The sequence below is a fragment of the Orussus abietinus genome, unplaced genomic scaffold (assembly GCF_000612105.2).
Source record: "Orussus abietinus isolate OABI.00-Male unplaced genomic scaffold, Oabi_2.0 scaffold17, whole genome shotgun sequence".
NCBI lineage: Eukaryota > Metazoa > Arthropoda > Insecta > Hymenoptera > Orussidae > Orussus > Orussus abietinus.
Window position 1 is genome coordinate 1,404,856 of NW_019395988.1, and position 72,089 is coordinate 1,476,944.

General features: G+C 48.2%; 1 protein-coding gene across 1 annotated transcript; it reads left to right on the plus strand.

Annotated features, from left to right (window-relative positions):
• The first annotated feature begins 6,895 nt into the window (after window positions 1-6,895).
• LOC105702436 (transcription factor SOX-11) lies at window positions 6,896-43,483 on the plus strand. The gene is made up of 2 exons (XM_012430003.1): window positions 6,896-7,657; window positions 33,387-43,483. Exons 1-2 carry the CDS (start codon window positions 7,553-7,555, stop codon window positions 34,536-34,538), a joined length of 1,257 nt encoding a protein of 418 aa, XP_012285426.1. The 5' UTR covers window positions 6,896-7,552; the 3' UTR covers window positions 34,539-43,483.
• The last annotated feature ends 28,606 nt before the right edge of the window (window positions 43,484-72,089 follow it).

The window sequence follows — 72,089 nt, forward strand, 5'->3', positions numbered from 1 at the left end:
TAAGTGATGGCTTTGATCGATTGGAGTGGCGGTATGACTTCATGAGTGAAGAAATCGAGATAACGACCCTGCGTTTGTTTGGAAAATGGTCTCGACTATTTGTTTATGCCCGATGACGTGCTTTTCATTTTCTAGTTTCCTTTTGGTATCGGTGAAACAATAAACTAAGTTATCTAAACGCGGTGCTGATTGAAATTGAGTCGTCATTTCGATAACACGGACGAGTGACTCTCCACTAAGAAATTCGAACGAATTAGAATTTGAGAACCGATTGTCATTGATTTCACGTGACAAACATTCATGTAATTCGACAGTACGTGTACTTAGCATAGACATTCCTGCGGCATTTCGATAATTTCGTAAGATTTTTATTTTTCAATTATTTATTCGCAATTTCCTTCGTACACGGACTCTTGAATTTCAAATTATTCATGGGTTTTATCATCGTCACCAGCTGTGAATTATGCCAACGTGTTACATTCTGCAACAATAGCTCCGAAACGCGGGAGGGGATGAGAATTTTCAAATTTCTCTGAAAATTCGTGAAATTAGTGAAATTTGGTATTTCTTTAGGACGAATGTTCTGAGCGACGGGAACCAATAAACAGATTACGGAAATCGGTCCTTCGGGACTGTAATCTTTTACTAGAATGGATTATTTCCCTCAAGAAGATCTCTACCCGAAATTTCATCGAATTCCTAAATCCGAATAGAGAGTAAAAATCCCGGCGATATTTTGGAATTAATAAACTCATGTAGACGTGTCATGTAGACATGTAGACATTCACAGAGAGGCCTTCAAAGCACGGTCAGACTACTTTCGTTTATTTACAGATCTTTTTCTCGGCCGCGGGTTCGGCTCGTTTTTTCTTCCGAAAATAATAACACGCCAGCTCCTTTTCTTTAATCTCCGGGCTCAGGTGCAGCGGGTGCAACGGGTGCAACGTGCAATGGCACTCGCGCACTCCATAACTCGCCGTTAAGGCGGAGTAAAAATTCCGCCATAACGCTTATTAGTTTTTCCGAGGAAGTGCCGCGTTAGAAAAATCCGTTAAACGTTCTCTAACCAGGCACTAAACGTCGTTTACGGCGTACCGACAAACTGCAATCAATTTCCGTTTTAATAGACTCGACTTGAACTTATCTCTGCGTTCATAACCTCGAAAAGAAAAAAGGAAAAAAAAATTGTATTAAAGGAATTAACAAGTCTAGGCGAATAAACATCGTATTCATTACACTGACATATAAAAGTATCGTTACTCTGTAACAATTTTTCTACGGCCAACCGTTGCGTCTTTCTACCATTCAATAATGATTAATAAATTTTCGCCATCAAATGGTACCTATTATTCAATTTGACAACGTGAAAAAAATTCTCATACAAAGAATAATCACCGCCAGGAACTTAATTTGCCATTACTAGTATCAACATGACATAGTTTGCCGAAAAGTTCTGCAACACTTAATATACCTTCCTCTATAAAATTTCACATCACATTATCGTCAGGAATGGAAGGAATGAGGATCGACCTGTAATCGTAACGTGATGAAGGAATAAGAAAACGAGAAAAATTAAATTATCACCGCCGGTGATAATTTCAAAAAATTCTTCATCTCTCATGAAGAATTTTTTCCCGCGAATGCTTGCAAGAGATTAATGTCTATCTTCGCTCTTTCTTCCTTCTCCCGTGAAATCGGCGTTTCACCGCGACGGAGGAGTTTCTTTAAAGGGAGGGTCCGAGGTGGCAGAATGGTACGAGTCCTCGGTATCGTTAGAATATTTTCATGTAAACACTCGAGCACCATACGTTTAGTATTCTCGAGTTGCAGTCGGCATCCGGTTAACCGGCAACCGCTCCCACCGGCCTCACGTAGTCGGTATTTTTCTCCGGTTCGTAACTCGATTGCATTTTGTTCCTTTAAACGAGTCCTTGGCCAACCGTTGACCGGTATCACGGGGCTAGGAAATGCGAGCACCAAAAAAGCCGGCCAAGCCGAAGGTATTCGGTCCTGTCGGCCTGAGATCGCGGATGCGATTAACCCGGAGAAGTAGGAGCGAAGTCGTTCCGAGAATCTTATTTCTACCGGGCGATATTCTGCCGGATGATATTCCCGAAATCCCGAGATTATCGAGTGGGGTGGTCTCGTCGATTTCTCAAAAAAGAGGCGTCCCTCCACTGCGCCCGATTTCCCGTGGCCACTCGAAGGATGATTTCACTTTCCAATATCACCCATTAAAAAGGAGCAGGAAACTCAAAAAAGGGTGAATAATAAATTTCGAGTTTTGACGAGTATCGACAGTCGCGTAACGGCGTTAAAAATAAATACATTTTCAGTCATCCCAAGAACGTCCCCATTCGTCCTGCTAAAGGATATCACATATGCATAACTTTGGATCCCAGGCGTTGAAATGTTAATATTATCCTCGCTTTAGATATCCCATATACTTTTCTATATACATATTTCTTTTTTCCGCCGGAAATGCGCCTCCCTCATTAATACCTCGAGGTGTTTACGGGGGCTCGTAGATTGGAGGCAAATCATGGAAACGCCGCTCGTCGTTCCATAAATCGAGTCGCCTCGGGGTGATTATTTTTCCGCGCAAAAAGGACGTACGGCGGGGGCGGACGGCTCGTCTTTTTCGCGAAGGTGCTTTATCGAGCATATTATTGTACGTCTTAGGCGTCCCGGGTACCGGAAGTCGGTTAAACCAGCAAGGATCGCTCGATCCCCGATCTCGCAGGGGCTCGCAAATCCCGGCCGAAGCTCGTAAACCTGACGACCGTCCCCTCGGCGATCCGTTATCGAGGCAAGGACACAATCCGGTATTGCTCCGCATTGTGTCGCCGTTATTTCGCATAATGTCCCGGGTATCTCTCCGGTCGTGGATCCCGAGGAGCAAGGGGATCGCCCAGGAACTCGCGAGAATGCCGAGAGATGTCCCGATCGATCGATCGATCGAGACCCCTGCGGTGTCAGTGCTCGAATTGAACACGGTTACCTTAATCAGGTCCCCGAACTCCTGGACAAATCTCCAGGGGGGAACCCTTCCTCCTCGCCGAGAAAATAATTCCATTTAACCAGGGAAACGTTTCTTCGAGCGGTACCGATGAAACGTTTCATTAATTCGAGGGATAATCGACTTCACTCGAATAGACTCGAAAAAATAGGGCGGTACGTAGGAGAGATCCCCAGCGTATGTACGGGATAATTCATAAATGATACTTAGGGAATTACGTAGGCAAAGCGCGCCTCCACCCGTCCGCGACTATAGCGCGCTCTTTAAATAGAATTTTCTCAGGACCCTTGCCAAAATTAAATCCCACGTCGGATTAATATAACGAGTACCCGTGCTCGGTGTATATCAACCTCGTTGATATCGAGCCCCGGTCGAGCGGATTTTCCGCGGGCGCTCGCGCCGTTCCGCGCAATTGCCGCAATTGGCGCAATTGGCGTCCTCACCGCGAGCAATTCCGCGGTATCGCCGGCGCAAATCTACCGGCGATTATTGTCATCCGTTTAGCGACGAATCTCGAGGCACTCTTTAAATAGCCGGCTCTCAGGGATGCTCCCAAGGTTAGGTGTAAACGCGCGCGGATTTCCGTGCCTCCCCTTGGGTGCACCTCGCACAAATAGAACGTTTAGACGACATTGCCTCGTGTCGTTGCCTACGTGTCCAAAAATAGCTAAATGCGTCCTCTCGCACCTGAGGAACCCCTCTAAAAAAAATCACTTTCATTCCCGAGGGCACCTCGATTTAGAGGTTTTTTATTAATAATTTTTTTTTATTATTTCCGGCGCTCACGCCATATTTATCCGCGCGCGACTCATTCGCCAGATCGTTAGATCGGGTACATATAAAAATCGAAACGTCGTCAAATCTCATTTATAAATTATATCAGGTGTAAACGCGGGCAGATATTCGTGCACTTAGGAGAAATTAAACGTTTACGCGACATTGCCCCCTGTCGGTGTCTACGTGTCCAAGGATAGCTAAATGCGTCCTCTCGCACCTGAGGAACTCCTCCAACGCGAAAAACCACTTTCATTATCGAGGGCCCCTCGATTCAGAGCTTTTTATTTCCGGCCTGGCCTCGAGCCAGCTAGACGCGTACACCCTTTTTACTCGCCTGCGATTCATTCACCAGATCGCAATAAAACCCGATTTAGATCGGGCCTGCTCCGAAATCGAAGTCTGCCTCTCGCGGTGGATTATTAATCTCCTCCATAAATTATAAGACAACCCCTGGTACCTTGCCAGCCGGCCTCGGTTGTTTCTACGGACCCGTTAATTTAAACGAAGTATGATTTCTAACGTTTACATTGAATTTCTGGGACCAATCTCCGCGGTAATAAGACGTTCGCTTTGATTGCCCTGTCGGCGCTATTTCGAGATTCGAGATTCTAGGTGCACTCGACGGCGCACTTCGCCCCGATTGTCATACCCGTGGCACGTGTACCGTACAAATTTCATCGAGTACCGATCACTCAAAATATCGACAAAAATCTAATAACCCATTGATAATTCCCCCGAGCTGCACAACAAATCCTGGAATATACCTACTAAAACTATCATTATCTAAATCTTTTTATAGACCTCAAAAATTAAGTTCGGCCATTACATTTACACGTAGCATAAATAACAGGGTTGAAAATATCAAAGAAGCACAATTACCAAAATGCGTAAATTAGGGGAGAAGATTAAGAGCCGAAAATTGCAAACGATACGCCTTGATTAATTCCTCCAACCGCCTAACAAGTTATGGCATAATTTCGTTAAAAATCATTGTTATTTCGTTTTCGGTCGGGTGTTAGAAAGGATTCTCCCCGGATTTCGGCGAAGACGTCAATCTTCTCGGATGAGGATCTACGAGGGTATTACTTGTACACTTCCGCCGGGCAATTATTCTTCGCTCGATCGGTAACTTATGCGGCGCGCGCGCGGTACGTCGGTGGAATATTTATAAATCCGTTTACACGCGGTCTCGGTGCACTATAGCACAAAGCATAATTCTGGGATCGTGAAAGCGAGCCGTGATCGTCGCCAGAACTCGCAGTAAAGTCGGGCCCCGTGTAAACGCCTTGGCGCTCGCTGCGTTTTACGAGCCGCGTCGCGCTGTCTACTGACATCTCTATATGCCGTAAAAAGCCCGAGAGGAAACAAAAGGGCGACCGGGCCAATGTTTACGACTGTCGAAAAAGACGCGCGATTACTCGGGCAAAAAGCGGCCGGGCGATTCGTTAAATTTTTATCGCCGGACTCCGCGTCCGGAATTAATTAACAAAGTGTAGCGAACGGTTGCTAACCTCGCTTTATTGTCTTGTTCCGCAAGTTTCCCCGGAATTTCTTCTTTTTTCCCCCCACGCCGAATCTTTCCCAAAAAATGCTTTAATAAAACGGGGAATAATATTCAGCGAAGCAAATATACATATATATATATATGTCGTGAAATATCTCAGCCTTTACAAATTTGCCGGGTTTTGTAACGGTCCAAAGGAGCGATAAAGGCATTGTTTCGTTGACTATTGAAGATTTTCGAATAAATGTGCAATACGCTCGGACTGCGCATCCTCGGATCGCAGGTCGTCGTTTTTAAATTGATCTCTCGAGCTAGTGGTTGCGATTTTTTTCGGAGGAGATACAGGGTTTTGGAGTTTTCCTGAGGAGTTCTTCACTTTTTCAGCCGGTTCTCCGGCTGCCCAGAGTTGTAACAGGTGGCAAGTGCATTAGCCGTCTGCATCCTCCACCGGAGGTCGCACAGGACGCGGTCGCTCGATCCTTCCCGTGAATCTCTCAACTCATCTCTGATATGGCAGAGATGAGTTGGCCCCTACCAGAAATTCGTTGCGCCGCCCTTGGAGGCAAAAAACGGTGAAAGCTAACGTACGAAACCAGAGGGCAGCACACGATGCGATCGCGCGACCCTGTCCCTGAGCAATCTCCTAACTCATCTCTGGTCCGATCTGCTTCGACTGGAGACACGGCACAGTCCGTGAAGTCAGCCGGCGCTCGCGCGAGTGTGGCGCTCGCGTCGGCGCCGACTTCGCGCGGCCTCGCTGCACGGAGAGTCGTCTCGGGAAGGGGAGAAAAAGAGAGAGACGGACGCGACACGGTCGTCCGGTGGCGCCACGCCAGCGCGAAGGGCGCGGGAAAAAGAGGAAGCTCCCACATGGGCGACGAGCGGAGCGCGCGCGTGTAGGGGCTGCGGGCAACCCCACGGGAGCGAGAGAGACGGACTCATGCGGGCACCCGTGATACAGAGCGAGAGGCAAATACCAACCGGCGACAAGGCACACCTCGGGGGAAAAGTGCGAGCGAGTTTAGCGCCGGAAGAAACATCTCGAAACCTGGACGTAACGAGTCACGAATAAATGCACATCAATAAGGGTGCACTGAAAATTAAATCAAGCAGTTTTCCTGGCATTAATAGAAAAAAATGACAAATAGGACCAGTTTAATTATATCTTCATTAAGTTTATCTGAAGGGTTTGATATAAGCGTTCGGTATGGATATCATTGATTGTAAAGGACTTGTGAAGTCGTCGTTTGCACGAATGGGGTTTACATTGGCGTAAAACTCGCGAGATTCGTGAAGGGGGGAGGGAGAGGGAGAGAGAGAATCGGAGATCACGCGGGCAGAGGCGCCGAAGGGAGGGAGGGAGAGAGACGGAAAAAGTGGCCGATCGCGGTTGACACCGGTAGGAGCCGATAGCCGGGGGTTACGCGCGCGGAGCGAGCGAGAGGGTGTCGAGCCGGCCGGGAGGAAGAGAGACGGCGCTCGGGGCGCCGCGATTGGTGGCCGGGCGCTCTCGGAGCGTCGAGGTGGGGGCAGTCGCACAGCTGATGCGGAGCCGGGCGTATAGTAAGCAGTCTCTGCGGAGCGCGAGTCAGTAGTACACGAGCGCTCGTCCAGCGAGCATCGTCGTCGGTCGAGTCGGTCGGGATGATACACCTCGTGTCCGAGGAGCGAGCCACGAGCAGCCGATCCGAGGGCCGGGCAGATTGCTAGTTTTCCGCGACCCCCGAGAACGCCCGCGGTGGGAACGAAATAGAGAGAGAGCGCTAAATAGATAAAGAGCCGTAGAAGTGCGCGCCCTGACCGCGGGACGGCTCGAGAGCCGCCGACATAGAGCAAGCTCGCTCCACGCGCGCGAGAGGACTCCCGAGGGGGCAGGTCGATCTCTCGGCGACCTTCGGCGATCTTCGGCGATCCCGGCTCGGCTCGGACATCGCGGCCGGCGGGAGCGCCCGACTCGCGGAGCAGGCCCTCCGACCGCGCGAGGACCGCCCTTATTGGTCGATTACCCTGGGCCGCGGACCAATCAGCGGGCGCGCCGAGCGGCAGGAGCCCCGACACCCGGCCGCGCCGCGGCGCCGCGCGAGTCCTCGCTCAGTCGCCCGCATCCCCGCGCACCGGAGGTCGGCCCGCTCGGCGGAGCGCCACAGGACCGGACTGGACCAGCCGCACTGACGAGAGCCCCCTTTTCCAGTGTCGAGTGGCCGGTTAATTTTCAAAAGTGAAGTGACACGGAGTTACCGCACGGCCCGGACATGGTGCCACAACAGCAAGACAGCCCCTCGAGCTCGGGCATACCCCTCTTCGGGTCCCTCCTCGTGGATAAAAACTCGACGACGCCCTACTCGGACGCGACTCAGGTAACCTCTAACCTCCATTGCCCGGCGCGCCGCGGTCACGGTCACGGCCGCGCGGTTGAGGTTATGGTCGCGCCGCTGCGGCCGAGGGTTTTCCCGAGCGCCGGTGACCGGGCGGTTTTTCGAGGGGAGACGCCGCGACGCCCGGGTCGCTTCCAAGGTCGGATGGGGTGCGGTAGGTTAAGTACCCGCGAGTTTTCCCGTCTGCCCTCCGATTCCCCGGCATTCGACCCTGCTTGGAACCACGTCTATGTCCACGTGTAAACACGAGCGTTGCGGAATCTAGTGACCCTTAACCTCTAAACGGGAATTCCATGGGCTTCTTCTTAAATCAATTTTCTATGCTCACTTGAAGCGAGACTCGAGATGCCGCGAAGGAATATCGGAATCTGGGCTTGAAACATTTTTTCAATTTTTTCAATTTTTATATTTCGAATCACGCCTCGAAGTTACCTAATTTCGGGGTTAGGGTCGGATGTCGGTCTTTTATGATTCTCGACGTATACAGCACTTGGAATTATGGAACGTGGATAATTATGATAGTCGAGCGTTGGAATTTTTAGGTGATGGATATTTCTTTGAAAATCGCTACGTTTTCGGGGGGAATCTGGAATTCTTGGAGGGGCTGATTTTTATTCGGATGAGCAAGTTTGGCACGGATCTGACGCAAATCCGTGACGGATTAAGGATAGGCGCAGGTTTTGTCACCTTGGGAGGTGGCGAGGCTCGCTTCTCGCCTCGGTGACGGGAAATTCCGAGTTCAAGGTCGACCTATTGAAATAAAAAGGAGGAAACGTGCACCCTAGGTATATCCGGGTTCGATACGGACGATTCGTCTCCCTTGGGGAAAAAAAAAAAAAAATATATGTACACGTGTAGACCCTAATTTAGCAGTCCTTAATAACGTTTTACCGTCACAGGAGGGAAATTCCAAGTTCCTCGTTGAACTTAACAAAATGGTCAGTGCAAGTGGAACGTGCAAACGGAAAAATCGTGTGTGTATGTGTGGGGTGATTGTGAAGTTTTCTTCTTTTTTTTTCCCCGTCTCGAAGAGGTGGAAAAACTCGACTAACTTGAGGTCTTCGATTTACGGATTTTCCCACAAAAAAATTGAGCGCGGCTAATATTATGAGATTTTCGACATGGACATTTTTTTTTTCACTCCAAACTGCGCGCGGGGCGAGAATCGTTTATTCGCGATATTTCGAATGATCGTAAGCAATTCGTTGAGGCCGAAATTTCAGTAGGGAGATTTTCGTTGGTTTTTTTTTTCCGTTATTTTTTTTCCCCCTTTTTTCATCTCAACGCTCAAAATTCGTAGATCGACGAATCGAGGTGAAAAAAAATTTGGAGTGCTCGCGTTGTTCTTCGTAGAAGGACGCCTGGGCAGAGTCGAGAATCGCGAATGGCAAGTCAAGAGTTTCTTCTGTGTCGAGACTGGAGAGGTCGAATATTGTTATCGATTTTAGGTGGGCAAGTCGGAGTCGAAACACTCTTAGAGACCGTCGGATTGGAGATGAAAGGGATGGCGAACCTCTCGTACAGAGAATTCAATGTAATTCTATTTTTCTCGGTCCTCGATCGATCATTCGACTCCCGAAATACGTTTGATCTACATTTCGGAGTTCTCGACCCAGATTTATTGCACCGTGTTCGACATCTGCCGAAAGTTAAGGTCGGACTTGAGCGCGATGTTAAGTGGTTATTTTTTTTTTTTTTAATTCTAGTACGGACGATTCTAATGTTTTCCTCGATTCCCCGGTTACATGACTATCGCGGAAAAATTGAATCGAGAAACTCGGAAGTGGAGGTTTGAAATTTCAATTGAAAGGGATACCTTGCGGGTTCGCTGTCGTTTCGAAAAATCATTTTCGAGCGGTTTGAAGGTCTACGACAATTCGGGAGTTTTAGTGAACTCGGCATTGAAATATCGAAATTCCTTACTTTTTTTTTTTTCCCTCAGTTGGAAGAATACGTATAAAAGGATGACTCTTTTTTCTTTTTTTCCTTATATCTTTTTTTTATTATTTATTTTATATACGCACCTCCTCCTTCCGTAGTTCGAAGTCTCGGCGAAAAGTCGATCGGGAGGAAACATCGAGGGGAAAAAATTGCGGCGGGCGATACGCGCGCCGTGAGTTCGGCTTTCGTAATTCCCGGTATATATCGGGGTTTACGACTCGTCGTAAAGAAAAAGAACGGAAAGGAGCGGTGGAAGTCGAGGCGAGATCCGCGGAAAAGCGAGTCGTCCGATTTCCCACCGTTCACTTTGGCCCTGTCCGCCCTTTTCGCGAGAATTTCTCGGAGCGGCGAAAGAGTCCGTTTTCCACAATTTTTTATTCATCTATCCTTCCACGAGGTTGAAACAGGAAGTTCTACTATTTTTTATGCACCGAAGAGGCTTTATCGGGCCGTATTTAAATATATACCGAGATGAAAGGGGTCTCTCTAAATGGTCCACATCAAACGGCTCCTCGTATCTCTTGGACTTGTGCTCTCTCTCGCCCTCTGGCCGGCTCGTTTCGAGCCCGCAAAGACCGCGCGCGAAACGCGGCCGTTTTCCGCGTTACCCGTGCCCAGGGCGGAAAAACGATCCCCGAGGAAGTTGTTCCTTGTATCGGGAGGAGCAAGTTTGATCCGACACTTTTTCCAGGGTCGATGATAGTTGCGCCGGAAATCCGAGTTATAGGGGGCGGCGTTTGGACGCGTCGTGGGGAAGGTCTGTGAGAATTGTTAGATGGGAAAAATAAATAAATTTAATTAATTACACCTGGGTTTTAACTCGGCGTTGATTGGACAAACATTGCCGGGTGCAGGATCGAGTAGGACATAGCTTGGAATTTATATAGTACTATCCTGAATTTTCTGATCACTTTTCACGTATCGAGAGCATTTTGAAAGACGTACTTACCGACATTCTTTAATCATGTCACGCTGGTTATTATCGGCGCACATCTCGTTTTCAAGTAACTCCATGTGCAACTTATCTCATATGGAGTCTGCAGACTCCGAAAGCCATCGACTCTTTGCTCGATAGAACGGATGCGACACTTAGGCCCTGTTGATTTTATGGCCGTGCATTTATTGCCGGTACGTACGCGCAGAAAATTGATGAGACCACCAAAAGTGATCTGGCATCCAGACATAAATCTAAATATATATATACAATGTCATGTCTATAAAATAATATCCCCAAAAATAATAAATGAAAAGCATGAAACATATGCAGAGGAAGTCGTCGCGTTTCGGTGGAGGGGTTTAATCATCTTTCTTTTTTTTTTTTTTTATTAAAGTGCAACTTATTCTCGGTTTTTTACCATCGGGACAATCGGGGAATATCTCGCAGGATTCGCAGGGAGAAAGAGAGAGAGAGACAGACGTAGGGAGATCGTTTCGCCGGTATTGCACGCGAATGGCAAGTCCGAGGCGAACCCGTAATTAGGGAATAATTATTTCGGGACCGGGGATTTTTCTTCCACCGACATTTTTCTCGGTAAAGTCCCGACCGGAGTCCAGGTCGAGCCGGGGCCGTAGCCCCCGGGTTCGGCCAATTATCCCTCCGAATTTTAATGGTCCTCTCCTCTAATTCTAGAGCTCTCTTGCCCAGGTCCCAGGTAGTGAGTCCCGGGGTCATGTATTTTTTATCCTCCCGAGAAGCGATCGTCCCCCCGAGGAGGAGCCGATTCGGATCGGACGCGTCCTTAAGACCTCTCGCAATCCTGTCGAAACGGGCGAAGGAAACTGGTTGGCCGAAGATAGTCGCGAAACTGGGAGAAACTGACGGAATCTGGTTGAAACAGGCCAGAGAGAAAAAAAAAGAAAAAGAAGGATTACCGACGTGGTCGCGTTGCTTAAAGTGATGCGAAAGAGTCATTCTATATATATATATAAAAACCTGAAAATATTTATGAAACTTTAACACGTGATTATGGAGGCTCTAAGAACGCGCTTAAAGTGATGCGAAAGTGTCATTCTATATATATATAAAAATCTGAAAATATTTATAAAAACTTTAACACGTGATTATGGAGGCCCTAAGGAATAACGCGATCCTCGTGAGATCTCGTTCATCGAAAAATCACGTCTCTTTTTGGGCTCTCGTAAGAGATGGAAATATTTTTTTTTTGCGAAAAATAAAAAAATTTCACCAGCATCGCGTTTTTAGGGCCTCAATGATCTCGCGATGAAGTTTACACCTTTGTCGAGTAGTTCGAGCGCTCCGATTGGGCTATCGCTTGCTCCGGCGAATCTGGAATCTTCCCGGAAATCCTGTAGGAGAGGATACCGAGGAAAAATCCCCCTCGGAGTGTTTGCGGAAGCCTAACCTCGCGAAAATTCCTATATAACGATTACCGGGGGGCCGAGTCGGGCGTATCGTACTCTTTCCTCGGAATATGAGCGGTGCATTAGCCACGCGTGATTCCCGGCTAATCCCCGGGATTACTCGACGGGAGGGGAGGAAGAGAGAGAGGGCCTCGTCTCGGAGGAGGAGTGCGCTGGAAAACGCGTATACAGGGCATTAGCCAGAGTAAACGGAGAGAGAGATATATATATATATATATTTTTCTTTTTTCTTTTGCTCCGTAGACCGCGTCGAGATAACCGAGATCGAGGGAATAAACGCGGAGTTGCGATCTAAATGTAATGAAAGAAAAAAAAAAAAATTAAATAAAAACAATTAAAGAGTAATAGTAGTGCCGTCATTTGCATCCTCGCGATCAAGGTGTTGATGTGAAATGTAAAAAGGAATGAAATTCCCCCACCGTGGGGGGGAACGATAAAAAGATGTTTGCGTCGATAAAGAGCGATACGCGACGTTGAAATGTGAAATCGTAGACTCGCGATAAACTGAAATGCGATGCGAATATTCTTGACCGTGAGTGCGCAATTATCTTGCGAGTACCGTGTCAAATGTCATTCCTGGATTTGTAGTTACTAATTGTTGAGTTGAGCTTGGTACCGAATGTAGACGCGTCACGGGGGAGTTTGACCGATTACTGCACTTCTTTTACTTTCTGTCGGAAGAAGTAGATCTTGTTCGTTATCGGCGATGGTTTTTGTTCGTTTTTATTTATTTATTTATTTATTTTTTTCGTGACCAATTTCGGTGACGCGGGGCCTTGAAGATGGGTTGTTACCCTCTCGTGACTAGAAATTACAATTATATTAGGATAAAGGTAAATGATAATTGTTGCTTATTTTTTTTGCGATGGGGGCGAAGAGAGGAGCTTCTTGTCGCGGCTGCCGATTTTTTGGGGGCTGACACGACATTGCGTACAGATAAACGATAACGAGACCTGTTTACCGTGGGTCCACGGGGTAACTACGGGGTAACCCCTCGACCTGTCATCTCCCGTGTCAAAGATCGACTATCTGGTAAATCGCGGGTTCTGACGTATTCGCGGACCTTGGGCGAGACTTATCTGGGAAGTGGAGGAACTCCGTCTTCGATCGCGGCCACGCATAAATTTCGATAAGTCCTTCCGTAGAGGGGGGGGGATCTCGAAACCCGGAAAATGGGCGACGCAGATTCCTCGGAAGCTGCGTAAAATCCAATCTTTCATTTCTCTCTCCCCTACTTTTAATTATTATTACTTTCTTTTACTTTTGGGAGTTAAGAGTGGGAGACTATCACCTCAGGGGTTTTTATTCTCGGGAATTTTTATTTATCCACAATTTTTTGATCGACAACCACCCGTGATTGAATAATTTCCGCAAAGGTGTGTTAATCTCGATCGTCAATAATCTCGTTTGCCTGAAGTTTAGACTTTGTTTATGGAGATGATCCACCTCGATCGTCTCCCGGATGCTGCATCTCTCGTTGCCGTTGCTGCATCTTCGACGACCACCCCAAATCAATTGGTCCCGGCATACAAGTTAATTCCATTAATTTAACGATTTTCCCGAAACGGCCGATCATCATTCCGCCGATTCGGACGATTCCCTTGCTAATGCGATCATGAAAGCATTTAATTCGAGCCGAAACGAAATTGTTATCCAACGTCTCTCTCTCTCGTTAAACCTGTTTTTCCGGAAAGCCACGGACGGGGAAATGCCGATCGATGAAATAGGATCGGGATTTACATATATATCCTCTACATAGTCACGCATAAACATATTTAGATCCTTGCTAGATCACTTGGGATTGATCTAGGACCTCCACCTTGAAAGAAAATCCAGTTAACCCTTTGAGCGCTATGGACCCATAAGTGCGTTTGACGTTTGGTCCACTTTTGCTTGCACGTGTAGATGAAATTCGCCCATACGCCAGAAGGACCTAGTGTTCAAAGGGTCGAAGGAAAAAGAATTTGGGCTCCATGAGCGTTGATATGTCGCGATAATCCTTAGCGTTGATGCGTCGGTGTGACACCGCGTCGACGCGTCGGTGTGACACCGCGTCGATTCGTCGAGCAACCGACGCCGCGTCGCGCCGTCCATTAGAGAGAGTTTCGCGGACACGCCGGCGAGCCAAGGCTGCGAATAGTCGAGGGTAATTTGATGGGATTGTGCCCATCGCGTCGGCAGATGAAGGCGACGAGAGGATCCGAGAGAGAGAGAGAGAGAAAGAATGACGGAGAGAGGGAGGAAGGTCGGAGGAGGGACCGCATATCTCGGCTGCGAACGAGTCCAACGGGGCCACTGGCCAATTTCGATGCCGAGATTATGGCCGCGAGAGAAACGGAAAAAAGAGAATTAAAAGGGGACGAAATCGAGACGAAAATTAGGGGACCCGGAGGAGATGCGCCTCTATGCGTTTTTATTTATCTCCCAAGTATATGCAAGAACACCCTGCATACACGTATATATAAATTTTTTTTTTTTTTAAAAAGGGATACACTCCACTCGGCCAAGAAATCTCGACACCTGAGTATCAAGAGCGTGAACATCATAGATTTACATATATTTCTTACACGGGGGAGGAATTCATAATCTTGACCAGAAATTTTATACTTAATTTAATGAACCCGCGAACACTTGAAATTGGACCAGGGAGATTTTTTGGTATATCGAGGACGTGAAATGGACGATTACCGAGGTGACTGTAATTCCACCGAGATGTGACTGTGGGGTCCTTCTGTTATGACGAAACGTATTTGTGGGATGTACGAGTTGATTTTTAGGGGGTTGCAATTTTTTTTTCTTTTTTTTTTTTTGTTAACCGTATATGCATTTTGCGGGTGTGCGTCCATGTTCAGAATCGCAGATCGGGAGATGATGCGCGTCCTGCATTCGCTCGGAGAGGATGCGCCGTCGAGGTCTCCTGGAATCGCTCGAACGTACTTAGAGATGGTAATGGTAGGCGCATCTTAAAGGGGGACTTGCTAACATCATCTGGGTCAGGTTGAGTCGGGCCTTGAGATGCGATCCGTCGACTTTAGTGGAGAAACGAGACGACGTCGACGGCGATACGGTGATTTTCACGAACGCCGACGATTTTTATGATCGACGGCGAATTTAAATTCGATCAGAACTTTGGCGGGGTTTGGTTTGAAAACCACGTGGTCGGGTATGCGCCGAGTCGAATATGAAATTCATCTACGTAGGTTGCGAGGGATTTTCACGCACGGCTGGTGATGAGAGATCGAGAGGTCGATTCTCTGTCTCTGGGCGCAGCGTCGTTTTCCCGCGACGAGTGGCGGTGAAACGCGGGCGCTTTTCTCGGGGTTGCGACACGTGGAAAAGTACTCGTAATTGTTGCACGGCCGAGTCGGTGCCGCAACCTTCCCGTACGGAATACAATGCTGCAATCCGGGTTTCCGTGCAGGCGGACAAGTGCGCACGTGGACGGCAAACCGAGGGGGAAATATCCTATCTAGGGCTTCGACGTTTACCATTTCCCATCCGCAGATGAGCCTGACTAGTATTCAAGAGAATTGAATATACTAATCAGGCAAGAAGAAAATTCTTCCCGATTAAGAACCTCGGGAATTAATCTCGCATCCGGGGCAATTTCATCTAAGATTCCCTAGCTAGGGCTCGATTTAATTTCATTAACCTTGTTCAATTCCCCGGTAGTCGGGAGTAATTTGGGATGTATTGCGCCGAAAAGTGGCATTTCATTTTTTTTTCCCTTATTTTTTCTATGTAGGTGGTATAGGTTTGCACCCTGAGGTCTACCTTCGTCTCCCTTGCACATTTTCTATGCCTAGCTTAATCCCCAAGACCTAGTCTGGATTTAATTCCGTGCCCGAGACTATGTGATCTACGTCCCCCTTCCCCTAGATCGGCGCCCAGGGCTCACTTGAAATTGAATTATATGCAAGTCGTGTTTCTAGATTTCATTCGAGCGAAATTAACGATTACTCCCGGTTTTCCATGAGCCCCGCGTACATGACTCACCGGCGGCGCGCTGTCATTGGCCGATGCAAGTCGGCTATCTCGGTGCAAGATAGTAAAACCAGGCGAGCGAGGTTGAGTGTGACAAACGTGTTATCTTCCTTTTTCTCTCTCTCTCTCTCTATATTTTACTATTTTTTCTTTTCCTTTTCATTTTTAATTCGAAGAAGTTTGCGGTCGACCCGGGCGACGCGCCGTCTCTCTCGGTCTCGTCGAGACGTCAGATTTTCCCTGTTGACGAGGGTCAGAAAAACGATCTATCTCTTCAATTAGAAATCACGATCGGCAATTAAGGACACGTCTGTAAAACGCGGGCGATAGGGGGGGTCCCCGATATATGTGCATTTGCGTGCATACGTTTTCCCCTGGTTTTCCTATCGGCCACCGGGTGCAGATTTCGATCTGGATCGTTTTTCCCCCTTTTTTTTTTCTTCTCCCATTTTTCTCCGCGAGGCCGACTAGACGTCGCGGCGTTCTTTGGCGGTTTTGTTCGGTATATATTTTTTTTTTTTCCCCCCCTCTAAAGCGATAGCGATTATTTTGCGCGGAGAAAACGCGCAAGTCGGGTCTTGACGTAAGGACGAGCGCGCCGGCTGTCAAGATATCAGCTGATTCCGTTGTTTTTTCCGTCTCTCTTTCTCTTCCCCCCGCTCTTTTTCTCGATCAGGGGCCATCGGCCGACCGGCCGATAACGAGCCAATGTCAACGAGATTAGATCACCTTCGATGACCAGTGGCGTGTCCACCGTTTTCGGAGGCCGTTCTCGGTACTCTATCGAGGAAGTCACATATGCACGTTGCACGTTGCACGGTGCACGACGCGCTATCAGCCCGCGGCCACTCCGCGTATATGCCTGATAAGCCGCGGTCGTTCCACCGATAAACGCATCTGCGGCGTTCCCTGTGAGATCGGTGGGGAAAATTAACGCCTAGATTAATGGACAGGAAGGAAGGCGCAATACTAAGCCCTTAAAACTACTGGCTGTTGATAACATTCTTCCAAAGAAAATTCCCTTCCTGTTAAATACGTCAAATTAATGAAATCTCATTAGACGAAACTTTCACGAGAAATACCGATTACGAGTCTTCTCGATAAATTCTCGGTAAATTATCAGTAAATTCTCGGTGGATCCTTGCACCGTCGTTCAATTCGGTAATTTCTCTCCCTGGCGTTTCATTTAATTTCCCCCCGAATTTTCGAACTCTAACTCTCCCCGTCCCTCCCCTCGTTCGACAAGGTCCGCGATCGATAAGTTTCTAATACTTTCGGCCGGAAGCGATAAGTTTGCCTTTTTTTAGGGTCGCTTAAGTTCTCCGCGCCCGTTTTTTGCAGACATAACCCCCGCAATCTCGGCACCCCAGAGTATGTATACTTGCAATATACATGTATATGTGTTATATATATATGTGTTATATGTATATATATATATCACGTGGTGGACATTGGTGTTTCCCTCCCCTCCAAGGTAGGGGTAGACGCGATTCGGGGCTCGTTCGGTCCGCGTTTTCGCTGACGTTTCCTCGCCGACTTTACGACTTCGGCTCTTAACTTTATTAAAAATTCTGCCGCTGTACGCGTTTCTTTATCTCCCGTTTGCGTCCGCGCCCCTCCGAGGGGGGAGAGAAGGAGAGGGGCGGCTCTCATAAAGACCTCGCCGATTCCTATCGAATGCCATTACGGATTTAATGGCGCCCTCCCCGGCCCCTCGGGGGCACGGTGGGATCTTTCAATCTCGTCGAAGGAAAAAGGAATACCACTCGGATGCCCTCTCCCCCCTTACCCTCCCTCCTCTTCTCTCGGTACGGCCCCCTTCGCTCTTTCTTTTATTTTGATACGTTTACGTTCTTTTCCGCCACTTCCATCGCCGTGTAATGGCTCTGTACATGACTGCTTCTTCTACTTTCTTTTTTTTTTTCTCTCTCTCATCGGAAAAGGGCCCTTTGATGTCCCCGGGAAAGTCGAGTTAATGGATTTTTTTTCCCCTCTCCCCTGAATTTATTATATCAGGGGGGTGTGCTTATCGAATTTCAATTGGGGGCAATTTCAAGATGGAGCAATTGCCCATTGCGGGGAACGTCTTGGGGTGACGTTTCGAGTGACATGGTTTGTTCAGTCTCGGTGAGAGAAAAAAATGTTGCGCTAGGTGGCGATTAATGTTTGTTAACGCGGTCGTTGCTTGGCTCGAGCCCTCACCGGTAATCGCTGATAAACCGCGATAAAGCCGACCGAATGCAAGTCCCCTCCTCCCCTTTGCGGCGCGAGGGCTCCGCGCCGACTGCGCGCTCTGCTGGCGCGGCGCGGCACGCGTCACCTCGAGCCTCGCGCATGCGTCCAGGCTGATGCGCGCTGCGGTAGTGCGCAGCCCTCGCGCTGACTCTCCTCGGCGGTCAGAATCCGTTCTTACGTCTCCTCGGAAAGAACATTCAATTAATAATAATCCCTTGTAGGAGAGAGTATTATATCGTTTTAATATATTATAATACAATTTAATTTAATCGAATGGAATTTTCATCCGAAAGTCCTTGCTCGTGAGAATTGCTTCCGGAATTCTCTCCACTCGATATTAGAGTCTCCATCGTATCGACCTGCAATGTCGATTGTTCATAAACGAAGTTCGACGAAGGTGGGAAATTTCATTAGAATGGAACATTTCGGTGGAATGTCGAATGATACTTCCGTATATAGTTCGGGCATGCATATAAATGATATATTTAGACATTTTAAAATATCTGTGTTCCCACGTGGGCAGGGACCACGTGCGTCCTGTATATCCCTCTCTCGCTCGCTCCCGTTGTACATCGATATCGCTCTCTCCCCCCTTTTTTTTCCTTTCTTTCTGCGCTTTATGTTAACCTCTTCCCGTCTCTCCCTTTTCGATTCCAGTCTCCGTGGGCGATCCGGGGAGACGCTTGCACGCACTAGAGTCGTAATCGCGCGAGAGAGTCGGACCTCGTCGGGGAAAGGGGGGGATATATGTATATATGTCCTGTGTTCGGTTACGCGAGTGCAACCGGCGGTGCATCGCTTTCAGCCGAGTGAAACTGTGTGCGAGAACGCCGCGCCATTTCACTGTCACTTTTGTAATACCCCGTTAGCCCGTTATGGCGCTGCGGCCGGGGCCCCTTTTATCGGCCGCCGTTTCGCAACCATTTGCTCGGATTTATTCCCCGGAATCGAGTCGCGCTCGGCTCGCGAGGGCGGACGGACCTTGAAATTCAAATCGGGTACCTGGGTCCGATTATTAATATCCCGATGATAACGCCCCGACTGAAGGTATCGTCGACCCGATTTGACACGGATATCTCTGCCGAAAAGAAATTTCCCCCAATTAACGTGATCGATCTCCGTGTACTTACTCCTATTCGACGCGACTCATTGAAATCGCTTGTGACAATCTCAGATGCTTTAGATTCTTAAATCATTAGATCTCAGGATTTTCTCCATTAATCCGTAATCCTTTGAGTCGATCGACTTCTTTTTTTTTTCTCTCCGCGTACGTGGGTGAATAGAAAAAAAAAAAGAGAGAATTTCGATTCGATATCTCTTCCCGTTTAGTTTCCGATAGGGGAATATCTTGGGTTTTTTTTTTTTATCGTATGGAGAGCGATTTGATATAGGTCTTCCTGCACATTGATAACGAAATCGAGGGATTGCCCCGGTGCATCGATCTCGCGGTTTCGCCGTTTGCTTTCCCTCGTGGGATCCCACGATCCTATCCGCTCCAGGGCTCGCCTTTCTCGATCTCCTCTAGGAGAGCGCGAGACCGAATTAGGATATCGAGTGTTTGGATAAGAGTCCTCCCCCTCCCCCGCGGGCATATCGGCCTTTCCAGTCACGTCCCAGTTTGCTATTTGTCCTCGCGCCGACGACGGGGACTCGCTTCCTGGCGACCTCGCGGATCTTCGCGACCGTCATCCTAAATAGGGTCCTGGTCGGCGTGTCGTTTTTTTCGACCGCGAGTCTTTAACGTCCCTGATCACGGGAAAGAATGCGAAAAATCATTTGTAGCCGGTTATAAGGAAATTAATTATGGTGGTTATCCGAAATTCGTTGAGCATCGATTAGGTATTAATTTCGTTCTATCGTGGGAAAGAAAAAAAAAAAAATTCCAATATCGCCGCGACCGATCCTTGATCATTGATTAGGATTTTAAGGCGTTATTAAAGTGAATTTAAAGAAAGAAAATTATGAACATCGTGTACAGTCCTATCACCTTGGGTGATCCAATTAGTTTCTTCGTTATCGCTCATTTTTTTTTTTTTTCTTTAATTTTCTCTTTTACTCATCACGCTGGTTCCAGATTTCCGTTTCGTGGGTTCCCTTAGGATCGCCACGAGATTTCCATATCCCCCGGGATTGCGAAATCGTCCCCGTTCGTCGGCGAGTCGCGCTATCGATGCGTTTCCTCTCGCGGAGATCTAGAGAGAGAGCGGGGGATAGGGAGACTCCTGGGAGCGCCCCTTCCTCTCACTCCCTTCCTCTGCATGTGCAAGTGCATCTATCTTGGCGCGTCCGTGTTTTCCTGGCCTCGTTCCAGGGGAGTCTCTCCGTCTCCCTCGCTCTCTCGTCCGGTCGGCCTATCTTCCGGTCGTTCTCTATCTCTATCCTCCTATCTCGCCACGCGTCGCCGACTCTTTCGTCGGTCCCGCGGACTCTTTAAATCTTGCGCACAGCTGATGTGTCCCACATACGACGCTATCGCCACTCGGTCAGGATGTCGGGTGCTCGACTGATGCGTGCACGTGTATGCATCTCTGCACTTATCAAGGATATCTCTCGTGGGATAATTGATTTTTGCTAGGAATTGTATATTTTCGAAATTAATTCCATATAGTTTCGTCGGATTTTTTTTTTTTATTTCGTATATAAATTTTGAAATGCAGACAGCTGATCTGTCCCACATACGACGCTATCGTCACTAGGTCAGGATGTCGTACACCGATGCGTGCACGTGTATGCACCTGTATGCAATTTTAATGCATCCATTTTATTTATCTTTTGTTTTATTCTCTCATTTGGGTACCTTTTCAATTCGTCCTATATCCAATCTGGGTCAGGGGGTCGCGCGATCAGCTGACGTAGGTGCATATACAAGTGCATATCCATAGTGCATGGATTCATGCATTTATGAGTCCTTTGCAGGATGGTCGACTGTACGGGACGAATAATGCGGAGATTTCTTGAATTTCTGTTTTATATTGTTTTTGGATTAGTCGTGGACAATAGTAACTGGGTTAGGGGGTCGATTAGCTGGTGCATCGGTGCATCGATGTTTGCGGTGGAAGTGCAGGCGCTTTTCGTAAGAGCTTTTGAGAGTGAACAATGGGGTGTGGGAAAATAGAGCACGGGCGATCTGTTGAATTTGTACATATTTTTCTTTTTATTTTTTCTCTCTTTCCTTTAACTTCGTTTCATTCCGTCACTGGGTCAGGGGGTCATGCAAACAGCTGATGCAGTCGCATGAGCATCGTGGTCTCATGTTAGATATGCACGAGTGCTCTATGCAAATCCGAAGACTCGGCAGGATTTAAATCGGCGATTGAGATGTAAGTTTCTTTTTTCTCCTTTTTATTTTTTTTTTATTATTTTTTTTTTTAACGCAAAGTATTCCAATCCAAATATGAAGACGGAAATGACATAAAATTCAATTGAAGTCTCTTCATGAAATATATGTATTGGATTAGTTTTATTTCTCCACGTTATTACCTTTTTGAGCAACTGCATTGGCCTTGCTCTTCCGAAGGCTTTTTTTATTTCGAGAGAGAATGAGGTTCGACAATGCCGATATTGTTATTGGAGGGGGGAAGAGAGGTGTAAAGCAAAATTGTAGTTGCACCGTCGGTAGGCGCTAATTGTTTCCCACGATTCCTGTGGCGCCGCGAAAAACACACGTGGGAACACGTGGGCACACGTCGGGAACACGCACTCTCCAGTAGTTTCTCTATCAGATGTGATCTCAGAGCCGGAGATTTTCGCATCGACAAGGCTAATCGATGTGTGCCAACCCTGGAGAACTTTTGCTCGGAATCGGTACAAGAGCCAAGGCCGGCCACCTCTGGAAGGAGAGAAAAAGAGAGAGAGAGAGAGAGAGAGATATCGTTTTCGACGCGTTGCGCGTTTCCCGGTCGATTAACTCGAGCCCTTGGATAGACACGAGGGAAAGTGGCGAGAGGAAAAACGAGGCGAAAGAAAAAAAAAAGTGGAAAATGCCATTGAAAAATGTCCGACGCGTTTTCACACCCGAGACATATGGTATTCGCAATTTCCTTGGTTATTTCTCTGTTAGAAATGACAAGAAGAATTCCCGAGAATTTCGGTAAGCAGGATCATTTGAAGGTTTCGATATTTCGGGTTTGGAGTTTTAGGTCTCGAATTGTCCGACACTCTTAGCGGGGATTTGTTAAATCTATTTGTTGAATTGAAAGCTGGGAGTGTTATGTAAATTGTGACGTATATCGTGGGGGAAAATTTTTCGAGGAGTATTATATTCGAGTTATTCCTTTTATCGGGCTGCGAGGTTGCACATGCACTACTCGGGATGGGTTTTGCATGCGCGTTCTAGGTCGAGATGTGGACTCTAAATAATGGCACTTTGTGGCTCTGCGGTGCCTGGCCACGCCGAAGTGAGTAACTCAGGGCAAACACGAAGAACGGAGGAAGTCGTCTACGAGTTTACTCCGTAAACAGAGGGGACGACGGACCTTTGAGAAATGTCGCGAGGAAAGACTCTCTGGCCGCCTCTCGGCGAAAGGAGATGCATCTCGGATAGAGAGAACCTCCTCAAATTTGGTTTGGAAATTTGGTTTTTCTGCGAGCAATTAATTAGCAATAAATTCTTGCATATAATTCGTCGATGAACATTCACTTGATAATTGTTTTTTTATGAATTAGCAATGAATTTTGCAACAAATTTTATCGAATTGTGCTAAAGCGGCAATTTCAGATTTATATACATCAAATAATAGTCCTTTCGACTGGATGCACTTTTGTGGATCCGTCGACCGACGTCGGTCAACCCGAGTCGGATGCACTTGTGCAGCCCTGGACATGCAGCGAAGTGCAATTCGCGGTGAACAGCCGAGTTATGCATCAGTGGGCGTCTTCGAATGAAGCCATTACGCTGCTCGGTCAGACATGTTTCGTTTCGTATAATGTTTCGCTGGAATAATGTCTAAAAATTCCCCGAAGATGCGTTTCCCATCACTCGTCTCTCCGGTCCCTGCAACGATGCACATGCCCATCGCGACTCGATCGACTCTTCGATTCCGCGAATCGATGTTCATTAGTCATGAATTCTCGTTACCACGATGAACGAGCCCGACCTCGCTCTTTAAAAGAACGTGATTAGGTCAATGCTTAATTTCGAGATGATGCGTATGGTATGATCGACGGCTGCGCCCCTTTTTATTCAAATAAAACACTCATGTCGCGGTACTCCACGTCCTAGGGGGCGAGCGAAACGAAAAGTGAAACGCTAACTTTATTTCATCTTTCGCGATTAATTACCATTAGTATATTCATCTCTGCATTTCAGTACGGAGACAATGTCGGCGGAATTAGTGTGCGTTACTCTTTCGATTATTTTCATTTCAAGTGACAAGGGTATAAGGGAAAAAAGATTCGGCGTATTTGCCGGCTCTTAAATTTTTAATTACGGGTTAATTGACAGGACCCATGTATTTTTGGATTATGGAGGCTAGTTATGGGAACGGTTTTACTTTTTCGGAAAAAAGAAACGGCTTTTTCGTGGTCGCCCTGGAATCATTTTTTCTTTTTTAATCATTGTTCCACGGGCCGGCAAAAACTGATAAGCGTGTATCGACGCCCGGGCGAGTAATTCAATAGCCTCCTCTCTCTCCCTCACTCTCTCGAGGTAATGCGAGTACTCGTAAAGCTGGCTTATCTTTTATTTAGGCTACGTATGGTAGCGTTTGGGCCCTCTAACCCTCGGAGGCGAACGCGCATGCGCAGAGGCCCGATCGGTCCAACTTTTAAGGCGATATGAACGTGGGTCAATCTATATATATATACATATCAAGTGAAAATATTTATAAAACTTTTCTCCAAGCCTACTTTCACATTTAAAAATTATGAAAATCAACATAACGAACACAAGAAAATTAAGAGGATCGTCAAAATAAGCAAGATAAAATTATGAAAATTGAGAAAATGAGGGAAATAAAATTGAGGAAAAATTAAGAAAGCGGAGAAGATGAACGGACCAGGATGAATTAAATGGCTAGTGCTCGCGAAGTGAGCAAAATGGAGGAAGGACACGAAATGGGCGAATGGTCCCCCATATGGTCGGCGGGTCGGTCCCAAATCGAGTCCCGCCCATGGCGGGTCGGCCCCTTTGAGGGCCCGTTTTGAAACTATCTTTCACCCAGTCACGATCCTCCTCGAGGCCCTGGTCCCCGAATTTTCGATGGTCCCGTCGTGCCCGATTCGATGCGCACGTGGACCGCTTCTCTCCTTCGCCCTCCGTGCTCGAATACGCGCGTCTTCCTCTCGCTCGCAACGGATACACCTTATCGATCTGAGGGAAAAGAAAAAAAAAATAGTAGGTGCGACAATAAAATCCTTCGATCAAATGCATAGGCAGGAAACGTCAGATTGAGTAAACAAAATCAATTTAAATATGAAAACAATTGTTTCTTGTGGTGAACGCTACGAAAATGTTTCTGGATAAATATCTTGCCTGGCCCAGTTTCAAGAAGCAAGTTAAATTTCTCGCTACGACTGGGAATTACTTTTCTGCGTGTACTAATCTTCTTTTTCTTTTTTTTTTTTAATGGCAGGGCGCTTCCCCCGTTTACCATTTTCAATCATCCCCGATGTTTTGGCTACTAAGCAACTTTTTCCAATTATCGCGTCCACCTGCTTTTGCATTTCGATTAATCGATCCGCCACGCACGTAATTCCCTTCCCGTTTGCTCGCGTCGAAAGCCGTCCGGTAATAATTTCTTCAATTTCCGAGGGCCAATCCATGGCGCGCAAAAGTATAATGGGAACAGTTTTTCGTTATTGATGTCCAGGAAACGCGCTTAAGAAAATTACGGCCACCTGCTTCATTCTCGAATCGATCGAGAGACCCGCTCGGCACATGTCCCGTCTCTGTGTTTCGTCAAATGATATGCCCGTCATGTCTAGAACCACTTTCCTCCTTCTTTTTTTCTTTTATATCCAGCTCTAATGGCACGTAACTTCTCTTGAAAAGTGGAGCAATAACACCAGCGATGCGCCTCTCGGCCCCATAAACGTCCTCCAATAACTCCACCCTATTTCTAGTCTCTGATATTTACCCTCCATAAATGAAAATCATTTCTTAGCGGCGTGTATTCCCGAAAATTTCTCATCTCTCATCGCGACAGGTGGCGGGTCTTGTCATTAGTGATTCTATAGCGTCTTATGACCACCTGCTTAACACGGGGATTATTTATCAATTCGACGATAACTCTCATTTAAGTGCAACATTATCAATTTTTACAGTTTTCCAACAAATTATCTCCCGATCGAATCGATCCGATCACCATTATTCATCGGTGGCAAATGATCGATACATGTGCTTTTTCTCAAGGTTTAGGAAATTTAAAAAAAAAATGTGATAAAATTTAGCCGATTAATTGAAGATGAGAAGATGGACATTTCAAGCCGATCGTGACATTTGCATCGAATGGGCGGAATAATGGGAAACGCATTTCATATTTTTGTCTTTTCATACGAGAGGAAAATAGGAACAGCCCGGATGGGATTTCCAGGTGAAAATGCTGTAATGATTTCCCGTGTTTGAGCGGCCATTAAGACGGCTCGAAGACGCGCCACGGATCGCCGCGTCTCTCGGGATATAATTCATAATCAAGGCGATTTTACTGACCCTTTGAGGAATGGCTTATTCGCGAATGTACCGTTCTAATGGATACTCGTTGACGGGATGGGATTTCTAGGCGTTCCATGCCCCTGGGCTGGTTTACTCCGAGCGGCGCCATCTTTGGTGCTTCGCGCTTTCCGAAACGCCTCCCTCGTTTGCGACGCTCTGACTCATCTGACAGAAAAATGGTTCATGTAAAAAGTTCTCTCGGCAGGATAACGAATAAGTTTCATAGGATACACTTTTTCGATATCTCGCACGGTTTAGCCGTGAAGGTGAAATTACCTCTCGCGGGGAGGGTAGGTTTCTTATTTTTTCGCGTTTTTCCGTTGTTTCCATTTATTCTTTCTCGTCTTTTTTTTTTATTCTCCCTTAATGCGATTGTTTCGTTTTACGGGAATTTTCAGAGCGGAGATGATACAGTGACTGACCGTGGAGTCGTCCGTGTAAACACGAACTAGAATTACTCGGCCGTCAGGGGAGATTGCGGGGAGATATACGAGACAGGTTTTTAAAATGAAACCTCTATTACACTAAACGAAAAGTGCGGAGTACGCGAGTCCTTAATCATGAAAATTTGGTTCATATATCTTTTAAGTACGATTATTCGTCCCGTAGCCGGCTGGAAGGCTCGGTGTCCGGCTTGTTTCTCGTTTTTCCACGATTTTTTGTCGCCCTTTTTTTTTTCTTCTTTTTAACCGATTTCTTTCGCCGACTTTTTCGCCAGAACGATTCGGTCATCGATTCGGCAATAATCGGGGTAGGGGGCAACGAGACAGTGCCTAGGCGCGCAACATTGTCAACGAGTTACCGCAACGTTTCTCGGTAATGTTAACAAGTTACGGCAATTAGGCGCGTAATTGCCCGAGAGGCGGAACAGTGATAAATAAACGAGAAAGTCTTGAAAAAGCGTTTTACTGCGCTTTTTATTGCTCGCGGTGTGTACGCGTCATTGCAATGACTGACGTATCTGTGTCAAGTGTCTGCAGGAAATGCTCCGGGGGCTCGGGTTTTTCGAAAAGTCTCTTTTGTGCCGGGGCACGGTCTCTCCTTGTAATTTGAAAAATCGTCATGCTCGCCCGGCCATCACGCCCTTTTTTTCCACTTTTTTTTCCTTCCCTCCAACCCGCAAAAGTGCGCCGCGTTCGCGTCGATCAATGTCGCGGATGCATAAAAGTGGCGGGACTCGCGGTTACGCGTGAATTTCTTGCCGTGCCGAGGTAGCGCGGAAACCGTGCCGCGTTCAAGATCAAGATCCTCTTGAAATGGCGGACGTAAACGGTCGGGGGCCGCCGAAACTTGCGATCGAAAATGCGAGGTGGGTGCGGGCGGGGCGCGCCGGAAATACGTCCGGTGAGCCGTTTTCCGGGCGGAAAGTGGCGAGATGTTCGGCCGTGCCGGAATCTTGCCATCTCGGACGTCAAGATTTCCGCGGAATCGTCCGCGTAGGCCGTCAGGGGACCGGGAAACTCGGTGTCGTAATCGCGAGGCGAGAGGACGCTTAGAGTAGGAGCGGCCATCTTGGCTCGGGGAGGCTGCGCGCGCACGGATTAATTAACGATATGCCCGATCGCGAAGGTACGGCCTTAATCGGCCGCCGGGACTAAAAGTAGCGATGAAAACGCCGCCGACTGGAACGTTCCGTCGACCTCGGGCAATTTCCACGATTCAATTGCCTCTCTTCCGATCGGGCTTTCGTAATCTTCGCCGAACTCTCGCGGGGCGGCTCTTCTGGGAATGCAGCGTCGTTGCCGTTCGCCTTTCTGTCTCTCTTTTTCCAGAGAGGCCAATCGTCGCGAGTCCGCCCTAGGGCCTCGCTTCTCGATCTTCCCTCCTTCTCTCCTTCTCCGTTCCGATACAATCGACGGTTCCTAGACCTCGCGAAATGCCTCTGACAATTGTTCGGTAGTCGAGAACCGAAGATGCAGTCGCCGTTCCAGAGACAAGGGCGACCGAATCCTCGGTTCCGTCAGTGGACCGACTGTCGGGTCGCAGCATCCGAGGGAGCTGATACCGGATGCCACGGAGTGCTTCGTCAGGAATGATTAAACTCCGGTTGGGGCAAAAACCGGGAATAATGGGCGTAAACTGGCCGAGATAATTTCCGTTCCCTTTCCACGGGTCGATCCCGAACTCCGTGATCGGCAACAATCGAATTCCCGCGGAAAATTTCCTTCAATCCCCCCTGGAAATTTTCCCCCAAATTATTCCCGCCTATTGCAAAATTCATTTCGCGATGAGACAGCGAAGAAAGTGCATCGCACATTTTTCACACCCAACCTCTGTAAAGATTGCGAAAATGGGTATACCGCAAGGGAAGATTTTTATTTATTTTTAATTTTTCTTTCGCTAGAAATGTTAATATCTATCCTGACAGGCGCGTGGATCGTCCGGATACCAAGATATAGATATGAATATTAATAATTAACTGGAGGAGAAAAAAAGAAAACCAAAGGGGCCATTTTTCGGGACAATTGTTTATTTCTGGCGGTTTGTGGTACTTGGCGTGCACCTCCTCCGGGAGGCGCAGGAAGTGTCCGGGGATACGGAGCGAGAGAGAGAGAGAGAGAGGTTAAATTGGCCGTGAGTTAAACCGATGCTCCGGGGTCCCCGATAACGATTCCATTCTAAACTTTCTCACGTCCCCGACAAATGACAATTCCGTGTTCCTGAGGCCGTACGTGGCCGCCGAGGACGAGGAAACGGCGAGAAGATTCAGGAGCGAACGTCGCGTTCACCGTTGCCCGGAACCGACGTGTCGAACCTTGGTGCTTAACTTCCTTATTCCATTTGCGGGCCTTTTGCCGAATCCCGAGGAAGCCTCCAAAAGCTCTTCCACTAACCCCTTATTAAGATTTAATTCCCCGCCGCGCCTTGGATCTTAATGTTTAGATTTTTCCTCATTTTTCATTTTTTTACCAATTATTAAAGAGTGCTACTTTCGTGTCCGGCGGTTAGTAAGTACCTTGAGTATGTTTTTGCGATTTTCAAGCTTGATATAAATTACAGGGATATGACTGATTATTATACGGCAAGGGTTAATAAGACTCGATTCGTCTCTTAACGAAATTAAGGCGGAGTTGTCATCGCGTGACCACCCTGAAAAGTACCGAAAAAGGAAATTCAATTACGCCCTCGACGCACTAATTAAAGGCCACGTTGCAATTAGAACTCGCGTTTAGATAGTCGCCTTCCTAGTTTGGACCCCCAGGGGTTAATTCCCGAGATTAGTTCGTATATTAAGGGGCGAGAGTTAGCCTGAGAGTCAAAAGTGTTTGCAAGGAGCGATCAGCTGATCGCGTCGCGGTGCTCTCGGGAGGAAAAAGAGCTTTTTCGAGGGGCCAATAAGTCTCTCCCTTTTCCTTGAGCTTTATGGAACTCTCCGCTCGGCAGATATAATACCCTGTTACACGCCACCGTGGCTGTGTTCCCCGGTACGTGACACTCGTGTCGATTAATCGCCGGTATTAATGGAGCCCGCCGGGCATACCGGTAAGGAAAAAAGGAAGAGGAGCGGAAAGAAGGAGCGAGACGAGAGAGGTCGCCTTTATCGGACACGCTCGCGAATAAATAATTCATCCGCTCGCGAGCGAATTATTCGGTCGTTTGTGAATGACGATCCGTTTGGTAGGAAAATGAGCCGCGGTGCAGCCAAGACACGGACATTGCTGAATATTTATCCGCCGAGCGTTGACTGGTCAAGAGCACACTCGCCAGGATTAGCCATTTTGTCCCCGAGAATGCGCAATCCCGTGGATATCGTCCTCGCCGTCGTTATATCACTATTCGCGATCCGGGGACGTAATGCATTTGGGTAATGCGATTTTTCTCATTACTTTCCTTCTATAGTCTGCTTCCGCGATAACGGCGCGTTGTCGGAAATCATCACGTACATGATATCTTTTTCTCTTTAAAAATCCGTCCCGAGGTCGTAATTCGCCTAGGGCAAACCATAGTCATTGTCACACCAGGCCCCGTGATCCTCGTTACTCGGGGACCACGTCCAGGATCGGCGCACGTACCCATCTCGCGTACCCCGGGGATAACTCGGTCCCTTGGTCTTTACATATGCGGCTAACAGGAACCCCGCTTACATGGCACATAGATACGTACGTATATATTATTGACCATTAGCCTGCAGCTGACGGAAGTGAGAGACTAAGGTCACGACAAGAGGCAGGCTTGCATCTCAACGCGGTACCGTGGCCTTCGGACGTACACCGTGCATGGCAGTAAGGGGGCAATTATGTGCCGAGTGCTCGCCATACGCGTTACACGCAGCTCTCCGAGGAGTTCCGGAAAAGTGCGTGGGACAAGCCGCGGGCCTAATTGCCGGCATACAGGGAACGTTTCAGGCGGGATTTGCATTAACATTTCGCGTTGACACGACGCGTTACATCCGGGGACCAGTTTAGAAAACGACCCGGAAAGTCGGCGACCTGAGTCGCGCCGAAATTGGTGGTCCCTCTTTCATAAATATATTTTTTATCCCCTCATGCATCATACATTACGAAACGAGTACCATCATATATTACAAATGACGCGGATTACGAATGATTTTTTTATTTCAATCGCCATTTAGCGGGAAGAACGAGATGAGATTTGGAAAGTATCGATGACGATCAGACATGGCGACTTCGAGGTGACACGGCGTTAGGGATCATTAACTTTGAAATCTCGGCTCGATTTCTGTCAAAACACGGGCGCTGTACAGAGGTACCTAGACTCGCGTCTCGTACATCCTTATACGGCAAAGGGTTATAATTACTGGGGCTCAGCAAAGCGTGTTACGCGCCGCTCGGCCGCCCGGCGGTTCCGGAAAAGCGCGCGGCCGAATCGCGGGGATGGACGGATGTTGTGAAAAGTTGAAAGAAATTTGAATTTCACATCAACCGGCCTCCATGCCCGGCGCGATCTTTACTGCCCGTCGGGTTGGGAAAGAAGGAATCATAAACCGTGGACGGGGGGCTCGTATATTTAAAATTCACAGTCAAACGCGCTAACGCGCCGCGCGGTCTGCATTAGCATCGGGATCAAGGACAGAAATCAGTAACTGCGTTGCTTATCGGGTCTGATATCAATTTTATTTAGTCTCTGTAGGGTGTTACAATTCAAAGTTGCCGCCGCAGAGGAGATATATCCAGGTCGACACGGAGTTCCGCATCCCCGGTTCCAGCGGAGCTCCGGCTGGCTCGACCGCCGCCGCCGAACTGCGCGCGCCGGCGCCGCGCTCCGGAAGCCCGCAGATCTCGATCGGCGGCGGGTCACGTGACCGTTCGGGGGCGCGCGCGCGCACGTCCGTCGCGCATGTCCCGCGGAGCGGATCGCCGCGCCTAATTGCTAGGCGAAGCCGGCCGTGTTTTCCTCTGAATATGCAACGCGCATGCGCGGACGTACCGAACAATGGGTCCACCGATGCAGTCGCTCGCCCGCGACCGCGGAGGGCGCTACCGGGGAGGTTAGGATCGCTCGAGGTTGGGACTGACGGAGGTTAGGATACCTCGAGGTTAAGTCGCAGGAAGTTGGGATCGCAGGAAGTTAGGATCGCGGGAGGTTAGCTCGCAGGAAGGGCCTTCGTACTTGGCCGACCATGCACCGGAATCGCGATCTAACGAAGGTCGGCTCGAGAGCTGCCCCCTCCTGGGGGTTGCCCCAAGTTGCCTCACCTTGGCACACATCTCGCGGGCAACGCGTTGCCGAGATGCTCGGTATTATGCACCCCATGCGTGCAAGGTCGCCTGTGGGAAGGGACAGGTAGAGAGAGAGACAGGCTCTACTTGGATCCACTCTTAGATCGAGATCGATCGACTCGATCTTTCAATTTCGAGAATTCGTCAAGTTCGTCGGGTGGGAGTAAAAGTGAATAATTTCGAAACGCGTGGGATGAAAAATGTGGAAATTCGGGGTATTACCTGTACTTGCACGATGTCCGGTGGTTTGGGCGTAAGTGTATTTTCGGACGGTAATACCTGGTTATTAGCTCGAAGGAGACGTTGAAAAAAAAATTAGGGGAGGTTAAGTGGAACCGGAAATTGAAGGTATCGGCGTTGCTCCAGTGACCCAGTGGGTTGCCCGGGGTTGCTCGGGTTGCCCCGCCGTACCTTCGCGTGCGCTACCTTGACACACATTTTCGCAAGGTGTTGCCATTCGGGCCTGGCATTATGCACCCCGTGAGAACGTGGAACTCGGGGAGGGTCAGAGGGGGATCCGCACCTTTTCTCCGTTTGGCTTGGTTATTAATGCGCGAAAAGGGGTTATTACCGAGTTTACGAGGGGAGGGACGCTCGCCGGGGCGAACGGGCAGATGGAGAGGAATTACTTTTGCGAAAGGGCCATCGCCGTCGTAATTGCGTTAAGAATGCCGATTGTCGCGTGAATTAACGCTCGTTCGGGATTACTTGTGCCGCGAATCGCTATTCCGACTCATTGAAATGGTATATCTTGCGATCTGGTGACGGGGACCAAGATGGCGGCCGCGGCGTCGCGTCGTTGTACAAAAGAGGCCTAGATGACTGGTGACTTCAACTATGACGAACGACTTTTGTGCTCGCTCGGTGCCTTTACATCGAGAGTGATCGATTACTCCTACCCACCTACGTGGATAATGATAGGTACACGCCGGTAATTGCTGTAAAATCGCGCACTTGGCTGCGCGCACGCCGCAACAATTGCGGCCGCTTCCTTCCGCGGCTTTCATCTATTTCGGAGGACGGCGAGTGAAACAATGCCTCTTTATTCATTAATGACTCCGATTTACGTCGCGATCGTCCTTGCAGTTGGGTTTACGAATTTCCCCCTGGGTGATGGATAATCATTTCTAATGTTAGTAAATGTTAATTGACTGTTTGGGCCGTTGGTCAACGCCGAATTTTTATCTTGGCTACGACCCTTTGACAGAGGTGCAGTCCCTCCCCCTGTTCCTAGGATCATGGTCTTGACCCAGTCTTGCGGACTGGTTCCGGACCGGTACCTCGGTGGTACCAGTTTTGGGCCCTCTGTGCCCTCGTGGGCACTTTTGTGCCCCTGTTCCAGGTTTGGGCCTCCTTAAGAACGGATTCTTAGATTTGATTCTACCCGGGACCGGCTTGACAAGTTCCTGCACCGAGGTGACAAAGTTCCCGTGAGAACGCAGTGACTTCCGCTCCGTGCAGCCACGGTTGCGCTTTTAGTCACGACCGAGCGACTCGAGGAGTTACGTAGCCTAACTTCGACCTCTCTTATCCCTCCGCAAGCTTTGGCTAGGCGTTCCTAGGAAGCTACTCGAAACTCCCCGAGTGGGCCCTCGACTTTCGACTCCGAAGACCCGAAGATTCGGGATGGCCGGGTCGATGCAAAGAGAGGCTGGGGTCGCTTCCCGCTAAAGTGCCTCCTGATTACATCTCGTAACTCGCTCGCGAATTCCCCGAAATAGACGATCAAAGGCGAATCTAGGGTTGGAAACATTTGGGGAAATGCTCAGGTGCTGATGAGTTCGTGCAATATCTTCAAACGAGGTAAATGAAGGATTCCTTTCGCTTTCTGTTGCAGACCAAGAAGAACAACCCAAACCACATAAAGCGACCAATGAACGCGTTCATGGTCTGGTCGCAGATCGAGCGTAGGAAGATCTGCGAGGTGCAGCCGGACATGCACAACGCGGAGATCAGCAAGAGGCTGGGAAGGCGCTGGAAGACGCTGGACGAGGCCGAGAGGAGGCCCTTCATCGAGGAGGCCGAGAGGCTGCGCCAGTTGCACATGATGGAGTACCCCGACTACAAGTACCGCCCTAGGAAAAAGACGACGAAGCCGGCGCCAGTACCGAAAGCGAAGGAGTCGAAGAAGCCGAAAAAGAGCTCGCCGACTTCCGGGACGACGACCACCCCTGTACTCTCGGCGAAGCCGAAAAACGACACCAACAACAACATGCAGACCCCGGTGAAGAGGTTGCAGTCGCCCCCCACAACGAATCCCGTGTCGAGGCTTAAGGTCCGCCTAGCTCTGGACAAGAGGCCCACCGACTACACCCCGGCACCGCCCATCGTCACCGCAAAAGTGCCCAGCAGTCCATCCTGCGACACCCCGGACTCGCCCGAGTCCGCCAGCTTCTACGACGACAACTTCCTAGAGTGCAACGCGGCCGGCTTCGTGACGGCAGCTGCACCTGCGGCTCCTCCGGCTGCACCTGCGAGCACGACGATGGTGGGGGTCGCGTCCGCAGTGGGGATCGCCACGAAGATCAAGCAGGAGAACACCATACCCCAGGCCACCGAGCTGGACTTCAAGACGGAGTTCAAGCCGGACTTTGCGAACGATCGGCTGTTGTCCTCGGTCAGGCCGTTCGCCAGGGAGCTGGAGATGAGTCCCCTCGAGAGGAACTTCCAGAGGATACCCATGGGTGGCTGCATGGACGGCTCGTTCGTGGTCAAGCAGGAGCCCATCGAAGTCGCCTCTGGACAGAACGTCAAGCTCGAAGAGCCCACGAACTCCAGCCTGGCCGACCTTGATTCCTTGACGGACCTGCTCCAGATACAGCCGTCCGACTTCAAGCTCGACCTCGACATGGAGACCATCACCACGGACCTCGACTCCTTCGAGACAGCCAGCTCCAGCAGCGGGTCGCATTTCGAGTTCACCTGCACCCCTGATGTCACGGACATGCTCTCCGATATCGGGGTGAACAACGAGTGGGTCAGCTTTTGAGGCGGGACCAGAGGGGAGCGAGCCCGTTGAAGTCGTCTAACTTGCTGATGTCGACGTCGAGGAGCCACGTCGGATCCTAGGGCGACCAAGGCCTAGGTTACTTTGGAGTCGCGACTCCTCCTGGCACCCTCTTCAGGGTCTTTGGCGAGATTAAATCAGTCTTCTCCGGGGAATGGACGGGGAGCAAAGAGGAGCAGGACGGGTCCGGCTTGCCACGGTTTGGAGATCGACATGGTGGAGCCAGGGCGCCTTCCATGGACCAGAGTGAGGGAAGTTGGCGGTTCCTTGGGCATCTTGTGATGCCGTCTCATCGGTTCCACCCTCATCGAGCTAGGAGTCCACTTGGGGGCTTTCCGAAGGTGGAGAAGTCGCGGTCGCTGCCTCTGTCTTCCAAGGCCACCAAGAGCTCCTCTCGGAAGAGGTCGACTTCGGTCATCCTAGAACCATTGTTGAGCCCTTCGCGTCCATCCTGGTTGGCGGCGTCTTCTGGGGGCGGTCGCGGTGGAGCGTAGCGTCGAATCCTAAGAAATCAGAGATTCATCGTTCCGAAGAAATTCCACTTTTGATCCGAGTAATTATTATCTGGCTCGAGTAAATTGTCAGAATTCCGAGGAAATGTCGCGTCCAATTTAATCGATTTCATTCGAGTCATGTAATTATTCCTTGAATTGACGAAACATCTCTCGGATTCGATGAAGATTCTTTTTTCACCGCGGAGAAGGGTCCTTTGCCCCACTGGGGGTTATGGGGAAGAGGGGGTGCACTCCTCCCGGGAGACGAGGGCTTTCAACGATCTGGCCCGACCGGAGCGTCCTCGTCGGGCCCTCTTCGTCCTCGGGATGGTCCCCTCGTCCTTCATCTCAAGGCCGCCCTTATCCTCGAATTATTCATAGCGATTCGCACGCGTGCACGCACACTCACCTCGGAGGGAGCATGCGGTTTTTAAAGGGCCTCCGGCTCCCCGAGATGCAACTCTCGGAGGGAGGGAAAAGGAGGAGTCAAATAAACGAGAGCAAGCGTGCACGCGCGTCCATGGCGACGGCTGCCGGAAGTGGGCCCAAGGCCCAGCTGTTCCCTTCAGGAAGGCTCAAAAATGCCGATCTTGCTCGTCGGACGGAATACTTATTGTTAGACCTGGTACACACGTGCGTGTTTTTAGATTACACCGCTGGAATTGCGATTTGGGGTACCTCCGATTCACCAGGACGCTGTACACTCACGCACGTTTGCCGCAGTGCACGCAATTCTACACACACTTGTGTGTGGTTGGGTACACAGAAAGACGCGAAATGTCTAAAACACGCATGTGTGCAGTGGGTCCCTGGCTGCAGATACACTGCAGCTGATGAGACCAGATCCGACTGAAACGGGTTCATCTCCCCGCAGAAAAAAAAGAAAATGCATTGTAATAAAAATTCGGTTACCTCGGAAAATATGAGAGACTTGATACAATGGGCCAGACAATTATTTCGGACGAATTTCTCTGCTGCTTTGGCAAGACAAATGGTACCTCACCGAGGCGACACAACGACAATATTTTTGGTGGTCGTCGCGAAATTAGCGTGAAAATTTAGCAGGCGTTATTTTTAGGGGTAGTTCTTGGGTACGTCCACGGTTGGTGCCATTGCAGCAAGGCTCTTATTACGGGAATAATTGGCTAAGAAGTGACCGTTTCTATCGGATCCGGTCTAGTCCGATCAGCAAAGTCATTTACTTCTCTCGGAGGTTAGTCCGTCCGGACTCTTAAGCCGCTCCGTCTCGATCCTTTATCTAGTGATGAGCAAGCTCTGTCTAGGTCTTGGTAAAAAATCGGAAGACCCAAACTAAGGCCAAAGTCTAGGCCAAGCCCTAAAAACTGTTGCAAGATACCCTTGCAAGATCAAGATGGTACCCTTAGTCATGGTCATGCATTTGCTCGTCACTAGTCGACAAGCCCGATCAGCTGATTTTGACAGCCGGTCGGACCATCCCTGATCAGCTGACTTTGGCAGCTGTCCAGTCCCTTGTACCATACGCGAGTTCGCGCACAACGTCAAGGCGCTCCCAGGGCCCGCTTCCGGTCCCCGCGTTTCTTGTTCCTCCCCGCCGGGCCCTATGAGAAAAAAAAAAAAAATGAAATATGGACCCGACGTGGACGCGAATTGTGCAATTCCCGAGGGGCATTATTCGCCGATGCACGAGCTTCTTCCTGCGTCGCCGACGCCAGATCGACAGGGTGGGCCCGGGGGGCGGGCCTGTGGAGGCTGTATAAATCTATTACACTTACATTTGCGTCGGTTTCAAAGTATATAGATGAACGTTTTTTTTGTATATGTACTGTAGCATACTAGATGATAAGCGGACTTTTGTACGAGGAACGGCAGGCGAGGTGTGGCGAGCGCCGCGCGAGTCCCCCGGGAAGTGTGTCCGATTCGGGCCCGAGGGGCCTCATCCGCTGCGTGGAGTTCCGAAGGCCGTAAGTTCCCTCGGGAACCACCATAAAAACCCGGTAACTTCTCCTCGATTTTTGCCCAAAGCTCGCCCCTTTTTCTTTCGGGAGAAATCGCGAGAAATTTCATTCTCGCGTTCCTCTCTCGACCCGGCGACCAGCGGCGTTTGCCGATCGCTCGCCCGCCATATTTGTTGTGTATATCGTTAGATGCATATTTAGTAATATATAACTCCTTGTAGAATATCGCGCAGAGGTAGAAAGCAATCTTATGTGGTAAGGAGGCGAGGTGGAGGCGATCCGAGGGGGCGATCGCAGGACTCGATGGGGTTTTGCGACTCGGCGAGGTCGAAAAGGAGTCCGGGACCTGTCCTGGAGATCCTCGGAATACTCCTGGATCCTTTTCGACGTCGACTTCGCCCGATCGAAGGTCCTAGATCGAAAACCAGTCACGCGGATCACGCGCAAATAAAGGGTTGCGACGCGTAACGAGCTACACGGGAATATTAAAAAAAAAAAGAAGAAGCCGCGTTACGGTAGGGATATTAACGAGGATAAGAGTAATCGTATTTGATAACGTGTTAACGGTATAATTACGCACTATCCTTTATGAAGCATTACGAGGAAACGATATCTTACTATACACCCCCATTTAATATTTGTAGGGAGCCTAGTGGTTGCGAAATTCTTCTTTCTTACGGCGGAACGCTACGGATATATACATACGTACATATGTAATATCGATTATATATGTTGCGAGGGGGTTAACCAAGTGACGTATTTTGTCCACCGCGCCACGGCAAAACGTCGTCTGATTAATCGAGTATCGGCCCTTCAAAGTGTCGCGCCGGTTTCGAGTTAACTTAACCTATTATATCAAACTTTGATCTCATGTTCTTTACATTTATTTTGTGTTCTTTTTGTTCTCAATGTTTCTACTCTCTATCTCTCTTTCGTTGTATTAATTAAACGTTACTTCGACTAATACCAGCGATCCCACTACCATTCTTTTTTACGTTCTAAGGCTACGCCGTTTACGCGTTATCTGTTTTTCTTCTCTCTCTCTCTCTCTCTCCTTTTTCTGCGTTTCTTTCCCTGCTCTTGGATTATGTTCTCTTGAATTTTGGTCCTCTCTCTTTCTCGGTTTGTTTCACCTGGAGACGTTTCTAGGGCGCTGCTGGAAATTTGGGGATGCGCGGATTTTAGGGAGACGCCTTCGGCACTTCCCAGGGGGTGTCCTGGAAATTGTAAGGAATCTCGAGAAAGCAAAAAAAAAAATTAGAGAACGGACACTCGAGGGTGAAATTTGAATTTTTGAAATTTTGCGCGGAAAGGAGATTTTCGAGGCGGATAATTTCTGAAGAAAAAAAAGAAACGACCCTTAAGGGGCAGTGCCGGAGGCCGAGGAACGGGGTGTCCCCGTGCAGTATTAATCGCGTGGGTATGAGAAAGGGTAGAAGAAGAAAAAAAAAAAATAGTTAAAGGAAGTGGGACAGGACGGGGGGTGGTTTTCATAAGGGCGATTTTTTCCTTTCCCGTTTCCTTCCTCCTTCGACGACGAGCCGACAGCCAATCACCGCGTCCAGGGAGACGATCGTTTCTGCACCGAGAAAAAAGAAAAAAAAAAAGAAAACACGTGTCATCGAAGCAAAGAATTATTTCACTGAATAGTACCGAAGAAATATATCGTTAATTCCGAAGAGCAATGAAATGGCTGAAATCAATTGTCATCATTCGGAATAAATGTTGCATCGAATTATTCCTTGAGTTGGCGGAAAATATATATTTGATGGTATTCGCAGAAATGTTTCTTCGTTTCGATGAAATCCTTTTTCTCAGTGCGGCGTCGCCACGACGGGGACGCGTTAACAAAAACAGTGCCTATCACACTCCGGTCTTGAAGGGATAACTTTGTACAAAATTGAATACAGGGCCAAGCGAGAAACACAAAGTAATTGTTAGGAGGCGCGCCTACTATTTAGACGGTTGTACTTGTACATTGTATGACGGGGCGAGCAGGCGCCGTGCTACCACGCGCCGCTCTCATTACACGTATATAATTTACACGCATCCTTGCTAAGAGACGTCGTCCTCGCCGCGAGAGGGACGGAAAAGCGAGGGAAAGGAGACAAAGGGGGCTAAATACAGGAGGGGAGGAGAAATAGTTGAAACGCCGTCGCTTTTCCTCCGGCAAATAGGAGCGAAATGGCGGCGGCCGCCGATTACGTACGCGTTTTCACGCTTTACGCAGCACACACGCACCCCGGTCCAAGGGTGGAAACCGAAGGAACCCTCTTACAAACACAGGCTGTGAATTATCTCCGGAAATACGGGAATCTCGGACGAAACGTGGGGGAAAACGCGAAGAGAGAGTGAGAGGACGAGAGGTTAGAGATTCCAGAAATCGAGAAGACGTTAACGACACCCCTGGCGCAGCTCTAAGACAACCTTCTCTTGAATAAAGAAAAATTCTCCGATAAACCTTGGGAACCAAAGAACATTCTGCAATTTTTTTCAGAATTTTCCACGGAGATGTTCCTCCGGAAAGAAATATTTTCTTTACGCTTCTGAGATTTCCAGGGAGGGACTCAGTGCTCGCCAGGAGTTGGAAAGGAAACAATACTGCCAGATTTTATTACGAAATGGGGATGGAGAGATCGTGCATAAATTAGAAGAGGAATGAAAAAGGAAGCGAGGGGTCAAACACATATCAATGAAAAAAAAAAAAATGAAAATACAAAGAACCACCTCGCAGATGTTGCATAAAAGAGCTCCTTACTTTGCCTCTCTCTTGGCGTGCTTCTTCCTCGTTTTGGTCGCGTGTCCGAGGGCGCACAAAACGAATATTAAAAGAAAAAAAAAAAAGAAGGAAAAGAGCGAAAATGAAGAAAACCTCTAGAGAGTGAAGTCCCTCCGAGACGGCGCGTCGAGGAGAGGACTTCGTCAGATCTTCCAGCGAGCAACCCTTCTTTTCATCCCTCGATGCCGAAATGCAGGGAACGCGGTGCTCCCTTTTTATTTCTTTTTCCAGTTATTTCTTTCCTTCCCCTAAGCACCCCCGAGCACAGTTATAGTTCCAGGAGAGAAGAGGTAGCGCGGAATTATAGAGCGCACGCGGGGCGTGTCAGGAATATTCTCGAGTTTCCCTCGGGAACCCCCTTAAGGGGGTCGCGAAAGGGTTGAAAACGGTCCGGAGAGATGCCTGGCGTAGTTCAGGATTTTTTGAGAATTTTTCCAGAACTTTTCGGAATTTTTAGAGAATTTTTTTCACGGCGACTTTCGCGGCGCCTCTTCTCCTTAGAACGAAGGGGTTGGTGATTTCTCCCTAGAAAGGACTCGGGGGGAGGGTCAATTTTGTGTGTCTAAAAATTAAGAGACTACTCTTAAGTACTTACCTAAGCGCGTAGAGCTTAAGGGCGATTTCCTACCTTTTTGGATTTTTTTTCTTCTTTTTTACTTTCCCTTGACGAAACGCACCCGCGGGTGGAGCGAAACAAGATGGCGAATCCGCGCGCAGGGCGAGCATGGAACTTTCTTCGTGGCTTACTCTTGTCTTTGTGAAAGTCGTGTCGTTTTGCGCAAACTTGTGATTCTCGGAAGGGAAAGAAAAGGCCGGCGAGCCTAGTAAGTTATTGCGTAGCTCCTAGTACCTATTTCGTGCGTAGTCTTTTGTCCAGGAAGAGAGAGAGACGGTCCTCCTTCGCGCTTTCCTTCTCGGACGTCCTCGCGGGGAGAGGGGAAACGAAACTCGGCAAAAAATCGAGAGGGACGAAATACAAGAAATCGCGGACATGGACATTTCGAGGATAACGAGTAAAATTAAACCAAAAAAAAAAAAGAATACACGTGAATGTTACAAAGTATATATATATAGATGCTATTGACAAATTGATTATGCGAGGTGCGGAGGGTGGGGGATCGGCGAGTCGCGACAACAGTAATGTGCAAAAATGAGAAAAATTTAGAGATTTAAGGCGACACGAAAGGGGCATCTCAATTATTAATACAATTTATCTCCGAACTGGGTGCACCGAATTGTTTCAAACTTTCCAACGTGAATACGGAGGCTATAAGGAAGGTCCGGGCCCTGAGGAAATTTCACATTTTATAAAAGATATTAAATGTTCATCAAGGAATATATAAAATATGAAATTTCATGGGTGTCAGGACCTCCCTTACAGTCACCACATTTACGTTCTAAAGTTTGAAGCGATTCGGAACACCCAGTTTGGAGAAAAGTTTAATGAACGAGAGCTCGGACGCCACTTTCGTATTGCCTTAAGAATTCAAGGATTTGGAGAATTACAAAATTGGTAAAATTTTGCGACATCACCCGGGACCTTTAGGGGGTCTAGGAAATCATACTGCCAGGGGTCCTTTTTTTTTGTGAAGGGGAGAAGAAAATTTTGTACTTGTGGAAAAGGGACCCCTTTTTGTGGAGCGCCGAAGAAATGCGAAACTCGGCCGGCCTCCGCGCTCTCCGCACATTTCGGGTCATATTCTCTATTATTAGGGGGCGTAATCGGTCAAAATGTCCGGGGTCTCCACTGGTTTTCTCGAGGAATGCACCCGGGGTAGTTCCACCCTGGGGTAGTTACAAATCCACTGCTCAAATACGCGTTTAGGCCCTTACGACTGTTTTCGCGAGCCGGACAATTTGGCCGAAGGCGCCCCTCGTGTTACGATTAGGGTTTTCCAATTTTTAAAGGCGTAAGATTGATAAATGATTACACAAATGAGTCTATATATATATAAATATTATATACATACTATAAAGTATATGTGTAGTAGTTTTTAATGAATTTTTAGCAATGTATATATGTCCAATTGAGAAAGAACGACGTATATATTAAGGGTACGGAGACAACAAGAGTCAGGACCTTCCTTTTTTTTCTTTTTATTTCTTTTTTCATTTTTTGTCAATTTGTTCCTCCACGTTCTTAGTTCCGGGTTTCCTTTCGTTTCTCTCTGTCTGTTTCTCTTCTGCTCTTTCTCGCTCCTCGACTCTCTTCCGTTTTTCTCTCTCGTTTCGTTTAGCCTCGCGGTTGTCGTTGACTTTCGCCGATTTTCTCCCCTTCCGGTGGTTCTTGCCTCCCATAATTCTTGTGTTTGTTTTTCCTGCGTGTTTTATCGGTTTCGCCCCTTCGATGTATTTTTTATCACGCCCTATTGGACGCATCAAAGGTCGAGGACTTCCCCTTTGTTCGTTCTTCGTGTATGGTTCTATTATTTTCTATCGATTTTTCCTCGTTTCGATAGCCGCGCGCGTCCACCGATCGACAAGTTTATCCGTGTTTTGTTTATCACTTTTTTCCCATATCGAGGGATTCGCTCGAAACTAGTCCAGGCGTCGAGAAACGTCAGCGTAGATGAATGCCCGACGAGATATAGGAAGCGTGTAGGTTTTTGACTGGGCGTCGAAAAAGTCGCCGGAAACGAGAAAACCTCGAGGAGAAAGATGACGGGACGAGGGGAGAAGGAAACTCGAGAAAAATATACGAATTTGGAGGTTTTCTTCGAGTTTCCAGGAATTCGTCCGCCCGATTCCAGGAATTTATCGGCGCCCATCAGAGTGCAATATACGTGCGCGCTCGTTCCACCGATTTCCGTTCCTCATTCTGCTTTCTCGTCGCTTCCCGAGACACGAGAGAGATACGTAAACGGGGGGAAGTAAGCGGAACAAAAGAAAAATGAGAAATGCCCTTTTCGGCCAAGGAGTATATTTTTCACACAGAGCTGATATTTAAGAGTAGAGAAGAGAAACGCAAGGACTAAACGAGAGAGCCAGTTTTGTAATACGTCGCCGCGCCGGCCAGGCGAGGATATGATTAAAAAAGAAAAGGAGGAAAAAAAGTAATGAGACGAAGTAGAGGTTGAGGAGGATACGACAAAACGTAGCAATATTTTTACACGAGTTCGCAATGCCTACTGTCGTTCACCGTATATATTCGATGTAAGGAAGGAGTCAGTATGTCTTTTAAGTTCGCTTTCGTCCGTATCGAAGTATAAGTAATGCACGTTGTATTGGAGTTTGTTTTTTCTTTTATTTTTCTCCTTTTCGTTTCGCTGTCATTCTCTTTTTCTCTTTCTGTCCCTCTTGGCCCTTCTTGCTTCGGATTTGATTTCCCACCTTCCGGTCTCCCTGAAAATCGGGGAAACCGCGGAAATCATTGGCGCTTGCGATTACGTAATTTTCTTTTCTTCGTTTTCGTTTTCCTCCATCTTCATCTTCTCCACTTTGTTTCCTTCGCTGCGATTCACCCGATCCCATTGATCGCGTCCAGCGGGGCACTGCTCTAAATTATCTTACTCTAGTTTCTTAAGTTATAACTATACATAACGAGAAGAAGATGAAAAGTTACGCTAACGACTAACTTTAAAGACAGACAAAACACATACACACACACTCTGTACATTTTGTATTTAGTAACCTTGTTTATAATACTTATTATCTTGTTATTAAGTACCCGATTTATATCATTTTTTATCGAAATTATTAAAAAATAATTTAAAAATACCCACCGACGGCCTTGTGAATCATTGCCATCCTGAACATTCTGTTCCTTGTCAGTCTACGATAATAATGCTTACTTACCTCACGAATGTCGAAAAATATAATACATGTACAATAGCGCGTATATTTTGGCACTCGGCAAATATTTCCAAATTCCATAGAAAATCTCTTATCCCTAAATAAATAAATCAATCAATAAAAAACATAATGTGATGTCGCAATTTTTTGAAATTAAGCTGGCCCAAAACGCGTGCGCGTCGGTGTATGCGTTTTGCAACAATTAATTATATAGAGCGTAACTATTATTTTTATCAGAGATATCCTGGAATTGAGAAAAAGGACGTTTCTTCGAGGCAGGTCTTTCGCGAAATTTCCAGCGCAAATCGCAGCGTCGCTCCAGCGATTTCGAGATTGACGAGAATTGCCGGGAGACTCGGGCACCGGAATTTCTTTTTTTTTTCTTCCCTAAGAGATCCATATTTCGCGTAACCGCCGAAGCAGAACTAATCCACGAGAGCACGGACGTACGTCATCCTTTAAAATCAGGGCGCTGCTTATTAATACTCGGTCATGTCGGTTCGTTTGAACGGATTCTGATCGGCGCCGAGTCGACACGTAGGAGAGAAGCGGAATGACAAAACCACTATATCATTCGCGGATAAGCGCTCCCTCGCGAGTAGTAAATTTCGCCATTACGCAACTCCGCATCGGAGTTCACCTTCGACGAGGAAAATCAGCGAGATCTGCATGGAAACGCGTTTCACCTTGGTCGAGATATCGGATTCGAATGTCTTTTCATTCGGGAAAATGGGATTTGGCAATGCTCCGGTAAAGACGGCGGCCATCTTGGATCGCCTCTCGAGGCGAGGAAGTCGCGCAAATTCCCGATTTATTTAACGACGCAACAGATATCCCCGATAATGAATAGGAATACGTATCGACGGATACGTAAGAAAATTACCTGTGAATCTCTGATATGGTCCGACGCGAAAATCCAATATGGCCGACCTGGCGTCATCGCGATATTTCTCCTCAATCGATGTCGCAAAACTCATTATCGGGAGCCAATTCCGATGGAGGGATTTTTGTCTTCGCGTTTCGAGACGATGCGACATTTCCGGCATTTTTCTCTTTTTTTTTTCTGGGCCGGCTTTGCGCGTATGACTCGACTCGAGAACTGGCGACTTTTCGCGCGGCCACGCATGAACGGTAACGCGCAATAGCTATTAATAAGTCATTAGAGGTGCAGAAACCCGCTTTTCTGGCTTTCCATTCCCACGGTCTCGTCGTTATTTCGTTTAAGAATCGCGAGGGAAAGGGAACGGGGAAACCGACAGTGTGTACCTGGGGCATTATCACGTTCGGCGGGTGCAGCGGTAAGTGCGATCTCGCCATTAAACGGGATTGCAGTGCTCGCCATTTTCGGGAACGAGTAAATATTTTCACCTCGGCTTCGCCTTTCGTCACTTTCCGTCGTTTTCGACCCGAGGAGGCGAGTTGAGCCCTGCTGAAAGTGTTGATAACATTTTTCTTAAATTGCTTGCACTTCCTGTAGACGATTAGAGATACGTTCAATTATAAAATGGACGCCTTATTAATCGACTAAAGTGTATATACATTTTAACATTTTAATTAGCGTTTCCATATGTTGAATGGGGGAATCTCAATGGGCTCGGTACCCAATCAACTGATTAAACGAGGACGATTAATCGGTCCGGGAATGATTTTTATTATTTCAGTGTTTATCAACCTTTCTCGGCGATAAAAGCCCGGCCGGCTTTCGCGGCCGATAAATAAACGTGTTCATTATACGAGTAATTATAATATCATTACCATGCGACGCTCTATTGTCCTGGGTGACTACCATTTTTCAACCAGTGTGTTCCAGAACTGCGTACTTAGTCGATGCTACATTACTTCATGGTAATTCGCTAATTTATCGTGTCGTTAATGGTCGGAGGCGCCGCGAGATCGTTCTCGGCGCAATTTATTTTCGCCAATGGCGAGATTAATGCGATCTTCGGGACTAAAATCGCAGATAATCCTGTATAACGCCATGTAAAGTCACAAGCTCGTGTTTCAACCTTCCTTCAATTTTATTCGACTTTTTCCGGCAAAACATAACGTGGCACCTTATCATTCCACCACTCCCTGGTAATAGAATTCCAGTCTATAAATTGTAAATCCATCGTTAGTTTATAGGAGAGTAATATCTGATAATTTCACGTTCTACCGGATAGTATTACCTCGAGGAAAAAAATAAAAAAGTGTGGTTTATGGAGAGTTAAAGAGCAATGTCCGAGTCCTTATAAAACCGCGTTCTTTCGGTGAGGTCCCATTGTGTCCCTAAGGACGCATGATTTCGGAGGCTCCTTAGAAAAACACTCTTCCAGAATGTCGTATTACGGTGAAGCATCGTCGTTTCCTATTTTTTTCCCCTCCTTTTTTCTTCGACTCATCCATCTTGTACCCTTCTACAGGGCCCATGTACCCCGAACCCCAAATAATCGGGGGCAAGGACACTCTTTGAGGAAAAGTACGGACTCCGAAAACGCTTTTTCAATTTTTCCCCCTTCCTCGTCGGGCATTCGGTTTCTATGGGACCCGAACAGAGGTGTAGAAACGTCATAGGAAATGACAGGAAGGTCGCATTTTCGTGCAGCTGATGGACCTATGATTGTCGGGGCTAAACCTTGCGACAACCTCCCCAGGGAGGGACCCTCTTTCGGAGTTTCACGGTAAAGTCTCACGATGCTTTACGTTGATTTCAGAGGCGTCAATATCATCTCATGGGTCTTACCTACCTAAGAATACCCTAAAAATGTCAAATTTCATCAAATAAAAATCCTCTCCAATTTCTCATGTCCAGGAATTTAAAAAGTCCTCATCCACGCATTTTCTTAACACACACACACACCTCGAACATCCGATGACTCACTGCAACTGCACCGCCTTATTTAGCGGTGACTTTATATTTAGCTATTCGGCCCCAAGATTGATAAGTCGTGATAACGAAAACTTAACATCCTACTATTACCCTCGCGCAAAAATTGTCCGGTCATGTTCTGTGCTCATATCGCAAGAATCCAGAAACCGTAAAAAAAAAGAAAAAACAGTACCGCATAAATTGAGAGGTATAATTGTTCTCTTTTTGTCTCGTCGATATAACAAAAATGTTTGAAAAATTTCTTACGACTGAGTTCCTCTTCACGTACACGTTTTGTCACCTTAAAAATTTCACATAGTTTTACTTGGAAAGGTTTATTAATTTTTTTTACCCTCCCAGGGGTTGCCACCGTGAACTCGCCTATCGATGCTATCGACAGTCGAACGTTTCCGCTTTGTAACTCGAAATATTCTCGACGACCCTGGCCGGTATCCAACACCATCGAATACGTTCGTCACGTCTCCGGACGTGCAGCGATACGCATCTCCGTACAGTAGAACGTATTAATTCCTTCGCGGGCGATGCAAATCGCGTCCACCTCTCATCTCTATTGGTAAACAAGGCGGGACGGACATGCATCTCTGTACAGTGTCAAGCATTATAAGTCTCGCAATTGCGCCTCGGGTTCCCTTCCTCGGTCGTAAACAAGCCGAGGAAAGAGAGATCTATTAACGCGCGAGAGCTGGCTGCCGAATCGCGGGATTTCGTAACGAAATTATAGCGCTAGTTATTCCCGAGGTACGTACCCGCTAACGAGCGATCTACTTCCCCGATGGGAATTTATTTATTTACCCGCAAGGCGGCCCGATTAATTGCGCAAGAGGCTTATCGATAGCCCCCTGGTTCGGGGGATATAATTAAATCCCGCCTGGAATCGAAATAAACATATCTCATTACTCGTATGTAGACCTCGGGGACATTTTCGGAAAGCACCTCATGTCGGTATGAGATTGTCGGGGGAAAAGTTATATTAATATTTTCACGTTTTATATATTTATTAAATGACCCTTTCATGTCACCTTAAATCGCCGTCGCGAGAGCTGGCAGCTGCGAGTCCGAGTACCGAGCCCGAGTAAATTGGAAATGAATGGATGCATTATGCAAATCCAGTTTGCCGAGGTTAAGCCCGCCGCGAAAGATCCTCGCCAGCTGGGCGGTAGATTTTCGAGCCTCGATGTTCGATCGCGAATCGATTGACGGACTCGACGGGCGGATTTAGCGTCCGGTCTGGGAGCGATTTCGAATTCCAGCGTTTGCATATTTCTTCCACGCGCCGACTACCGCGTGCTATCGTACGAGGATATCGTACGAGGTGGGAATACATTATAGTAGGTGCATGAAAAAGTAATAATGCATTATTTATTGCCGGTCGCTAGACAATATACAGACGGCCGCGTGATTATGCCGCCGGTTTCGTTGCACCGCGCTCGTTTGAACTCGGCACGTGTCCTTATCAACTGCGAAATGAAGGGCTGTTTTTCCCTTATCGGTGGAAAAATGCCCCCTACCAGAGACCCTCCAAGAGCCATTCTACGTGTCGACGTTAAACGTTCTCATCGACTCCAACTTTATGCCTTTAGATCGCTCTCGAATTATCGGCTTCGACCGCGCGGCACGTTATCATTTCGGCGATTGCGCCTATTTAAGGCCGCATTGCGTCAAGCAACTGCCGATAACGTCGAAAATGCCCGACCTTCCTCACACTCGGGATCTCCGGCCGCGTCTCTTGCTTCTTATTTCGAGTCACGCGGAAACGTAGAAAACGTAGGGGAAGAGGGGGAGGAAAAAAAGGAGAGAGAGAAAATATGACACGGGCGAACTGTCGCGCGAATGTTTTCGTTCGTTTCTCCGGTCTCCGGGCCTCCTCGTTCCTCATTTTCCCCTCGATGACGACATTACCCCGAACGATCGGGTAAATATTTTCGAGCCCGATCGCCTTTCTCTCCTGGCAAACCTTCATACGACGAATTACTGTCTCCAGTTACGCCGTTCTTCCTCGACCCGCAACTGCTGGCAGTTTCCTCCATATCTTCCCGCAAGCTACATAAATGCGCTGTTACAAAAGAGTCCCTCCAATTTTACATTCCTCTTGGGTGAGTACACTAATTGCAAAGCATACTTTCAAGCGACATTTCGAACACATATAATTTAGCATCTCGGTATTTATTTTCCTTAGCAGTTTATCAAAATACACATGATATCAGAAATTCATAACTGATGTATATGGGTAACAATGCGCATTTTATGATTTTATTACGATGTTGTACCCTGAGAAAAGTGTCATTAAACCAATGGATGTTTTAATTCAAAGGACAATTGTTTGTCGAATGAAGCATTTTGCCCGACCTCCGCCATTGAATCGGCGCTCGGCGTCGTTTCGCGAATTGAAAGAAAGAAAAAAAAAAAAAAAAGAGAAAAGCACGAAGAAGCACTAATTCTCAAAGGCACTTGAAGTTTCGCCGGCGCCGGTCGTGCTTTTGAAGTCGGGCTGTTCTCTTATTCCGCATCCGACAGGGGAAATAAAAGGACCGGGCGTTTCGCCCGCAACGAACGGCGGCGAATTCGAATAATGAACCAAATTGGCGTTCCGACGCATATATCCCGCTCTCGTTAAGACCCCAAGTGTTAATTAACTAAAGGCGGCGTTAAAAAGCAGGGATCCCATTCCGTCGGGACTCTCCCCAGCCGCCTTTAATACGATTTTACCATTTTGGCAAAACTTCACCGCGTTAAAAAAAAGAATAGTCCCCCTGCTCTTACAGTATCCTGGGAGATAACGCGCATGCGCAGGTACCACGTGCGAGCAGGGCACGCGTGTGCCGGGACATATTTCCTGTGTAGGTGTGCGTTTCCACAGCTAACGACGTCGGCGACATCGACGTCGTCAATGGCCGTGCCAAGTTTAGGTCCGGGGCGCACGTGGAGTCGTATATAAATATGTTAAACTAAACATATATATATTTATTTATTTATATTTATACACATATATACAGTTGCACTTGTAACCTATACTTAAAGACTAGAATAGCACTGCAGCGGACGCGCGGTATATCAAGGTGGAATCCAGTCCGGTCGAAGTGGCCTTATACCTCGGTATCTGAAAATGAGAAAAAGATGAGGCGGGATAACTATCAGCCCTAAGTGTAACGATCGAGGGCAAGAAGTGCATCGTTACCTCCCGCAGGTGTAGCCAGGTTCGATAATTGACCCGGTACTCACCCGGAGCCGCGCGGCGTAATAAACTCATCTGCCTATCGGTGCCACCCGATCGTAGGACCGTCGCGACGAGTATCGGCGTGGGCGTCGGGGGGAAGAGGTTACGTCGACGGGGGAGGGTCGCCAGGGCGCAGGCGTGTGGGTAGGCGCGCAGCACGCGGCCCGCTCCTCGTAAACGCGATGCACGTAAAGCGGAGCTGCGAGCGAGAAGCGTTTGCAGTAAAATAATCGCTCAAGGTCCGCCGTGGCGTTGCACCCGGCCGAGCAGGGCTGCCAACAACCGCACTGTTTACATCGCACACGGCGGAGCGAGCGAGAGAGGCCGCGCGGTCCGCGCGGCGCGCGAGCCCGAGAGAGAGTGCGCGACTCGCCGGCAGGCGGCGCGACGGAGACCGAGCGCGCGCACACCACGATGCGCGCGCACGTGGAGTAGGCCGAGCCGCCTCCACCCGCGGAGCCCCCCGCTCACTCGACGGTGTGCCCTTAGCGCGAGCGCGGCTTTAAATGTAAAACATCGCGCGGATAACCTAGGCCGCGTCAACATCTCAACCGTGAAAAGTCCTTGATACGCGGGAGCACTCGAGTGCACGCGGCTCCTGAAACTGCAACGGACAGTCCCCTTTTCCCTCGTTTTCCCGTACGCGAAGCTTGGATTTAAACACGTTTCGTGCCACCGACGATACGCGTTAACCTCGGCCGGGACACGGCTCGCCACGGAACGCGTTAACCCTGTCGCTTGGCCATGGCCGAATGCACGCAACTGCGTGCGAGGCATAATGCCGGTCGACTCCAACCGGCACTTGGAATGCAACAGGAGAATCTTTGAATTTCCCCTGAGGAATTCTTTTTAAAAACCGAGGTATAGCTCCTATACCTTGAGTCATCTTTGAGGTTCTCGCTTGTGCACTCCTTTATGTGTGTTATCCTTCATGAGTTCTTTTTAAGTCATTCCCGGACGCCACATTGCGCTTGACCCGCGAAATTTTCAGCGATGTCCCGAAATTCATTATTTAACGGATGCATTTTTAGTCGCAGAAATTGAGTTATCTGAATTATCATATGTGGCGGTAAAAAGTACGCCAGATGGTTTTCGGAAATTTAAAAAAAATTCACGAACACCATCTTGCACTTGACCCGTGAAATTTTCAGCGATGCCCCGAAATTCATTATTTAACAGCGAAATTCCCTATTATTTAACGGATGCATTTTTAGTAGGAGAAATCGAGTTATCTGGATTATCGTATGTGGCGGTAAAAAGTACGCGAGATGGTTCTCGGAATGGGACTTGTTTCGGAGAACGAGGCCACTCGGTGCATCGGTGCATCGGTGCATCGGCGACGCCGCGCGCGTGCTCGATCGCGCCGCTACTTCCTTCGATATGGCCGTGTATCTTCTCGCCTCCCTTCTTTTTGCTCCTCGCGCCGCAAGTTTATTTCGACCCCTCTCCTTCTCTCTCTCTCTCCCTCTCATTCAACCAGTTCTGTGAACCTGTGGAGGTCCATCGTAAAATGTTTGCCCGCGCGAACGCTTCCAGTAATGGTTTCGCTCGGTATATTTAGAGATACCGAGCCCCACGGCAACATTGCCGGTCGCCAGGGAGCTACCGTAGAGAGGGGTGCACGCGAATCCTTCAATGAGACAATTACGCCCCTACGTACCGAGCCGTCGCTTTTTGTCGATCCCCGGCGGGGTAATTGAAAATTCCCGGAATTACTCCGAGAAATTATCCGACGTTTCCTTCAGCGGGGAAACTGGCTTTTCGGGGGGTGGCGGGGCGAATTTAAGGGAATTTCTTCTTTTTTCTTTCTTTCCTTTTTTTTTTTTCCCCCCTCGCAATTTTGCCGATAATTAGCAGATATGCACATCGTGCAATTGGCAATAGCAATGAACGGTAGACAAGGTTACATCGAACGCTGGAAATTTAATTTTCAGCCTCGATGCAGTTTTCCGTCTCTTGGAAAAATGCGGCCAAGTTTCGCTGCATCCTGGTGCGAGGGACTCCTAACTGTTCCAGGGGAATATGCTAAATTCGTAATAAATATGTCATTGACGTCGCTGACTGGGAACGCGCGAACGTGAAAGTTACTCCCGCGGATTTAAATAATCGATTTAAATAACACGCTCGGATGACAGCGATCGGAATCGATCGGCGATCGCTCGCAGTCGACTCGCGATCGATCGTGGTCCTTCAACGAGATGACTGCGACGCGATCTCGATGCAATCGTTATATCTCCCAAGAATGGGCGAGGTCATCTCTGCGGATGTTGCCGACGTGAGTTGGGAAGGATAATTCGTCCTGAAGAAGCGACTCGCTATCTCGAGAAATTATTTCGAGGATGTTTAAAATTGAGGGTTGAACCGTGAGCGGAGAAAATTGACGAGGATTCTCAAGACATATGAAAATTGACGGATTACTGAAAAATCCCGATTTTTTTATTTCAACCACATCGGGGTATCTCTTATTTTTTAATTTAAAGTCCAGTACTAGTTTTCGGGTTTTTTCAATTATATTATTAATTGTGCATGTCCCCCGGTCCATTGGCGATCGATTTCCTTGCAAGCTCGACATTTCGCCGTATTGTCTCGACGCATAATGACAAGAGCGCCTTGCGCATTAATCGAGTTCACCGAGGCGCACCACTCGATCGCGCCAGCGCAAAAGAGTCGACATTATGCGCGGCGAGTAGTCGATTTAAATAGCCCGACCGGAAGGCATCGATCGGCATCGATATTCTCGGTGGAAGTCCTTCGGCGATTCGCCGCAAAGCGCGAGATCTTGACTCTATGCCGATCTTCGGAACATAGATCGCCGATCGGTAAGAAACCTCGCCGGAAAGAAAATCAAGAGCTTCGCGAAAAGCGGAAAATTCCCGATCGAGCCATCAGAAATCGCGATGGATCTTAATGCTTTTTAATATGATAACATAACCAATTGGGTGTACCGAGTCGTTTGAAATTTTACCACGTGCATATGGAGGCTCTAAAGTAGGTCCTGAAACTCATGAAATTTCATTTTTCATGAAAAATGTATTTATGAATCACGGATTAGAATCAATGTGGCGCACGGTTTCAATGTATCACGCTTCTTGGAGGCATAAAATGACGTTACCACCAAAAAGGGTGGTAGAAGAATTTCAATAGATCGACCTCGATGAAATGTCTCAGCGCCTTTCATATCATCTTAAGAGAAGGATTAATTGCAACGAAATGAATTCGGACGTGTGTCTTGGGTCGGGCCTTCTACCTTTTCTTGCAGGTCGCAAGGGGGCGAGTTAAAAATGAAATCCGCAGGCGTTTTCCGCGGTTGCTCGCCTCTGTCGGGGGCAAAATACTCGCGTGGAGGTCACTTCATCGGACGTACTAAATATAACGCCGGGTTTACGCGCAGCCGCGGAACCGGGATCAGCTTGGGCCTTTTAATACAAGTATGCGAGGTATCGCCCTACCGCCACTCGGTGCCCTCCGAAAGATTTGCATGCCGAACTGCCATTAAACCCGTAGCGCCTTGTCGAGGGGATTTTTGCCCGGATATTTTTAGTGCTTTATCCTTCGTCTCATCGGGAGTTCAAGGCCTCGGCATTCCGGTCTCGCACTCTCGATCGCTTTCGCTCGGCTGAGGCCCCACTCGGGGCCCGATGAGGCCCCGACGAGGCCCAAGCTTATCGGCCGAGGAAATACGCTCTCGGATCCGCGGCCTTATCAACAGCCTTGAGCCTCTTCGTTTCCGCTGAGTAGAATCCGAGTCGAGAGCCGACCTTATCTGGGAGATCCTGCGCCTTATCGGGGAAAATTCAGGATTAACTCTAAGGGGGCCTTGAAACGTATCGGGGTTTAAATCTATTCTTTTTTCCCTTTTCTTTTAACATTTCTCGTCGATAATACCTGTGCATGTATTTTTCAATTGTCAGTCGTGACTAACTGACTGATACGACTTGCATTACTGTGCGAGCCTCCTCGTAATTCGGCTAGGGAAAGTGAAGATCATGAATTCAATGCGTCCTTCCCGGGATTTCGGCAAGCTTCTTCCTCGCTTATTATCATACGAAACCGGAGAACATCCTGCTATTGATATAAATAAAAGAGAAAACAATGGATTTCATGATTTCATCGAGCATCGACCTCGGCCCTCGTTTTATCATCGACCTTGGGTGGAGGATCCTTGAGAAAAGGACCTCGAACATCCGAGGGTCATTAGCATTTCGATATCCGTATACGAAAAGAGGTCGAAGATAATCCGGACATCCGGATTTCCGGGTCCATGATTTGATACGTATTCCCAATAAAAAAATCGGTAAAAATTGCTGAGTTTACTTCAGCGAAATAATTATTTCTTGAATTAATGATATATTTCATTACTTGAATTAATGATATATTTAATTTCTTGAATTAATGAAATATTTGGCTCGATGGATGTCTTTCCTCGGTGTGGGAATAACTGGCCAGCTTATCCCGGTGTTTTGTTCGGGGTACGTAGAGGGGCCTTTTAAATCATGAAAAATCATTCCCGGTCGCGAATAACATACCGTTGGGGTCATCCGGCCTTGGCAAATGGCGGTTGTTCGTCATCGGGCAAAAATCGAGCCAACAAACACCGAAAAGAAGTCCCGGCCTGGAGACCTCGTCGAGCCCGGAAGAGGCCGAGTCGATGCTCGGCCTCAAGGCGATCGAGATATCGCCTCTTCTCTCGGTTTTCGCCATAGTTAGTGCCGTTTTCCCGAAGGTGATAGCCCCCTCCCGGGTCGCCTCCCTCGGGCAGGAATTTGCGAAACGTCGGGCACATGCGTATATACGCACACCCGGGACTCTTTACGATCTACCGATCAAAGGCGAGGCCTCGCGCCCACGCATCGGATCGCTCGAGCGGAGTTGCAGGAAAAACAAATTAGCGATGGGTATCAAAGCAATCGACCTGCACCCTCTCGATCGCGAACGAGAGCTTTCACTTTCTATCTTCAAGAAAAAAAATATATATATATACATGCTATTACCGTACGTATTCGCAAAAGTTTTTTCAATTAAAAAAATCCTGACTGGGAATTTAAACATTAGGTATACAGCTGGAATTACAGCTGGAATTTATAGCTGGAATTTTGGAGTTTAAATTGATAAATGTTCCTGACCTTAAGTTAAATAATTAATTCGAGGATAGATCAAAGGTCGACATTTTATTTGAGGATATCTTTTATGTTCCGGGTTCCAAGGCTGATTTGCATGGAGCTTTTAACAGAGAGTCTCTTTACGTGCCCTCGGATAATTAATGTTTTTATCGCCGTGCTCCACTTCGCCGTGGAGTGACCCGTGGGAGTTCATCGGGGGTCGGTGGGTCAAGGGACAGTCCTTGGTCGGAGATTTTTCCGAGATTTTTCAAATATACCATTTTTCGTTTGTACCGCTCCCTGGTAAAAGTATTTCGAAATTTCATATATTCATGGTACGCGAAACGATATTAAAATGACAAAGACCGGGCGAGATAAAAGAAGTATACGGCGTTTCGAAATTTAAGAACGTGTTTAAGAATTTAATTGCACTGCGTCAAAAATGGTTAAACCCAGCTTTTCAAATTATTAAGCCAGGATATTAAATACATTCACGAGCGTATCATATATTCGCACCGGGGACGAATAGAACTTTCAATACATGTTCCGTAAATTTATTGCTTTCTCTCTTGGCAATGTTCGTACCAGAAAAACATGTTTTTGACCGTCAGGTCTAAATAAGTTCTCTTGAGCAGATGATAAGCTGGTGACATTAAAAACATGTTTTTGAATTTCTAGTCGAAAGACCTAAGTATTGCTATCGTAGACGACGAGTGTATAAAATTACTGCAAATTAAATTTGTAATTAGTGTTTCGTCCGAAGATCGGCATCTTTGGTTCATCGACCGGTGCCAAAATCAGCGGAAAAAGAGAATCAAGGTAAATCGTAAGTTCGTGGCGGAACGCCAGTGCCGCGAATGCGCAGTACGTCTGTACGCCCTGGTGCGTGTGCGTGAGCGCACTAGTGGCCACGCACGTATGACGGTGTTATATCGTACACTTGACAGCGAACGTCGTTGCGGGAGGTCAGGCATGATAGCTTTTTATAGGACCGGCCCCGGGCACTTGCCGACTTGTAACGCGACTCGGAGATCCGCGAGATCCGAGAGAGATCCAGTCATCGGTCTCGGGATCGCATCTTCCTTTTTCACGGCCTGGCCCTCCTTCCACCTTTCCCTTTCGATAAGATATTCCGATAAAATCCTGAAAATTGCCAAACTTGGCCCTACTGTCAATTTTAATTATCATATTTTTCATAGAGATATATTAAAAATTCAAGAGATCCAGTCATCGGTCTCGGGATCGCATCTTCCTTTTTCACGGCCTGGCCCTCCTTCCACCTTTCCCTTTCGTTAAGATATTCCGATAAAATCAAAATTGCAAAATCTTAAAATTGCTAATTGGCCCTACTATAAATTATTTAGTGGAGAATGTCGTACGCTTTGAGCCATATTTCTTAATTATTATATTTTCCAAGCGATACGCGAAAAAGCTCTGCGGGAGGTTTAGTAATAGGTATCTAAAAATTTTTTCAAATCGGTTCTTTACTTCCTACACGCACACGCGTGCCTCGAGTACCTGCGTCCCCCTTTTTCAAGCACTCGCTAATGTAAATTCGAAAAATGAGGAAGTCGTTACCAGGAAATTTGCATCGAGTGTCTTACTGGGTCTGCGGACGGTCGAAGGTGCTCGCGACATTGTACGGGGTTTTATAGGCCATATGTCAGTGATAAAACGGCAGTTTTTGCGGAATTGCGGTTTCCACTATTCCACATGACTCCGGGGCGTTTATTATGGCATAAATTTGCGAGTGCCGCGGGTTCAGATTTGCCGTTCGTCGCTCGGAATAAAATTCCACGATCGGCGGGCGACCGAGTCATCGGTCTGTTGGCATTTTTCTCTCCTTCCTTCGCCCCTAGTCTCTCTTCCTCGATCTTCATTCCGCTCTCCGGTGACGTCCGTCTCATCTACATATTATATACGTAGGACGAGCAGATGATCCTCGCGAGACTTGCATCCTCCTCGGCGCCGCCGAAGATCGGTGCAACAATGTCCGCTTTTACGGACCTCGCGAAGGGGCGACAAAGCGCTGATCTTTTTTCTTCCCCCTTCCTTTCGTTTTTGGTAATCGCGGTTTTAGCCGCTTTTTAAGTATCCTCGGGAGGTTTATTGCGGCATAAACGCGCGGCTACCGTATTGAAATCCGCCATTCAGCGTTCCAGCAATAAAAGTCTCAATCCTTTCGTCCGAATAGAGGTCCATTGATTGCTCCTCGGGACGCTCCTTTTATTATCCCTCCACTCCCTCCCTCTATCCCATAACCCGAGATTAATAAATAAAACATTTAACCACTGCCATAACCTATACTTATCTCCTAATCCCGTCCTCCTTCGCGGCGTTCGTTAAAGGGGAAAAGGGAACAACGAAACCCTGACAAGAGCGAGAGTCAATTCTCCCCCGAATTCTTCGGTTACATATTAAGGTGATATCAAAGTGATATCTGACATTTGAGAAACACATACAATATAGTATTTTCTCCGAGCTGGACACACCGAATCGTTTGTCATTTCCTCCACGTGGACATAGAACCCCGTGATAAGGGTCTCGACCATGATCACTTTCTGCCCATAATTTATAAAAAGTTTATAAACAAATTGTAGAGAAATTAAATTCCATTGGTGGTAGGGCCTTCCTAAGGGCCGCCACCTCGAGATAATTGACTCTGAAATAATTCTCTGTACTCGGCTCGGAGGCAATTTGCATAAACGGTTGATCAGCCACTTTCGTACCGCCTTAACCAGAAATTCCCGCAAGATCTCTCGGGTAATTTTCCCCGATATTCAGCCACGTATAAATATCGCCATTTGGCTCGTTTTCCCCGCTCGTATAAGAATTCCGTCGTTGGTAAGGCTGGTCGTGTCAATGACAAAGATTATTATTTTAATGGATCATCGCCCGCGGGAGACGCTCGACCAGACACGGTATTCCCTTCTTATTAATCCATCCCCCCCCTACCCCTTTCCCCGCGCTTCCGGCGCGTGTTTCCAGTGTTTGCGCAATTTTGCAAATATTTTCGAAAGCCGCGTTCGCTTCCAACGACCGGCCCCCGCGTTTCCGCGGAAGGTGCCAGATCGCGGCCGAGTTTTCCCGGTAATTTCGCGTGTCAACTGTGTACATGAGTGGCAGCTGTGCACTTACAGCTGCGCCGAGTCGGCGGGCGAAAGTGCATCGGGAAGTAAAATCGAGGGAAATCGAGTTTGCTCCGATTTCGTGAGGTCCAAGAGGGTGGCGCGTTGCGCGGGTCAGTTTTCGACTCCGGCCGCCGTCCTGCCGGAGCGGGCCGCTTTATCGGACCCGCTGATAAGCTGAGAAAAATGTAATCGAATGGAAAATATTTTATTAATTGAAGGGATAATTTTTTTACTTCAATAAGCTCCAATGAAATGGTTGCAACTGTGTGTACGTGTGGGTGTTCGATTTTACGAGTGAGCTTCGGTGTTCGAGATTCAGGAATGGGCCGTAAACGGAGGAACGAGATGTTAGGAAAGTAAGAGCGGGGGAATAAAATAAATCGGGGATTTTTTGTATGCCATTTTACGAGCCAAGGTGCGCCACGTGGAACCGGAAAAGGGGTGAGGGTAGAAAAATGAGATCGAATTCGGAAGAGCGAGTGGGCGTCGTCGGAAATGCCATTGTGAATGTAATGCGCCTGTCGCTATCCTTGATGCAGGCTCTCTAAATGCATCGAGGGGTAAAAATCCGCGAAATGGATCAAGTTTTTTTCTCGATTTAGAATCTAGCCTGTCCGAATGGAAAAAGAACCCAAGGTCGGCGTGGGCGACGGAAACTGACCCGCGCAACGCGTCTTCGAGTGACGCGACTCGATGACGTGGAACTCGAGAGGACTCGATGCACCTCGTCAGTTTATGCCCACCTGTCCGTAGAAAAATCGTAAAATGAAGAATTTATTACCTTTTCGTCCAAGAAAGGAGAAGAAATAAAAAAATTACCCGCCGCGATATTTTCCCCGCTTTTCATGGACAGTTCGCTTATCAGTGCAATAACGTGCAATTTATGATTCTTCATTTTCCTGCTTATTGTCATGAGTATTGGATTCACTTTTAACCTTAACGTGGTACATATAAAACACGACTCGTGAATATGTATTGCTCGGTTTATAAATGGAATATCAGGTATATTAATATTCTTCAGTACTCACTATCATATGATGTTGATAGATACTTGTAAGTAAATTTTTAAAAATTTCAAATTTCATGGGTATCGGGACCTTCCTTGTACCCTCCATATTCACGTTGTAGACCTCGAAAGGATTTGGTACGCCTAATTAAATGAAAAGTTTGCCAATTTCATGTCACCTTGATATTTCTTGGGCGATTAAAAGAAATTCCCGAATATCTCTTCCGATTAATTTTTTCTTGGTGTAATAACGAGACGAAGCGGCGAGTTGGGGAAAATCGGGAAAGTGGATCAAGTTCGTCTCGGTTTTCGCGGCGTCGCGACGCGCCTCGCGTCGGTGCGTTGCGAGGGTCAGTTCCCGACGCCCACGCCCGACTCGGAGGAGTGAAGCAAAGTTAGCGTTTCCTCGGTGGTTTACGGCCAACGTTGGGCCTTCAACCTCATTTTTATAGACTGCCGCCGGACGACGCCGTGAGAAGCGAAGCGACTTCGCTTCTGCTAAGCATTCCTTTCAGGAAGCTTGCCCACCAAATCGAATTTTCTTTCGCCTTAAGATCTATGTAAAACTGTCAAAACCCTGAAATTCATTATTCCAGCGACTGTTCAGGACCGACATCGCCATCTGTGCCATTAAACTGCAACTAAACTCTTGCTCCAGAAACCCGCGTTAGCCCCGCGACAAGCCAGCATTCTCTAGCAATCGTTGATTAATTCTAGTTCAGGATGAGTAAATAGATCTCCATGAAAAATGAAATTACATGAGTTTCAGGGCCTCCACGTTCACGTGGGAAAATTTCAAACGATTCGGTACACCCAATTCGGGGAATACTTTCATATCGCCTCAATGTCATTTTAATATCACCTTAATGTCCGCGTGGAAAAAATAATTCGGTTAGTATAGACAGTATGCTATTTTATTTATTTTTTTTTTATTTAGCAGTATGACTAAAATATTGTAACACGGAGTGCACTGATGGGAAATTTATTAACACCGAATGGCCGCGTCGATAGGCTTTCGATTCGGAAAATTTACGTCGGTGAAATTCGAGGCGTCCGAGAAATCGCTTTCAATCGTTCCGTGTCGTGGGCGTGTAACAAATCGGCTCATAACGCACACGGTTAGGATGGATATAACGCGGTGTCATTGAAATCTGAAATGTTGCGGACGTATCGAGAGTGCGTGCGCTCCTGCTAGCGAGGTCGGTACGCACGTGGGAATATCTATTAATACGGAGGACATGGTCGGGGGTACGTAAATGCAAATGACCGGGGAACATGTGCAATACATCATCGGGGTGAAAGATCGGATCGAACCGAGGAGAAGCTTATTATCGGGACATTACGGGTGGTCATGGCATAACTCCGGGAAATCATTGCGCCGGGCACGCCGTTGCAATTGTCGCCGCACCTCGGACATTGGGTAACGCTCTATCCGCAATTACATCTGAAAATCTCCGCCGGCATTAAGCCTCGATTCTACCCGGAATTTATATGACAAACGATGTAACGAAGATGAGGAGAGGTATTCACTAAACGGCTCAAAAAATTAGGCATACGCACCCCTTCCTCATCGATATGTCAATTTTAGGTAACCTGTGGATTAACATACTCAAGTACGGCGAATTGACACGATATTCCATCTTATGCTCTTTTTTATGTAAAACTTCGGTTATGTAGGGGGTAAAAATCTATGTAAATTTCCGTGGATTTCTTTAGAAGTGTTCTCTCGCATCCTCTCGTAAGTTCCGAGGAAAAGTCGCTTGGATCGCGGTTCTTTTGTTATTTTTTTTTTTTGTTTCTCGGCGACCTTCCAGTTAAACTTGTTGCGTTCTGCTCGGCTGGCCGATCCTTGGGCAAACGGATCGACACCGATGCGGTCTCTCGGCTTTTGCTTTCGTGTACGCCACCGGTCGACCCTCTTCCTCCTCTACGGCCCCGGATCGGAAGAGAGGAGCACGCGATGTAATTCCATTTCCTTTTTCCTTTTCTCGGAAACCGAAGCCCTTCTGCGATATTCGAGGGCGATCGATGGACGCCGTCGACGAGTACTATCGACGGTCGAACTTCGTACCCCATGCCAGAAGTATCAACTTTGATTATCGCTGCGTGTTGCCTCCTCGGATAACTATACGTACTTCAAGTGGCTATAGAAAACTTGATATAACCATATATTGGACGATTCGAGGAAATCGGGGTGTACCCTCCGTTTTGTGGGGAGAGAACATAGACGACTGATCTTTCAGGTGTCGCCTTAAGGTGATATCAAAGTGTCATATACACATACCAAAAAGTGAATACAACGTAGGCCGAAAAAAAGAAATTTCACGAGCTCCGCGTTCTTTCTTGGTGGGAGAAAAGAAACAGGAAGAAAAAGGGGAAAAATGGCGCCGACGAGGACGAATGGCGCGCTCCTTTTCGCGGCCTCGCTTTCGTTTGCTCGATTAATTCCCAATCGTCACTACGTCGACAAGAAGTCGGCATGAAAAGCCGGGGTACTTTTCAGGAATCAAGGGACGGGGGAGGGGAAACGTTAATTTTCTCTAACGGTCCCGCGTAAGGTGACGGCCAAAAGCAGGAAGTGGTCTTGGCAGGCCTCTTCGTCTTTTCCTTTTCTTATCCTTCCCTAGGCCTAGTTTCCATGTTGCTTAGCTCATCCTCGATTACCGGGGTTCAGGTCGAGTCGTTCCTTTTTCCTCGCCGCGTCCTCGAAAATCATTAAAGGGACTACGGTCGCGTGTAATTAGACGGGCGCATGCGTATCAGGAAGTGAACGGAGTCGCATGGAAATCGGCGCTCTTTTTTTACCCCGTTGATATTTCTTTTTGCTTTATATCTCGTCGTTGCCTCCGAGGGCACGAAAGGCCGGATTGGGCCTTGAATGAGAGTACCGTTGTAGTCAGGGTGACTCTCCTTCGAGATCGGCCAACGGGATCTCTCTCTCTCTCTCTCGTTAGCGCACATCGAGGCGGAATTATCTTATCATTTATACAGTATTATCGGAATGATTTTCACTCCCGTGATTTAACGAGGGCTATTCGAGGTAAACACTTTCGCGACTCGGGTATCGAGAAGAGGCGGCTCGGTTGACTCGGTGCCAAAGGTGGTCTTCTATAGGGACCGGGTACACTTAGAGAATTTGGCATTCCCCACCCATCGGCGTGCCAGTGACGCTTTAGCTTCGTCAATTCCTGGGAAAGGGTTTCCAAAGCGGATCCGCACCTCGGGGGGTACCTACCTTTACCTATGCCACCTAATTCGGGAGGTGACATCGGACTATCTGCGCGGCGGAGACACGTGGAGGAGGCATCGCACCCTGTAAGATATGACACGGCTTCTTGGGACATCGAAACGAACCGTGAGATCTCTAGGAATGAGACCGTTAAGTAATCCCAGACTTATCTCGGAGAACGCTTTGCCCCGAGTTGACGGAATTGCACGTTGAGGTCACTTTACTGTACTCGTTCGCCTCCACCTAACCAATGTCTTTTGGATAGACCGTCAAATTCACGGTGATAACAGAAATGCCATCGAGCTGGAGGGATGTTTCATTGAAAAGTACCGAGGTAATGTTTTGAATTTATCGAGGCTCTCGGTACATGTACCGAGAACGAGAGTGGGTCCAGCTCCTCGAGCGGGAGGTCTTGACCGAGACATTCCCAGCCGAAGAAAGTGGATCTCGCAATTGCACGTCTCGTGGCCTATTTACTTGCAAAAGCTCCGCTCGGATCGAAAGGATTCGAGCGGCCCGCAAGGCGACGTGTTCCGGTCTGACGAGCTCCTCGTGTTTCGCCACGACGCCCGGCGTCGCCGAAAGTCGAGAGTCGGAAGGCCGTCTCGAGAAAGGCCACATCCGGTGGGGCCGAATCCGGCGCTGAAAGAGGTTTCGTTAATTATAGATACTATCTCGGTTAATCGAGTCGAATTGATAAACCAATAAATTATTACCCAAGGAATCGACCGACGAAATATTTCCCTAAAGAAAAAAATAATAATAATAAAAATGTTTTTCTTCACGTCGGATGTTTAACGTTTCTGGATCCTAACGTACATCTATGGCAGGAAAGAAAGTCATATCCTTAACTTATGGGCACCTTTATCTCCCAGTTCTTCACCGAGACATTCCCAGCCTAAGGGAAGGAAAACGAAGAAAGGTCGAATCTCGCAATTTCCCTGCAAAAGCTCATCCGAAATGATTCAACGAGGTGTCCCGATTTGGACGGGTTTTTCTCGTCTCGACCGAGAGCCTCGAGGAGGGCCGTATCCGGCGCCGAAAGGGGCGCGGGGGGAAAAACCGTGCCGGAACCGCGGCGGCCGCGGGGGCGTCGCGGCGTCCCTCCGCTCGCGATGGGAGGCGCGATGCCGGCCCGGTCGTCGTCGCCGAGGGGGATATATAGCGATCGGGGGCAATGGTTAGTCCAAGGTCTCTCTCTCTCGGGTTCAGGCCTCGGTTCGCGGCGCTTCCTCTCGCGAGGTCGTTCCTGGAATAGTCCCGAGGATGCGAAACTGCTTTTCGGTCGGCCCGGGGAATCTCGGAAAACGGTCCCGTGGGTGGACGAACTTCTGCCCGCGGAATCCGTTTTCTCGGGATTACCTCTTCATTTTCTTTTTGGCCCCGAAGTAACGGATGGGACGACAGGGAACGGTCGACGGGTGAATCTCCGCGGCCTATTGTTTTTTTCTTTTTTTTTTATCATTGTTCCGTGGTGACGTTGGTGCCGTGGCATGTGAGAGATGTTAAAAGGTGGCTGGGAGGTTCCAGCCCCCCGTTGGACGGATTAGCTGGGAAACAAGCTACGGAAATTGAGAATTCCCATATCTGGCGATGGCGATCGGTGATGAGCTTTGGGAGAGAAATTTTGATAAGGGGACTTAATTTAATAATAAATCTTTCCAATGAGAACGGATCATGTACTGATGCACGTTCATGTACTGCCGAGAAGTCAATGAAGATGTGGTGAAATTGTGTTATCAGGACGTTAAAGTTCCTCTCCGAAAATATATTCCCGATATTCCTTCCTTTTTTCCCTTTTTGCCAGGGGGTCAAAAATCCTATACCTTCTCAGGACGGAAACGTTCCTCGAGTGCTCCGGATGTTAAAGTTAGCTCGGACATTTCTTTGAAGGAAAATAAATAATAGAATGAGAAACAATACGTTCGGAAAACGCAAAAGAGCGTGGGATAGGATAAGCGGGAACGTCCTCGGAGTGCCTCGAGTTCTCTCGTTCTCCCACATACTTTTCCTGAAAATAAATCAAATAAATGTTAAACGAGGGAAACCCGGCACGTGGAATCAGGATTGCCGGTAAATGGCCCTCTCGCGGATATCTCGGATATCACCTCCTGTCAAGAGACTCGAGTCTCGCGGCAAATACATTTGAGCGATCCTGTCGGTATTTCGAGCGGTCGGACGATTTTGTCGAAAAATCACCTCGCCTGTAAATTTAGCCCCGAGGCTTCCTCGGGGAGGGCCTGAGATTTTGGAGGTCAATCCGAGACGCGGATGTCGTTTTTCCCGGCCGGTCGGCGTCGCGACGCGCCGCGGCATGGCGTGGGCGACGCCGAACGGGTTAACGCACTCCGAATGGAGTTTTCGTCCGCGGCGTAGCGTCTTCTCGATTTATCGAGGAGGAAGGACGCCTTTCCCTCCCTTCCAAAGCCACTTTGTCACGGTTTTCCGCGAACTCGAGGTCGCCCTCTCGCGTCGAGAGTGCGGCCCGCGTTAACGTCCTTTGTGACGCTAACGAGGATCGATGAGCGGAATGACGGAAGGATTAGTCAGGGGATGTTAAAGCTTTTGCTCTCGAGTACCGTCCTAGGGGGATTATCCCGTGAAAGTTCAATAGGATACTCGAAATAACGATTGCTTATCAATGGACGACCCGCCGAGAATGATCCTAGTACTCGAGGCTCCATAATGGGCGGATCGAAGTGCATCTATGCACATGCACTCGACGTCCCTATTGCCTAGAGTGAGTCTTGGTAATAGATCAATGAGAAGGGCTATCGACAAAGCTGAATGAAAATTGCCGGTGCTTTTAATTTCCCTCCTAACCTCGTAGTTAAACATTCACATTACCCTTAATTATTCTTAATCACTTTTTCATAACGTGCCTCCACGTGTCTGGTACTGATTATTACGCGCATGGCGATATTGACACGCAAAGTTGGATGTAAATAATAATTTGTCGCGAAAGAGGTCCTGACCCATGAAATTTCATTTTTTTTATAAGTTAATTTTTAAGAAGTTTTAAAAAATTTAATGCTCATGCCTGTCGGGACTTTTTTTGTAGCTTTCATGTTCGCGTTGTTGAAACGACTCGGTGCATCCAGTTAGGATTTCATAAATGAGACCTTTTTGACGCCACTTTCGCGTGGACTTAAAGGACTGATTAATACGTCGTTAGCGCGGGAATTGGAATGGAGGGTTTTGAGGGTTAGTCGAGTTGCATATTGTTCGGAGAGTGATTACCGAAGGGTAGGGCCCAGGGGGTCGAAAGTTCGATTCGGGGCCAGCCCGTTGGTTCCCGTGAACGGTCCTTACACATAACGTGTACACGAGTCGCATTAACGTCGTTTGGGACGTTAACGAGGATCGATGAGTGGAACGACGGAAGGGTTATTAGGGGATACCGTGAGAGAAGACACCATGGGTAGGTTAGGAAATTTCCAACCATATAGAAAGTCCCTCCATCCATGAAATTTAATTGTCAATAAACAATTTTGAAAAAATATATAAAGCAATTAAAAAAAAAAAATTGAAACTCTACAGGTGGAGGGACCTTCCCTGTAACCTCCATGTTCACGCTGTAAGGTTAAACGATTCGGCGCACCCAGTTTGGAAAAAAGGGTGGTAATTAATATCCCCCAGAAAATGATGTTTAGCGTAAGTCCGGTCTGAAAGTCCAGGAGTCCCGGTAAGGCCCAAAAGTCCCGGGAGAGAAAAAGACACCCCTAAGCGTCGTATGGGAGGAAAGAGGAGAGAAAAAGAGCGGCGCAAGATTTCACGGACCGGGCCCCTCCTTTGGGCCCTGGGGCCCCGTGACGAGAAGAGGCCATCACAGGGGAGAATTACGAAGTAACGCCCGTGTACGCGCATCACTCGGGACGCCGATGCATGCAAACATCATAATCCCACAATAAAATCCTGCCGTCGCCCCCCGTGTCTCCCTCCATTGATTTATCTGCCAATAAAGGCTTATTCGAGAAGCACATGTTTCTGGGCCCTGCCAAAACCGGTTGGGCCCTACGGTTCGCGCACTGAATCATGCGTGTACCCGCTCGCCTTTAAATTAGACCTCGTAAAGCTCCTTTTCCTCCGCGCCTTGTCGCCCGGTGCCCACCGGGGGCCAGCAAAAAGGGCCCGGACCCCTTTTTGCAGAGGTGGCCGGCCACCTCCGCCGGGCCCCGCCGTAATTGGAATTTTTTTTCGCAAATCATTAACCCGCCTTTGGGCCCGGGTAACTCACCGGCGGGGAGAAGCACCCCGAGACTCGGGACTAATACCGGGATGGGCCTTTTTGCAAGGCCCCTAGGTCCCGTTTCGATCCCGCGAGGGGCCCGTTTGCCGTGGATACTCCGCCGCAAGAAGCGGCTCAAGTCGAATCGAGTTTTGTGATATCTCAATGCTACCGATACCCATTCGATTCCCTTTTCTCGTCTCTTAGGGGGTTCTCCTAAGTTTTCAATGATTTCGATGATTGACATATGTAAAATAATTACCGTGGATTTTTTAAACTTTCAACTAAGGTGTTTTCTACATTTATTTTCATTCTTCTCTTAAATATTCCTGCTATTTGTATCTATGAAATAGTAGGTTTTTTTTGGGTCCGCTGCCGGGCCCAGGGAAAAATTCGGGAAAATGGCAGGCCCCGGGTAGAGTCGGGTTGTTCGTTTTCCCGGCGTCTTTCGGCGGGTGTTTTTCTCTCAGCGAGCTGGCATCCCAAGGGAGCGAGTTGCCTCGTTAAATTCGTCCTTTGGCGGATTCCCCCGCGACACGGGCCGAATTTAAATTCGGCCCGCGGCCCGTTGCGGCGTACCCGCGACTTCCGGCCCATTAGTCGCACTTTATCCGGTTCCTCCGTCGTCGCGACGGCGGGCCTTTGAAGCGTCGGACGCGAATAGCGCGGGGATCCGTAATGGCCGGGTCGAGAGTCCCCGCTTTGCGTAACGATTCCCTCCCAAGGGCGATAGCGGATCGTTTCACCCCCACCACGTCTTCATAGGGCCCAAAACGAGGGCAGTCTTCAAAAATTGGGTAGAGGCCTGAAAAACACTCGAAGTAAATTTTTAGGGTACACGTCTGTCGTTTCATTAGCCCCCCTCCCACTTTATCATCGGGCCCAAATTGGCGGGGTTTGAAAAAATTGGGCCCGGTCTCGGAGGTGCTGAAATCCCACGTCTGAGTGGATTTCCGCGATCGGCGCCTGTCGTTTTCGCGTGCTCCCCCCACCTCTCCATTGGGCCCAAATTGACGGGCCGTTCTGGGCCCGCGCGCTCTCGTAAACACTCTTAAATCAGCCCAGGCACACGGACCAGTTTTTCTCGCGAGCCGGGCCCGACAGGCCGAGTTCGCGCAACGGGCCCGCCGGGTCTCGGGGCCCGTTCGGGCCCGGACCGGCGCCTCTGGGCCCCGGGGACCGGTGCATCCTTTTTCTAGCCATTAATATGCCGACGGTGTAGCGTGACCGCCGCGGAGCCACCTTCGGGACCTCGACGATGCTGAAATCCTAATCGGGCGCAAGAGGACACGTGGATATTCGAGGTAAAAAAGGTTTTTAATGTCGACGTGTTTATTATTTATTTCGGCATGATATACGGCCCCTGCGAGTGTTCGAGATGAAGACTACCAAAAGATCCATCGTCGGTACCGGGCATTAAAACCATCATTCGGAATGACCTTTATTATTCCGTCGGGGAATCTTTTTATTTTTTTTTTTAATACATTCCGAGGTCACTTAACATCGTTACGTCTGTATTAATGTCCTGAAAAAAAAAATCCTTGAACCAAAGAAATATTTTGCTAAATCCAAGAACAATTGTTTCACGCTAACTCGAGTGAGGTCGTCATTCCGAAGAAACGTCGCAGCTAATTAAATCCAGTTCATTTGAAATTAAATAATTATTCTTTGAATTAAATGTTCTTGCGGTACTGCTCGAAGGAGAATAATATTGGTCGGGTGACGTTTTCTTTTTTCCCAGATTGTGTGTTTATGTGATATCGATATTTGCAATAATTTTCATTTTTTTTTTATCGGGTCATTTCGCTAGCATGGGATCTTTTGAAAGACGGCTCCGACGCCGCGTGTGGGCCGATCTCCTGCCAAAAGGTTTCTTCCTCTCCCTCTCTCTCTCCCGTTCTTCCTGCTTATCTCTCCCCCTTTCGTTTGTACTTTTCCCGTTTGCGAGGTACAGTTCTATTCCTGGAAGGACTTTTCGGCTTGCACGGGGTATCGGCGTCGCGTGGCTCCGTCGAGACGTGCACTTCCGTCGACGGAAGGCCGCGCCTCGCCTGCGCACTTGTTGGTTCCGTCGGGGCCCGTTGGGGCCCGTCACGTGACCGGGGTCCTGGGCCCCGAGTTCCAAGGACCGTGACTAAACGTTTCCAGATCGTCGCGCCGTGCGTCCTTGTCGTTGGTAACCAGCGACGGAGAACCGATTCTCCTCGAGAAAGTACGTTTCGGGCCCCTCTCCGGGGCCTTGTACGTCTTAACACGTGTCGGGGATTTTTTTTTTTTTTTTTCCAATTAAAGTATACTCACCGAGGGCCGTTTCGGTACTCTAGGAAGTATCGACTTAGCTGCACATCCATTTCTTATACGAAACTTCTCTTCGATCTGGGTGGGCCCAATCCTTCGAAACTTCACCGCGTGAACGTGGAAGCCTTGCGAAAGTGTAACTCTCGTGAAGTTAAATTTTTATAACAATTTTTACATTCCTACCACTTTCATATCCCCTTAAGGTTAAGAATGTGAATTTTCTACCGCGCATAGGACGGAAGCGTAGGCCAGACTCGAGAGAGTCGCCGGGAGGCGGGCCCATTTCCTGGGGGCCCGTTGAAACGGGAGACGGCGACGAAAAGAGGAAACGTCGGTCCCGCGAGACCGTCGCCGAAATAATTAAGACCTGGGCCCCTGGATGCCAGAAGCGAGGAAGAGGATCCCCAGTGTCGGGCCCTCCGCGGGTGTCCTTGGCGGGGGGCAGCGATCTCCCCGGCCGGCGTCCGCCCACCAGACGGTCGGCGGGCCCCGCCGCCCCCCACTCGGGCCCCGACTCCCCGGGGCCTCACCGGGCCCATCTCGTCCCGTTCGCGCGCAACGAGCCCTCCGGGCCCCGGGGCCCCGTTATTACGCTCCTCTACCTGAGAACCTCCGGGTCATGACGACCCTTTCCCTCATCTCGTTCTTAATTGTTATTCCTCTTAATGTCGACCGCATCGCCGGGGCCCGACCCGTCGGTGTTTCCACCGATACCCAGGTGTAAGGCCCAACCGCGGATGATAGCTTAGGCCGCGGCGAATTCACACGTTATTTTCTTAGGCGGTGGAGGGGGAACGGATCTCTTCGACGGGGCCCGATAAGACGATTTAGCCCTCCCCCTCCTCGATAGGACCCTTTTTTTTGGGTCTGAAAATCCAATCCAATTCTCTGTCTCGTTGCATGTTCCGCGTGGATTCATTCCCAGATGAGATATGCGTGCTCTCGTGGTGAGGCCCCGTCTTAGGGCCCGGTCTCAGGTGGCGGACATCCACGTGTAGGGCCCAACCGCGGATGATAGCTTAGGCCGCGGCGAATTCACACGTTATTTTCTTAGGCGGTGGAGGGGGAACGGATCTCTTCGACGGGGCCTGATAAGACGATTTAACCCTCCCCCTCCTCGATAGGGCCCCTTTTTTTGGGCCTGAAAATCCAATTCAATTCTATGTCTCGTTGCATGTTCCGCGTGGATTCATTCCCAGATGAGATATGCGTGCTCTCGTGGTGAGGCCCCGTCTTAGGGCCCAGTCTCAGGTGGCGGACATCCACGTGCCTCGAGGAGGGATCGCCGATTTTTCCGATTACCCGAGATTACGGGCCTGCTTCACGGTCCGGGTCTGCTCGCGGTTACGCGTCGCCGACGTTAATGCAGTGCCGAGCGTGCGCGATAAGCTATCGTCATATTCTCTCCCGGGAAAGTGATATTGGCTACGTGGAATCGCGCCCACGCGCTCGATTACCGATCCTCCGTTTCTCTCGCGCTCTCCTTCGCTCCTCCTTGACTCTTGGCCTCTGCCCTCTCTTCCTCTCTCTCTCTCTTTCTTTTCTCGCCGTTCTGATGTTACTGCGAGGCCCCGAACGGCCCTGTCGGGCTATCTCGATTCCTCGAAATGGGCCCGATTATGCGCGAAAGTCCTAACCTAATTAGCTCATCGAGCTCTGTCGATTAAGGCGACACGAAAGTGGCATCCATCGTCGTTTTAATTTTCTTCGAGCTCGTTCTACCGATTCGTTTGAAACTTTACCACGTGGTTATGGAGGCCCCAAGGAAGAACGCGATGCACGTGAAATTCCATTTTTCACGAAAAAAAAAAAAATGTGATCTTGGTCCTAATCTGAGCTAAATGAAAATAATTTTTTTTTTTTTAATGAAATTTCATGAGCATCACGTTTTTTTCTTAGCGCCTTCGTAATCACGTGTTGAAGCTTTAAATGATTCGATGTACCCAGTTTGGGGAAGTTTTTTTAAATCCTTCTAGGATTTATTTTTTCTTTTCTTCGTAGTTTATCTGTAAAAATTATCTAATGTTGCCGATCAATCACTACCTAACGCTACGTTCAAACGTGTTGGAGTACTTGGGGCAACTGCTCCGATCAGCTGTTTCCACAAGTCGGTCGCTTATTTATAACGCTTACTGTTTACAGTTGTAATGCGTGCCGTTGGCACTGCTGATCGATTTACTGCATCCGAGGCGATACGTTCGCTAGGGCCGAGGTAAATGAGGCTCACAATTGCGGCGATAAAGTACGCCTACTGCGGTATCGATACCGGCGACTATCTTGCCGATGCCCGTTCCGACACTTGCTTTTCTCTCTTAGTACCTCTAAACCGTGAAAATTCTTCCTTCGAGAGCATATCTGATAAAAGAAAACTAACACCCGAGCTGATAAAAAAAAAATTAAAAATCTTAACAACTTCGTAAAACATGTATTGAAAATTTTATTCAGGTACGTACAGAGTAGGAATATATAGCCTATAAGGAAGGTCCCGACACTCATGAAATTTAATTTTTCATGGAAAAAAAAATGTAGATAATTTCCATAAACAATTTTTATTCGTTTTCTTCGAAAGATGAAATTTCACGAGCATCGCGTTCTTCCTTGGGGCCTCCACAATCTCGTGGCGAAGTTTCGAATGATTCGGTGCACTTAGTTTGGTGGTAATTATTATAAATATTTTTGCTATATATATATATAAAGCTTTCATATCATCTTTGGCACGAATGAGCAAGAAAGGGTAACGCGCCTTTCCGAATTACTTTCCGCCGCGGTGTCATCATTACCGCGGCTCGTAATTACCAGGAAACATTGCCGAGCAGGAGGAAGAGATGCACCTTTATCGGGTGTCGTTATCAGTCCCGCGGCGACACCGCACTGTCTGCCGCGACACCGTCGAGTGCCAATGAACGCGCGCGAGAGAGAGAGGGCGCGAGGGGGGAGAAAAGAGGGAAGAAAAAACGCACTTTCGGCCTGTCGGACAGTCACTCGGCGTTTATGCGGCTGATTAGATAAGCCACCGACCAGACTGTCAGTCGGCCCCGAGCCGACAACCTCCGCCTTTTTCGCAGGATTCTCAAAGGTCGTCCCCGGTTATCACGCTTATCAGCCGGCATCGGTTGATCTCCACGTCGGACTTCCTCGGGGGATCGCCGACAGATATCAAACGCTCGTCCAATTCCACTTTCTTTTTTATTACCCTGAATTCCTCCGTTTGAGGATTTACGGGGGGAGGGGGGACGCGTAATTGCGATTTTCATGCGCCGCCTTCTGGGGAAATCGGCGTCGCGGTAATATCATGGCCGCGGATTTCGTAGCTTGTGTTTTCGACGCGGCTTGATAGCGCTCGGCTTTAAATCGGAGAGAGAAACGCCAGACAATAATATGTGTTCGAAGTGCTGCGTAATATCGGCCGCTCGAACGACTTTTCGTCTCGGCCGGTGGATTCGATAAAAAGGAAACT

Coding starts and splice junctions, on each gene's coding strand:
- LOC105702436 (XM_012430003.1), top strand. CDS start 7,553: ATGGTGCCACAACAGCAAGACAGCCCCTCGAGCTCGGGCATACCCCTC. Junction 7,658..33,386: donor CCTACTCGGACGCGACTCAG/GTAACCTCTAAC, acceptor TTTCTGTTGCAG/ACCAAGAAGAACAACCCAAA.